Genomic DNA, 68,831 nt, shown 5'->3' with positions numbered 1-68,831 from the left:
CCTAATCCCCCATCCCACCACAGAGGCCTGGAGCCCCCTTTCTCTCTCCAAGCTACAACGAACCCCTTAAATCTGTCCTGGCAGCCCGCACCGCAGGCCTCCCTGCAACTCACCACTCGGGGTTCCCACTACAGAGGTGGAGGTGCTGAGGGGTTCTCTGAGGGCCCCCAGGGCCAGAGTCAGCCTCGGCCAACCTGGGAAAGGACTCCGGGAAAATGGAACAGGAAGTTCCCTTCCCCAATCCCATCCAGGTGGTGAGGGGGGCTTCCTAGAGTTAACCCTTAAACTCCCAGTTTGGGAGTGGGGTGGAGAGAGGGCGGGGCCAGAGAAATAAAGACAAAGCAGTGGATCCAGATTCCAACCCAGGCCTGAATTTGAGAGTCTAACTACCCCTCCAAGTAACAGCTGCCCCCCTCCCAATCAGGACTGGCCCTGTGCCCCTTGGCGGTCTGTCAGCCTGTACTTTTTTGGGGGACAAGAGTTGCCATTTACAAATGCTTGCTGGGACTTCCCTGGTGGTGCAGTGGTTAAGACTCTGCGCTTCCACTGCAGGGGGCGCGGGTTCATCCCTGGTCCAGGAAGTTCCACATGGCGCTAGGTGTGGCCAAAAAAAAAAAAAAAAAAAAAAAAAGCTTGCTCTGTGCCGGGCACTGAGGATACTGAGGTAAACGTGAGGGACAGTCCCTGACCTCAGGGGGCTTGCACGCCAGGGTGCTAGCCTTGGAACAGGGTGCTAGCCAGGAACAAACCACAGGTGCTAATTAGAAAATGGAACAGGACCATGTGATGGGAAAGAGAGGGAAATTGTCGACACTGCCACCTAAAATCCTCCCAAGAATCTTTAGAGGTGGCTTTTGTCCCAGCTTTACCAATGACCAAGCAGGGGCTCCCAGGAGGCGAAGTGACCTCACCAACAGCCTTGAGTCCAGCTCTAACTCCAAAGTCAAGCCTTTCCCTTTGCTCTAAAGGGCCTCTTTGCGTCATGCTCTTGGCTCCAGCCAGATGGGCACTTCCCTCTGGGGAGTCCGCGGTGCCTCGCTGAGCGTTCAGGGCTCCAACCTGCTCAGAGGCTGCCTCGACGGGCAGCCAGACCCTGCGCTTGCTCTGGCTCCTCGGCCGGGTCTTGTCTCCTGCACTTAACAGCACCTGGGCTTCTCCTGTTCCTTTATTTTAATTGTCTAGCGTGGATCTCATTGGACCAAAGCTCCCTGCGGACAGTGGTCCGTTTCCCTTGTCAGCTCTGCATCCTCCGCGCCTAGCCTAGCGCCTGGCACGCGTGAGGACGGACAAAATGGATGAGGAACCGCCGGGCAGAGAGTCCACCGCCCTCCGAGGTTTGCTGGCACCCCGCACCGGGCACTCCACAGCGCGGACTCCCTCCACCTCGGGGGCAGTCGGGGGCTACTGAGCCCCCCTCTCTGGCTATGAAACCCCACCCCGGATGTGGAAAGGAAACCCCGCCGCTGGGCCTGACCTGGGAGGCGGGGCGGAGGCGTCTCCTGTACCCCTATACCTAGGCTGGACTATCACGCCTCCGCCCCCGGGCACCACCGCCTCTGCCCCGCCTCCAGGACTGACGCGCGCACCTATGGCTGCCGCCTTCGAGGACGAGGCCGTGTCTGACCCCTGGGAGTGGGGGCAACTCGACTGGGAGCTGTGGGCCTTGTCTAGACATGATGGGGGAGAACTGCATGAAGGATTGTGGCCTCCTCGGGTAAGGTGGTCTCGGTGCCTCGGGCCTGGAGCGTCCAGGTGAGAGCCTGGGGGAGCTGGCTGGGAGCACAGAGGGAAGGCTCGGTGTTTGCTGTTGACGCTGTCTTCCAGGCCTTCGACTCAGGTGCACACCTTTCCTGGAAGTCTGTCAGAAAAGCAAGAGACCAAGTTGACCTAACCCCCAGAAATATCATCCAGGCAGAAAGGCAAGTGCCTGGAGTGAGACAAGATCAACACTAGCTTTTGGCCTCCTTCAATCCTAACTCTCGGCCCAGGTATGGGCTTTGGCTAATACCCGCGCTCCTGGCCCACCACGCGCGCGCACCATTCATTCGGGAAATACTTGCTTCCCCAAGTGTGTCCGGGCATTGTCCCTGACCCCGGGTACCCAGGGCTGAATAGAAGGGACAAGTGCTGCCCCCTTGAGGCTTACAGACCGGGCAGGACCGGATCACGGGGGCAAGGTTGATTAACTCAAATTACTTTGCAGAAATAAAGGGCTTAAGGGAACTCCCTAGCGGTCCGGTGGTTAGTACTCGGCGCTTTCGATGTCGGGCCCGGGTTCAATCCCTGGTCCGGGAACTAAGATGCTGCAAACCGTGTGGCGAGGAAAAAAAAAAAAAAAAAAAGCTGAACATTTAAGGCCCTTCAAATTCGTCCTTATCTTTGAAAATATCAATACACTCCCCTCTCCCAGAGTGTTAGCCACTGAGAGACGAAAATTCTTGTGAAGTTGCTGGATTGTTACTTTACTCCATTCAGTAAAAATGAAAAACGCATCTTCAAAGGACTTTTAATATAAATCTACCTGTTTAGGATATATATCAATGTCTTCTAAAATTATCTTGAAAATGCACACTTAAACTATTCTAGCTGTTACCTTAGATTTTGGGGGGAAGTAATTGGTGTCTAAAAAACAAACAAAAGGGCTTCCCTGGTGGCGCAGTGGTTGAGAGTCCGCCTGCCGATGCAGGGGACACGGGTTCGTGCCCCAGTCCGAGAAGATCCCACATGCCGCGGAGCGGCTGGGCCCGTGAGCCATGGCCGCTGAGCCTGCGCGTCCGGAGCCCGTGCTCCGCAACGGGAGAGGCCACAACAGTGAGAGGCCCGCGTACCGCAAAAAAAAATAATAATAATAAAAAACAAACAAAAAACAAAACCCAACTTACCATTTATTTATTAAATATGAAAAAAATTAAGTTTAGTATTATCCAGGTGAGCAAAAGCACCTGGAAAATAGTGATGGGGTGATGGGGTCTTCTTCTTTCCTTTTATCTCTTCAGAGATTGCAAAAGAAAAACAAATTTCCTTGTATTTTCAGTTTCCTTAGGATTCCTCCATTTAGAATTATTCAGGGCAAAGGGAGAAATCCTTCTCCAGCTCTGGGAAGAATTACTATTAAGAACACTATGATCCCTTGATTAGTCTTTGGTTCATCCAGTGGCTTAAATGCCTGTCTCTTAACTGCATTAGTAACATCTTTTCCTGCAGCCATAACCCCAGCATTTTCCTCTGGGTGGTTGCAATCTTGATGGAGTAATTGCAGTGTTTATGGCACAGCCAGACCCCTCACTAAGGACCAGCCCTGGCACAGAAGCACTGGGGATTTTGATGAGAACAGGAGTGAGCATTGCACCTGTCCTGGTCTTTCTTCAGTCTATAAATTAGCTATCTCCCAGGTGTTTCATCTTGTCTCTTTGGTAGGAGCCAGCCATTGGCTCTGCAAGCCCGAGCTGCAGTCTCAGCTTTGCCATTTGCCGCTGTGCGACTCGGGCAGATAGTTTAATTGCATCCCTTCACTCTGCTGCTTAAAGCTCTTCTGTGGCTTCCTATGGCACTTAGAACTAAATCCAGACAGCTCAGCCTGGGGCTCATCCCACAGCCCCTTCCTACCATGGATCTCATCTTCTGTCTTCTTTTCTTTTGCCTTTCAATTCCTGAGCATGCCAGTCTGATCCTGCCCTGGCCTGGAATGGATGCTTTCACTCACATCCCCACTTTGCCAGTTCCTCTTCATTCTTTTTTTTTTTTTTTTTAATGAGTTGGTTTAATTCCAGGTGGTACAGAATTCAGGACAGAACAAAGACTTAAGAACACACTTTGGCAGGATTCTGGGCTAGGTTTACTCTGATCTCACTGCTAAGGTAGAAATGACTGAGAAGCACTGAAGAGAGGGTGAACCACTGTATGACTTCTTAAAATTTATTTATTTATTTATTTGGCCACGCCGGGTCTTAGTTGCAGCATGTGGGATCTTCGTTACAGCATGCATACGGGTTCTAGTTCCCTGACCAGGGATCAAACCCAGATTCAAACCCGGATCCCCTGCATTGGGAGCACGGAGTCTTTTTTTTTTTTTTTTTTTTTAGCAAATTTAATCAGTTATACATATACATATGTTCCCATATCCCCTCCCTTTTGCGTCTCCCTCCCGCCCTCCCTATCCCACCCCTCCAGGCGGTCACAAAGCACTGAGCTGATCTCCCTGTGCTATGCGGCTGCTTCCCACTAGCTATCTACCTTACATTTGGTAGTGTATATATGTCCATGCCGCTCTTTCGCTTTGTCACAGCTTACCCTTCCCCCTCCCCATATCCTCAAGTCCATTCTCTAGTAGATCTGTGTCTTTATTCCTATCATACCCCTATGTTCTTCATGACATTTTTTTTCTTAAATTCCATATATATGTGTCAGCATACAGTATTTGTCTTTCTCTTTCTGACTTACTTCACTCTGTATGACAGACTCTAGGTCCATCCATCTCATTACAAATAGCTCAATTTCGTTTCTTTTTATGGCTGACTAATATTCCATTGTATATATGGGGAGCACGGAGTCTTAACCACTGGACCACCAGGGAAGTCTGTCACCCAGCCACTTAAACACAAGCTCCACAAGGCTGGCTTTGCTGCTGTTCATTGCTGTATCTCCAGTGCCCGGCACATAGTAAATACTCACTAAATGTGGATTGAAGGAATATTCCACATCAGACCTTGTCTTTCCTGGTATTCTCTATTTCGGTAAATGTAGAACAATCCATTCAGTTGCTCAAGCCAGGTACTGGGATTTATCCTTTTCCCCCTTGCTTTAACTCATTCATTCCCACATCTCATCAGTCTCTAAGTTCTGTAGGTCTGATAGCCTAAATATTTTTCATATCTGTGTTTCTCTACCTCCACTGCTGCTACCAAGTCCAGGTCACCATCATCTATTGCCTGGATCATAGCAATGGTCTTATGGTTTCTCTTCATTCATTTCCTTTTTTTTTTTAAGTAAACTTTTAGGTGTAATGTACAGAAATTGTGCGCAAACCAAAAACGAAGAGCGTGATGAGTTTCCACCAAGCGAAAACAGCCCTTTAGCCAGCATCCCAATCAAATCAGAATTTACTAGCGTTCTCGGGCCTACTCTGGTGCTCCCTTCTGGTAACTTCCCTTCCTCCATAACCTCTATCCTGACTTCCAACCACAGCAGATTTGTTTGGTCTGTCTTTGAACTCCCTGTAAGTGAAGTCACACAATAGGAACTCTCATCTGACCTTACTCCACAGTGAGGGAGTCATCTACGCGTTGCTTATTCCCTGAATAGTATTCCCCCATTGTGTTATTTGTTCATTCTACTGTGTCTACACGGGGGTGGTTTTCAGTTTGAGGCCACGCTTAGTAGTTCTTGTAGGTCTCTGGTAACCATATAAGTGCGTACTGCGGGACTTGTACCCAGGAGTGAATCGCTGTGTCACAGGGTATGTGGATGGTCAGGTTCAGAAGATTCTGCCACACTTGTCCAGTGAGCTTGTACCCTTTCCCCTCCCACTGTCTGCAGACTCATCTTGTGCATTTCTTGCCCCAGTCCTAGGATCAGCCGTTTCTCCATGGAACTCTGATTTTTTTTCACATTATAAAGCATTCACAAAAATAGGATTTTTAAAAGGAGGAGAGAAAGTAAAACTAATGGAAGTTCTACATTTTTTTTCACACACAACTGAGTAAAAAAAAAAAAAATAGAAAAGACACTAGTGAAAGACCACATGCCATGTAGAGGAAGGAGTCTGAGAGCTGAGGGTAGGGGGCAGAGAGTGCAGCAGGAGGAAAGGCTGAAAAGGACATCAAGGGTGGGTGCCTGAGTGCCATTGTCATCTGCTCCCATGAGGGGCCTCCAGGAGGGGTCCTCTGAGCTGAGCCAGTCAGAATGCCTCCTAAGTACTCCCATCCCCACCTGCTTCAGTGTCTTTAGCTTTCGTGAGTGAATGTACCTTAAACTCTACCCAAGACTGGGGCACACTTTAGGTATCAGATAGCAGGAGGTGACTGCAGCAACAGCGAAGGGTATTTTAGGATGATGGTAGTGTCCTGGTTTCCTAAAAATGCAGCAACCTCTATAGGGAAAGTAACTTAATTTACTCTAATATCTACCTCCAAAGAGCCAAGTGGAGTGACTATTGAGCTTGGTCTCAACAGAGGATCCCCTCCCTGCCTGTACTGTAAGCTGTCTTTAGCTCCCAGGTAGAGAAAATCTTCTGGAAGGTGGTATGTGGGTGTTTGGGGAATATATCCAGTCAACCCTACCAAGTTTGGGGGCTTTTCTGGCCTTGGTGTTCACGGCTTGCCTGGCTGAGGCTGAAGCTGCCAGCCTTGACAATCATGGTAAGAAGCACTTGGAATTGCTGCCTAGGGAGGAGGCTCCTTTCCTCCTGGAGCTTGCCCAGGGCAGGAGAAAGCCATTTCTGCTGACTGTGATGGGTAGGCTTCTGGGCCAGCATCACAGCTGAGATCCAGGAGCTAGGTTTGGGGTTGGCAGCTTCTCTGCCTGCCCTGTTGCAAGATCAGATGTTAGTCTTGTTTACCCACTGGAAAGGAGCAAAGCCTCCACAATAAGAGCTGCTGGGTAGTTCCAGTTGCTGCAAGGCAAGGGCATCAAGAATTGGGTGATGAGTAGGCTCCTGGTTAGAGACTGTGATGTAGCCATACAACAGAATATGCCGCAGTTGAAAAACAGCAAGGTACCGCTTGAGAACAGTAGAATTCTTGACACATAACCATCCATCCAAACCTGCCCTAGGACTTGACCAAACTCTAGCATAGCTTCTAGCAGCGTAAGGCCATAATGGCCCCAGCCCCCCATTAAAATGCCTGCCTGAGAAAGCTCAAAGCTGCCAGGAAAATTTACTGTTCATCCTAGCTAATGCCTGATGATGGGCCCCTAGCCTCCCTTTCTTAGAGCACTTACTAAAAAGGGCTTATAATTGTGAATGTGTCTCTTATAACCCAGAAGAAGATTATAACTCTTATAATCTGTCACTGACCTGAGAGCCATTCCCTTGAAATGTACTCATCAGGAGGGACAGGGCCTCTGTCTCCCTTCTCTGTGGGAGGATAGACGCCTCCTGCCTCCCACACCTGCCAGGTAGCAGACACACCTGCCCTAATTGCAGCTTCACTGACTGGCTCTTTGTGACTTTTCACTACACCCCCTCCCCAGCCCCCATTTTCCCTTTGAAACACCCAGTCACCTCTGCAGCACATCGGATGGAGGGCAGCTCTTTGCCCTGCTGTCCGTAGTTACCGAATAAAATCTGCTTTCACCACTTCATAATGTATGGCTGTGTATGTCTTTGACATGCTACATGTTTTGTTTTCTCTATATGTTTTTTATACTAAATATGTGTCACACACACAGAGGGGGCACGTCAGCAGCATATACTCCCATTTTTGAAACAAAACAAAACAAAACAAAACTCAAAACGTGTGAGGGACAGAAACCCTTGACCTGGGAGGCTGGACGGGGCGCTGGGCCGGAATTCGTGCTCCCGGGTACCCCGGCGCCGGCGCTGTCATGCTGAGGGCCCTCGCTCAGCCAGCCTCAGTTTTCCCACCGGAAACTCGAGGGCTCCCGGGTGTCCGCCCCGCGGTCCTCACCGCCCCCGTTGCCCCCGTGCCCCTGGCCCACAGGCGGGCTCCACGAGAGACCCGGGAAAACCGGAAGTTGGAATGGGGCAGCCGGACGGGAAACGCGGGCACACCGGCCAGGGTCCCGCAGCACCAGGACGACCCTTCGCCCTCGGCGGGACTGCCCCTCGGGGGCGCGGACGGCAGCGCGCAGGTAAGGGCGGCAGGGAGGTGCTGTGGAGGGGCGGGGCCAGGGAGGCGACAGCCAATCACCGGCGTCTCCCGTGGGGGCGGGGCGGGGCAGTTGTTGCTTGGGAGACGCGCTCCCCGCATAGTTGCCCTGCGGGCTGCAGAGCTGGGGAGCGAAGACTTGTGCGCGCGGGGCTCCTGGGCCTCCTGTGGCTCCGAACGCCTCCCCCTGCGTCCGCCTCGCATCAGGGGACGGGGCCGCAGGGTTGCCTCCACGCTTCCGTCGGTGAGCGGGCCGCCGGGCACCTGAACTCTCACTACCTGGTCTCCAGCGGCCCTGGGAGTTCTGTTATTTTTCTTCAAAATTTGTTTTATTTCAGGGGTTCCACCTACCTAACACTTGTACTGGCTTCCTTTTCTTCTTTTTCAATGGTTAACATTTGCTCTGCTGTTTACTCGATTATTCCTATTTTTCTTGGCTTCTCTTACATTCCTTTATTTGCCCCTATCGTCTCTCCTTCCTAAGGCTAAATCTCTGCATTTCCCTGTCTCCAGCCTTGTTTAACGGTGTTCATTAGCACACGTTTGGTTTTATTTTTCTTACATCAGGTGATTATTTTTTCTAGTTTTTATTATTCTGGCTGCTTTTTTGTAAGGTCCTCTTTAAGACCTGAATCAGCTCGCAGGCCAGGCTGAGGGTAGATCACGATTTATTTACTAAAGGTGGCATATTCTTTCTTACTCAAGCTCACTGAAGCCGCAGGATAGTGGAGTTGGCTTTTGTTGAGTGTTTCCCGTGCATGAAGCTTTGATAAGCGCCTTGTAAACAGGCTCCTGAGGTAAGTACGTCTCTAACCTGGTGGCCTGTGAGCGGGACAACAGATGTTTTCTGCTGGAATTGTATGGAGTTCTTTGTTTTGTTTCGTTTTTAGTTATCAACATTCAAAAGTCAGGATATTTCACATAGAAATTGAATTCTTTTTTGGCTTCTCTTGAAAAAGCCACATGCTTGGGCAATACTGAGCCCCCAACCGCCCCCTTTAAAAAAAATATGGTTTCTTGAGGCCCCTGAAGTCCCTCCCACTCCCGTCTTACACCCACGGCACTGGTGGTTTATGGTACTGTCTGGTTGCTGAAGGCATTTAGGTTTTTGATCTCTACTTATTGACTCACCCTGCCCTGGTCTGAAGTCTTTCGGAGACTGCAATTCCCACAAAGCAAATATCAATAATCCTTCCTCCTAGACCTGCTTAGGCCTGGAGCCATCCCTAGAAGGGTTTCCTCTCATTTCCAAGAAGGAGCTAATATCTATCACATAGCAGATGCTCAATAAATATTTTCTGGGGCTTCCCTGGTGGTGCAGTGGTTGAGAGTCGGCCTGCTGATGCAGGGGACACGGGTTCGTGCCCCGGTCCGGGAAGATCCCACATGCCATGGAGCAGCTGGGCCCGTGAGCCATGGCCTCTGAGCCTGCCCGTCCGGAGCCTGTGCTCTGCAACGGGAGAGGCCACAACAGTGAGAGGCCCGCATACCGCAAAAAAAAAAAAAATATATATATATATATATATATATATATATATATAATTTTTTTTTTCTGAACAGTTAAATAAATGTTGAGACTTCTTTTGTTCTAACTTAGGTGATCCCATGGTGGGATCCAAACCTCTGGGCTTCCTCAGTATCCCTGAACTGTGGCCCCTTTTGTCTGGTAGAGAAACGTTTGCCCAGGAATCAGGACACACCTTTTCTTTCTGGACTTGGTGCACTCCTGGGACTGCCATGTGTGAGATGGTCCACCTCAGGTTGAGTTCCTTTACTCTGGACACTGGCTTGACACAGTCTGGCTCCCAGACTGTGCATTTCATCTTTTCCAGGGCCCCCTGTGGCTTTTTCTCATTTTATAATTCTCTCTGTTTTAAAAACAGTATTGACTTTTTATACAACTTTGTTCATCTCTCTTTACCTTGAGGATTAAAACACCTGGAAATACTGACCAGAGCTAAACCCTGGGGGTAATTTTTCTTTCATCAAATTGATAGTAGAATCAATAAGAATTCTAGGACTCCTAAAACAAGTTGAACTCCAAAAGCAGAGTTGCAAACACAAAATGCTGCAAGGGCCAAGTGGAGAACCAAAGGTAGCACCCTGAGATCAGGCCCGGAATGGGAGGAATATGGGTCCAGGGTTGCTCTGGTTGTTCTGGTTTCTCAAGAAAATCAATTTTATGGGAACTCTCCTCATTTTAATTTTTTTATAAGTTTATTTATTTATGGCTGCGTTGGGTCTTCGTTGCTGCGCACAGACTTTCCCTAGTTGTGGTGAGTGGGGCTACCCTTCATTGTGGTGCTCTGGCTTCTCACTGCAGTGGCTTCTCTTTGTTGTGGAGCGCAGGCTGTAGGCGGGCGGGCTTCAGTAGTTGTGGTACGCTGGCTCAGTAGTTGTGGCTCATGGGCTCTAAAGCTCAGGCTCAGTAGTTGTGGCGCACGGGCTTAGTTGCTCCGAGGCATGTGGGATCTTCCTGGGCCAGGGCTCTGAACCCGTGTCCCCTGCATTGGCAGGCAAATTCTTAACCACTGCGCCACCAGGGAAGTCCTGGAACCCTCCTAATTTTCTAAGCGTTGGGAACTAAGTTTAAAAAAAATTGAACCCTTGTGAGTGCACACAGCACACCGATGGGGTGGTACAAGGGCCAGTGGCGCCTGTCTTCCTGGGTGAAGTGGATGCATCTCAGAGAACTCTGATAGGCCGAAGGCAGGGGGCCTGGGAACGTTTCCAGCAGGAATCTTCCTGGAATCTGACTACAGGGCTGGCCCTCACCCCTTTCCTGACACTCATCTCCTGTGCCCTGTTAAGGAGAAATGGGTGCCTTGCCCCAGGGAGTGAAGCACAGTCTCTGTTCTCCCGTTTTGGGAGCCTTAGTTCTCAGGGTCTGAAGGGAAGACAGAAGCTGAGAGGTGGACTATGAAGCCACCAGGGATGTCTGAGGGTTTGGGACCCCATGCATGGCTGGGTCAGACCCCTTTGTCACCTCTATCCCTAGCCTTGAGAGGGAGCTGGTCGGGGGCGGGGGGAGGGCGGCGTCTGGAAAAATCAGATTGATGCCACATCCTTCCAAAGTGTGAGACATGGGTGTAGGGGTGGGTACTGAGGAGTTCCCAGGTCTCTTCGTTTCCTAAGTTTGCTCTTAGGGAGAGAGAACTCCATGCCAGTCTTGGCGGGAACCCAGAGGAACTGCTGACTGGTCTGGGAGCCTTAAATGAAATCCAGGGACGTCTCCACGGAGACACCCATAAGACTTTGAGAAGCTCTGTGTACTGAAAAGAACCACCATGTCCCTCCACTCGGCAAAGTGTCCTTCGTCCTGTAACGACAGCTGCAATTTGAAACGTCAAATATCAAAATCCCTACACAAAATATATTTTCCCAGTTTGGCGCTCCTGCTTGGCTGGTGTCACGAGTACGTGCCAGGTAAAGCGATCGTGAGCCGGCAACGCGGATCTGGGAGTCACCTCCCGGCCGAGAGCAGGTGCAGCCGGCCTCGGGACCCCAGACCCGGAACCCTCCAAGCTGGGAACGCTGTAGGGCTGCAGCTGCGCGGGGAACGGGATCTGGGAGGGACTTCCTGTTGTCCCTAATCCCAGTCTCCACCCGGCTCCCCGCGCCCGGTGCAGGTTGCGGAGACTCCCTTCCCCGGGGGAGGGGGCTCCGCCGCCCGAGGTGACCCCTCCGCCTCCACCTCGGTGAGAGGGGGGCTGGGAGGGCGCCTGGATCCCGAGACCCGCGCGGGTGGCCAGCTGGCAGGAGGGGACGGGGTCAAAGGTGGAAGGCTACGGGCTGGCAGGGAGAGGAGGCCTGGACCCGGGTTCGGAAAGAGGAAGGACATCGTCTGTGCGGGACCGTGAGCAGGATGGACACCCGGCCCGGGCGGGTGGTTGCAGCCGCAGGGAGGGCTGCTGAGAGCGGGCAGCTCAATTTCTGGATCCCAGGCGGGACCGAGTCAGGTCGAGCGCAGGGTGTGTGTGTGTGTCTGGGCCCGGGAGACGGCGGGGCCTGTGTTCCTCCGCGGAGCTGGCTGTGGTGGGCGGGGCCCCACTCAGCACCTGTTTCGTAGGATCTCTGCAGACCTTTCGGCTCCTGATGACAGGAGATTCAGGTTTCAAGTCACCCCGGTTTTCCTTAACCCAGTTGCTCTGAGCCTCTTGCTTCAACGATAAACGGGATAATACAAAATAACATTCTGTCAAAGAGAGGGACCAAAAAACAGCATAGAGAGTGAGACCGTTGGAGAGCGTCTCGGAGGCTTTATTTCTGATTGGGACCAGGGATGGATCTGGTCCGGCGTGGGAATTTGGGGGGCTTCAGGGATGTCCAGGCGACACTGGCTGATTTCCTTCTGCTCCTCTAGGCTCCTGGCCAGAAACTGGAGGGGACTTGGCCAACAAGACCAAGAAACGACTCAGCTGAGCTTTGTAGCTCTGAGACAGAAAATGTCTGCGGATGGTGGAGGCGTCCGTGCTACCCAGGACAAGGAGAGAGCCCAAGAGGTAGGGATGGGGTGCTGGGTGAGGGAGGCATGCACTGGAAGGAACTGGAGTGGAAGGGGATTTTCAAGGCAGGGCATTTGGACCAATGGAGGAGTTAGACTCACCGTGGGAGCAGGGCTGGTAGATGCGGTGGGGGGATGTTGAAGAGAAGGTGGTATGATGGGAAATACCTTCCACCTGGGAATCGACTTCTATGGGACTGCTTTGCTTTGCCTGGTGAATTCGGTAGTGAGCAGACCAAAGGCTACACGAGATAGTAAGGGGGCTGCACAGGGGTCCTGTGGGTGGGGTTTGCTCTCTGAACAGTGGTCAGCATATGGGCAAGCCTCAGTCTACCCTCTACTCCCCTCTGCCAGGGCCCGCACCTCCTCTCTCTCTGGGTCTGAGCACATAGCCCTTCCTGTACCTGTTGCCTGTGTGTGTGTAGTTACGACTTGCGGGGAGACCAGGGTCACCAAGCTTGGGACTGGGGGAACATGAGTCAGCTGCAGCGGGATGTGCGACCTTGGGCAGGTCGCTTGGCCTCTGGGAACCAGGTGTGTCATCTATAAAATGCGGATCATGTGCCTGCCATTCCCACCTGTCTTGCCAGGTGGTTGGGAGGCTCAGAGAAGATAATAGGCACGAGAGGCCTCCGTGAGCAGCTATCAGCCTGTATGTAGGTGCTCATTATTGTAACATATCAAACACCACCACCCACAGCAACCAGAACCTAGGTCAGAGAAACCTGGAAATCCTCAGCTCTGGTTTCCAGTGGCTGTAAGTTCAAGTACAAATCAAGTGTCAGTTCCGTTTTCATACCATAGAAGCACAAAGAATTTTTACCGCAGTTCAGTTTCCCTTCCATAATGCCTTTGTAACACCCAGTAGGCCTCACATGTCCACAACATTCTCTGCTGATGTTGGATTCTGTCAGCTCACACAGTAGAGTAATAGTAGTAATTACCAGCACTGCTCTTTGTTTATCCAGAACTTTCTGGAGTGGAGAGCTCTTTCTCACGTGTTATCCGTGTGGAGGCAGAGCAGCTGAGTCTCAGAGGCCGCCTGGCCTGTGTGGCTCCCAGGAACTTTGACTCCTGGCCTGAGGGTCTTATATACTGAGGTGGGTGGGGAGGTGGAGGGATAGGTTTGAGTTCCCAGCAGAAGGCTGGCTGGTGCCCAGTGCTATGGGTGGTGATGATGAGGCCTCACTAGGGCCTCCCAGTGCAAAGGGAAGTGACGTTCCCAGTGCTCTGCTCTGCTCAGGACTGAAAGGCTGGTAAGCGGTGGTTCTGGATTCCAGCCCCGGTAGCCTGACTCAAAAGCTTGCTCCTCACCTCCCAGAGGGCTGGGGCAGAGGCGGCTATGAAGAGGGGAGGGAGGACCCTGGCAGTCCCATTGTGGGGGACAGTGTTAAAGGGGGTGAGCCTGAGAGGAGTTTCCCTTCCATCAGACCTAGGTGGGTGCAAGGCCTCAGTACGGTTAGAAGTAGGCTTGGACTTATTTTTCCAAATCAGCAACTGCCAACTGCTCTGACCAATTGAGTTAGGACTGAAATGGCCCAAGGCCACATGTCTTCCTGCCACTTTCAAGAAGTTATGGCCCTGGCGGTGACTTGTGAGTCCGATACACTTGAGTTTGAGTCCTGGCCGAGTCACTCCAAGCTCTGTGACCTTGGGCCATTGTCTGATCTCAGAGCCTGGGGATGCGAGTTTCCTGTCTGCCGTAACAAAGGACCACAAACTGGGTGGCTTAAAACAACCGGCATTTATTCTCTCACACTTTGGAGGCCAGAACCCCAAATCAAGGGGTCAGCAGGGCCCCCTCCCAAGGCTCTAGGGGAGGATCCTTCCTGCCTCTCAGCTTCCGGTGGCTCCAGGTGTCCCTTGGTTTGTGACAGCATCGCTGCAGCCTCTGCTTCCGTCTTCACATGGCTTCTCCTCTGTTTCTGTGTCCTCTCCTCTTTTTGTTTTGGCTGCCGCGTGGCTTGTGGGATCCTAGTTCCCCGACCAGGGATAGAACCTGGGCCCTCGGCAGTGAAAGCGGGAGTCCTAACTACTGGACTGCCAGGGAAGCCCCTGTGTCCTCTCCTCTTATATGGACACCAGTCATTGGATTCAGGGCCCAACCTGAATCCAGGATTATTTCATCTCAAGATCCATAACTACATCTGCAAAGACCTTTCTTCCAAATAAGGTCACATTCTGAGGTTCCGAGTAGACATGAATTTTGAGGGTACACTATTCAACCCAGCCAGCTACACTCAGTTTCCTCATATATTAAAAGAATAACAATCCACACTCCTGTGGGAGGTGTGAGGCTCGAATTGGGAAGAGGCATCTGCCCTGTGGGCACCCAACAGGGCCTTGATGAGCCTCCCCTCCTTCCCTCACTGTCTTGCCTCACGGGGGTGAACCACGGATGTGCAGGTCTTAGGGACGGAGACGGAAGCAGGGCCAGCCTTGCATCTGGGTGTGCGTTCTGCCACCCTCGGTGTCTGCCTCTGCAGGTCCCCGAGCGTGGAGTTCTGCTATGTTTCCCATTCTCTGTCCCAGTGCTGATGGGGCTGTTATTTCTAGACTCCAGGTCATGGGCATTCTTGTCAAGAAATGCTTTCCGAGTCAGAGGGGACAGTGCTGTTGGGAGCCGCTCAGGAGTCACCCCACATCAAGATGGAGCCGGAAGAGCCGCACCCTGAGGGGGCATCACAGGAGGCCAGAGCTCAAGGAGTACGGGGCTGGGTGCCCCTAAGCCAGGGCTCTAAGGAGAAAGCGCATTTCCTGCCTGGCGGAGGTGAGGATGGGGATGTGGAGAGAGGCTTTCCCAGGTGGACGCTCAGCCCGGGTGGGGAGACCCTGATATCTGCCCCACCTGCCCCTTGGAGGCCACCCCTGCTCACCGTCAGAGCCCACTGACCCTCTTCTTGGATCAGGTCGGGGGTGGAGTTGGAGGCACTGTGGGTGTCCCTGGTGGGTCTGGCATGAGCTCACTGTGGGGAGTGGGAGGGCCAAGTGGGACGAGGTGGCCGCCCTGAGGACCTCTCTCCTCTCTCAGCCCTCCCCTCCCCCCAGATCCCTGTGCTCTCTCACGAGGGGAGGACCAGAGACCGGCGGATGGCTGCGGCGCTCCTCACTGCCTGGTCCCAGGTGAGTGTCCCCATCCAGAGCTGGAGCCGAAGGACATGGAGGGACAGCGTCTCTGAATTGTCCTCCGGATCTGAGCGCTGGACCTGAGGGTGGGGACTGGAGGTCCTGAGCTTTGGCAGTGGTGCCGAAAAGAAGGATCCTTGTTTTCGTCTCTTGTCTTCTGCTGTACACAAGCGCTTTGTTCTTGCCCCCAGAAGCCTTCCTTGGGCAACTGTCCTGCTTCACCATCATACCCGAGGGCCAGCCTCACTTTAGTCAGCAGGATGGGAGTCGGGGTCTTGCCCTTGTCCTGGCACCACCGTGCCCCTCCACCACGTCCTGGCATGTCTTAGAGAGTGGGCATTTCATGTTGTTTCAGATGCCAGTGACCTTTGAGGACGTGGCTGTGTACCTCTCCCGGGAGGAGTGGGGGCGGCTGGACCACACACAGCAGAGCTTCTACAGGGATATCCTGCAGAAGAGGAATGGGCTGTCCTTGGGTAAGGGCTCACTCGTGCTGGGGTGCTGCTTCCTGAGGCCCTGGGAAGTCAGCGGTGGGGCCTATCTGCCATCACCTCCTCCTCCCTTTCCAGGGCTTGAACCCCCTCCTGTGGTTCATCCAGACCTCGCTGTACTATAGAAGCTTCCTAGTGATGGATGTGTTCTGGTCGGTGCTGATATGGTAGCCATGAGCCATATGTGGCTATTGACCCCTAGAAATGCAGCTAGGGCAACTGAGTTCTTTGTTTTATCTCATTTTAATCAGCTCAGATTTGAATTGAAATAGCCGCACGTGGCTAGCGGCTGCTGTGCTGGACAGTGCCGACCTAGAGACTGTGCTTCTCTCCAGTTCTTCCCTAGCTTATTCCAGTAGTTCCCCCGCTTCCAAGCCCAGCTTCAGAGGTATCTGACCAGAAAGCCTGGCTCTGGGCTGGGCTGCTAGCCCAGGGGATGGGGAACAGTGCCAGCTAATCCCTCCAGGCCTTTGACTCTGAGCTGTCACATCCACCCCAGGGCCGTGTCCTCTTCTCAGAGGGGCCTTGGCTCCCTTGGTTTTTCTCATGGTAAGCAGTAAAGTCCCAGGGCTTTGATTCCTCAGTTTCAGGCTCTAGTTTTCATGGCAGACTTTTATGAGGGCTTATGGAAAAATCAGCGTTCATTCATTCATTGTCATTCATTCGGTCATTCAGTCTGTCTGTCAGTGCACATCTGTTGCACACCTGCTAGTCCAGGTGGAGCCAGGATCTTGGTAATTCCACCCTCTGACTTTGATGGTGGGCCAAGACCCCTGCTGTCCCTGGTGGGCCCCAGGATCACAGCAGCTGCTGTGCTCACACCTTTAATTATCTCTGGTTTGCTCACCACCCATTGTTAGCACTCTCCGGGGCCCAGGCCAGCAGGTCCAGGCAAGTCTTGGGAGATCAGAGGGAACCAGCATCCACTCCACAGCCCCATGGCAGGCCTCACAAATGCCCTAAAGCACCCAGTTGGTCCAAACATTCCTTCCCTCCCATGGGGCTTGGATCAGGGCATGGAGGCCAGGGCCCCTCTGCTCTCTTCCTGACTTGACCAGAATTCCCAGGCCCTCACCCTGGGGTACTTGGCAAATGGGCCTTTGGTCCTTGACTTCTGGGTGGTCAGTGTCCCTGGCCCTCTTATCGCAGGCCCTCCCACTTGGCCTCTCTTTGCCCACTGCCCCTCCCCCAGGAGCCCTTTTTGCCTGTGATCCTGGGAAGGTGCAGGTGCAGGATAGGAAGACTGCATCTGGTTTCTGACATTGCTGGACTCACTGCTGGGGACAGTGTGACATAGAGGTGGCCAGCAGCTGACCTTGCCCAGCTCTGAGAAGAGTGTGCCTGTAGGTTGCCCCGGAGTGTGCATCCTGAGAGGGCATGGCCATCTGCCCCCAGTGACTGTTGAGCTCACTTGGTTTTGCCCCGTGTTTGCAGAGCTGCATCCCCTCTTCTTTTGCTCCATCATCTCTCCGGGGAGGTGGGGGTGGTTTCTCCTTGCTGTGCAGCCCGAAAGGCCCTGACTGAGCACAGCATCTCTTCCCAAGCAGGGTTTCCCTTCAGCAGGCCTTTCTGGGCCTCTCAAGTGCAGGGCAAGGGCGAGGCCTCAGGATCCTGCCAGCAGATGGGAGATGAGGAGGAGGAGAAGAGAGGTGCGTGCAGAGGTGACAGGTGGGCGGGGCAGTAGGGTCGTGGCTGTCACTCCCAGGTGCCCCATGTCAGTGCGGGCTGTTTCCTGTGGGGTGCAGACACACAGCCCCTCCTGGGGCAGGGCCGCCAGCCCTCCCTCCTGTGTGGAGGGTGGCTCTTGCTTCCAGGCTTCCCAGCAGGTCCTTGCCCTAATTTCTAGCTCCACAATTCCCCCGGGGCCCTCATGAAAGCCTCTGCCTTGCTGGAATCCCTCTTTATCCAGGAGCCGTGGAGGTGGGCAAGGAGGAGCTAGCCCCGTCCCTGGGAGCCCCTGGGGATATGAAGTCCTTCAAAAGCAGGGTGGGGAGAGCCCAGGGGGACGCCCCACGGTGTGGGCAGCGAGCGGCCTGCGGCCAGAGCTCAGGGCCAGCCAAGGACGATGTGCAGCCGGGTCCTGCGGTGGAGGCACAGTCGGAACCAGCCCCGCCTGACATCGGCATCCCGAAAGCCCAGGAGGGCCGCTTCCCAGAGCAACCCAGAGAGGGGGAGACGACCGCCCCTGAGAGCAGCGAGGAGGGCCTGGCCCCTGACGGCGACGCCGGCAAGAAGACCTACAAGTGCGAGCAGTGCGGCAAGGCCTTCAGCTGGCACTCGCACTTGGTGACGCACCGGCGCACGCACACGGGCGAGAAGCCCTACGCCTGCACGGACTGCGGCAAGCGCTTCGGCCGCAGCTCGCACCTCATCCAGCACCAGATCATCCACACCGGCGAGAAGCCCTACACCTGCCCGTCCTGCTGGAAGAGCTTTAGCCACCACTCGACGCTGATCCAGCACCAGCGCATCCACACGGGTGAGAAGCCCTACGTGTGCGACCGCTGCGCCAAGCGCTTCACCCGCCGCTCGGACTTGGTCACCCACCAGGGCACCCACACGGGCGCCAAGCCGCACAAATGCCCCATCTGCGGCAAGTGCTTCACGCAGAGCTCAGCCCTGGTCACCCACCAGCGCACCCACACCGGGGTCAAGCCCTACCCGTGCCCCGAGTGCGGCAAGTGCTTCAGCCAGCGCTCCAACCTCATCGCCCACAACCGCACGCACACCGGCGAGAAGCCCTACCACTGCCTCGACTGCGGCAAGAGCTTCAGCCACAGCTCGCACCTCACTGCCCATCAGCGCACCCACCGCGGTGTCCGGCCCTACTCCTGCCCCCTGTGCGGCAAGAGCTTCAGCCGGCGCTCCAACCTGCACCGGCACGAGAAGATCCACACGGCGGGGCCCAAGGCCCTGGCCATGCTGATGCTGGGGGCAGCCGGGGCTCTGGCGGCGCCCCCTCCGGCCCCCACCTAGGAGGCTGAGAGACGGGCCGGCCCGGAGACAGGGAAGGAGGGGGGATTGGAGCGGGGGCAGCTGCTGTGGGGGTGTGACCTGGGAGGCCCAGGAAGGGAGTTGGGGAGGTGCTGGCATGGGGGTGGGGCGCGGCAACACGGGAGGAGCTCGGGTGAGGAGCAGGCATGCTCACTGCAAATTAAAGGCCTTGGAATTCGAGCGACAGTCTGTAGCGCTGTCTCGTGGGACCCTGGAGGCTGACCCCGGACTTGGCAGGGGGAAGTGGGGGCCCCGGGGTCAACGCAGTGTCTCCTCACTCAGCCATCCCTATGTCATCCCTCTGGGGGCTTGGGCACCTTCCTCCCCAGCCATCACCTGGCTTGGACCCATTCCAGAGCCCATAGCAAAGGCTTCTGAGCACAAAGGTTTGCATACCTGAAGTCAGCTGGCCACTTCTGAAATTGTGGACCCGGTGGGGTGGTCTGCTGCTGTGGTCACTTGTCCCAGGCATTGCCCACTGAGCTCTGGACCCTCCCTGGGCTCTTCTCTTTGGGAGCCGGGAGGAGGGCCGAGCCAGCATGGAAATTCATGCTCAGTGTCTCCTGCCTTCCCTGTCTCCTGTCTCAGGCACTGGTGCCTGCATTTTGTGACTGGATGTTTTCACCTGCGTCCCTGGGGACCCAGCTGTAATCCAGTGAGGATTTCTCACTTAACAGGGACCCTGCCCCTCCTGGTCCTTTCTGAGGCTGCTGCCAGCTCCCTCTCCTACTTCTCACCTCCTTGGTCTCTTTGCACATATCCTTTATAATTTGCCCTATCCGCCCCTGCCTGGCTGTTTTACTCCTGGCCTTCTGGTTTTTTAGCTCTGAAGCTTCCCATTCTCTACGTTTTTTCCCCACCCCGGGGAGGGGTGAGCTCAGCTTGCTTATTGTCCTAGGTTTGCAGCTCAGCTCTCACAATTACATTCAGTCTGACACCAAATGACCTTGAGGACGTCTGCATCAGGGAGGCTGTTGGGACCCCACCTGTCTCTGCAGATCACAGGGCCAGCAGGGCAGTCGCAGCCCCGGTTAGCTCCCAGCCAATAAGGGATGAAATGTCTTGAACAGGACAGCGGACTGAGAATAGTAATAATAGCTGCCAGTGTCAGCTGCCCTGTCAGGCGTGGGGCCAAGCACCATATATACGTTTCCTCAATGCTCTACAAGTCTAAGCAGTGGGTTTCATCTCAGTTTTATAGAGGAGGAAACAGACCAAGAAGTCCAATAACTTGTCCAAAGTCATTCAACCAGAGAGCTGGAAGCTGGGGCTCAGGTCCAGGGTTTTTATTTGTTTGTTTGTTTGTTTACTTGGTTGCACTGGGTCTTAGTTGTGGCTCACTGGCTCCTTAGTTGCAGCACATGGGCTCCTTAGTTGCGGCTGCAGGGCTTCTCAGTTGTGGCTCACTGGCTCCTTAGTTGTGGCATGTGAACTCCCAGTTGCAGCATGCATGTGGGATCTAGTTTCCTGACCAGGGATCGATCCTGGGACCCCTGCATTGGGAGTACGGAGTCCTATCCACTGTGCCACCAGGGAAGTCCCAAGATATTTAGGGAGTTCTAGACAATGCTATAAGACTAAGAAAATAATGAGTATAAATTCTGGAAATGAGTATAAATTTTCTGGAAAGAAAATTTTCCCTTTTTACATCATAGAAAAATAAACTAAAGCTATCAGAAGGAAAGTACAATAAGGTGGTCAATTTCAATATAATTATATACAAATTATTTATCATCCATCAGCAATGCCCAATAGAATATATGGTAGGTGTGCTAGTTATTAATTTATTGTCCCTCAAACCCCCAGTACACCCTTTTTGTCCTGCTTTGTGGTAATGGAGCCGGATCCCATGGATGTTTTTCCTTTGCAAGCCAACTTGTTAATCTTTGTCAGTACAGGGTGAAGAACAATGTAAGGGCACACTGGAAAAAGGGACTTTCAAGTTCCTTCTTCCTTGTTTAGTTTTCCACTGGGGCCAGTAAGGGGAGAAGAGGGAGCCCAGTAGCATCCACTTCAGCGGTCTTCTTAGAACAGCCTGGGCTCATCCCTTCCAGCAAGTAGTTCAAGCAAATGCAGGAAGGTGTACGTAGTAAACATCTGCAAATGGAAAAATGGAAACAATCTAAATATCCACGAGTAAGGGACTTTCAATGAAATATGGAACTTTCATGCTTTGGAATACTATGCACCTTGCACAACAGATGGATTTTGATAGACTTTTTTTTTTTTTTTACTATTTTGTGTCTCCACAAGGCATTACGGTAATCTGAGATGAATTTTTTAAAATTTATTTATTTATGGCTGCGTTGGATCTTCGTTTGCTGGGCGCGGGCTTCCTCTAGCTGTGTCGAGCGCAGGCTGCTCTTGTTGTGGTGCGTGGGCTTCTCACTGAGGTGGCTTCTCGTTGCGGAGCATGGGCTCTAGGTGCGCAGGCTTCAGTAGTTGTGGCTCGCGGGCTCAGTAGTTGTGGCTTGCGGGCTCTAGAGCGCAGGCTCAGTAGTTGTGGGGCTCCAGCTTAGTTGCTCCGCAACATGTGGGATCTTCCTGGACCAGGGCTCGAACCCGTGTCCCCTCCATTGGCAGGCGGATTCTTAACCACTGCGCCACCAGGGAAGTCCTCTTTGATAGACTTCTGAGCCAACAAAAATTCATTAAATAGAATGATTCCAGATTTACCTTAGAAATAATCATAGATGTAGAACTTAAGACTAAAATATTAATAGTGCTTATTTCTGAATGGCCTTATTAGGGATATTTTTAACTTTCAGTTATTTTAACCATCAGTTTTTCATCAAATATTGTGCCAGGCACTGTATTTAAGTTCTGGAAGTAGGGCAGTGAAAACAGTCTGATATCATGAAAATTATAGTCGAATAGTGGAGGGCAAATATACAAATATGTCAGGTAGTGATAAAAGTTAGGAAGAAAAATAAGGCAGGGCAGAGGCAAGGCAGCGGGGGCCGGGTGCTGTTTACATAGGGTTAGGGAAAAACCACTTTGAGGGAGTGCCATGTGAGCTGAGTGAGGAAGCTAGCTTTGTGGATATGGATGCCTTTAAAATTTTCCGTACTTTATTTTCTTTCCTACACTAAGGATGCAATACTTGCATAATCAAACAACAACAACAACCACAAGAAAGGATTTTCTATTTCAGAAAAAGATCTGGAGCCTCATATCTCCAAGGGGAGTAAGAAGAGGGTGGGAGCAGGTCCAAATGCACAGAGCTTCCCCGACGCGGCCGGCCTGCTTTAGATTCTCCCCAGCCTGGAGATCCCCGCTGTCCTTCAGTCAAATCTGCTGGTCGGGGTCAGCGTCCCCGACGGCCGCGTCCTGCCGAGAGACCCTAGCCGACCCTCGGGAACAGAGGATCGGCGCAGGAGGCTCCCCGCCCCTCACTGGACTGCATTTCCCAGCAAGCTCCGCGCCCTGCTAGAAGCGGCTAAAGACTATTTGGGTGGGTGCGGGACCCTAAAAGCTATAAACGAGTCTCCTAAGGCTGAGTTCCGGCTCCTGGACCACAGCCCCCTCAGCTCTCGACCCACTGTGTAGCGGAAAGAGCAGGGGACGGAAGGAAGAGTCCACGCCCGAGCATCCCTTGCGGCGGAGCAGGCGATTCACTCGTAGCTGGGCCCAGCGACGTCTCTGCCCAGCAGGCCAGCCTTGGCTTTTCCTTTTCACCCTTCACGGGCCAGGGGAACACAGGAAACTGAAAGACAAGGGGAGAGGGAGAAAGCGCGAATCTAGGGGCAGACCTCAGCCTGGGGGCATGGGTGTTGACCACATGACGTTACTCCTTCTGATTGGCCATCCCTGGAAATTTTCACCGTTCATTGGTCACCCGTCAGGGAGAAGGCCGGTATAGTAGGCGAACGCCCTCCTGAGGAGAGTAGTTGGGCGGGCTTGTCTCGGCGCATGGACTGTGTCGTTTCCCGGCGAGCCCCGCGCGAATTTCCGGCGCTGAAACCTGGAGGCGGAAACTGGGAACGCCTGGGCGGCTGTGGGCGGTGTGAGTCCCGGGGGGCGGGACAGGCGACGCGGCCCGCCTGGCTCCGAGGTCGAGCGCAGGGCTCCGGGCGACCGGGGCCGGTGCCCGGAGGCAGAGGCCGAAGGGGGTGCGCACCTCAGGGAGGTGCAGGGGAGAAGCCTGGGGCGCCGCACCCGCTGCCCGCCCCTCCGCCTCTCATCTCTGCTCAGGCAAGGCTGCTGGGACCGAGCACGGGGCTCTGGCCGGGTCCGCGTTCCCGACTGCCGAGTCCTACTGAGCGACCCTGGTGAGTCCCTGGCTCTGTCCGAGCGGAGCCTTCTCCTCGGTCACTGGAGGATGAGCATGGAGAGCGTACCTTTCAGAATAAAGTAAATAAAGTGCTTAGTGTGTAGTAGAAAAGAATTGGAAACAACCTGAATGCCTCACTCGGGTGGGTATTCATTAAGAAACGAGTACATCCATACCGCGGAATCTCCTAGAGCGCCTGAAGCAGCACTGTTGGGTAGAAAAGCAAATGACAAAATAGTATTGCGGTAAGACCTGATTTATGTAAAAACACGCACAAAGCACTTTTCCCCCGGTTTCTATGGATATATTTCCAGTAAATGAACAGGGAAAGATTTGGGAGGTCATATGTCAGACTGTTAATGGGGGTGCAGCTGCAGTGTGGAAGGGAGACTTTCTCTTTTATGTATTTCTGTATTGTTTAACCCCCCCTTTTTATTACAATGGTTTGTATCACTTTTTTTGTTGAAACAAAAAGCAATTAAAAATACTCTAAAATATACACCTTTCAGGACTGTTGTGAAGAAAAGCAATAAGGTATAACTATGTCTCACGTTCATGTGTATCTGGATAAGTGGCTCAGGATGGTGTCTGTGGGCCCTTTGCTGATACACTAGGGGCCAAAATTCGAGAAAAATACAGTACATGTATTGTATATTAAATAACGCCGCCAGCGCAATCTGGTACAACACTCAGTAATCAAAACATTAGTTTAAAAAAACATTTTTTTTGGCCGCACTGCACGGCTTGCGAGATCTTAGTTCCCCACCCAGGGATCGAACCCGGGGCCCCTAGCAGTGAAAGCGCGAAGTCCTAACCACTGGACCGCCAGGAATTCCCAGTTAAAAAGAATTTTTTTAAATTGAAGAATAATATACAGAAATATACATCAGAAGTACAACTTGATAGATTTTTACAAACTGAACAAATACATTAATATTTCTCCCATAGAACATGTGAACATTTACATTAAGTGAGATAAATGGAGGTTATAAATATGCTCATCTCGTGTCAGTAGACCAGGTAGTGAAAACCTCGGAGTTTTGGATTTTGGAGCTGAGGATAAGGAGCCGCGGATCTGTATTGGTAGAAGAGAGTCATGTGAGCACGTCTTTATAGGAGAGCCTAAAATAGCCTTCAAGGCCAGGAAGAACGGGAGCTGGAGTCCCTGGATGTCCCTCAAGGCTGGTGATTGCTCATGTACCGCCCCCCTCCTGCTAATCTGCTCTTTTCCCAGGAGTGCCTGTCCAGATGCCAACCCAGCTGCCACTGGGGATCCCTCTGGGAGATTGAAGGCCCAGGTTGAGGCTGACCAGCCCTGAGCCTTAGGCCAGGGGAATGGCAGCCCCCCCAGAGCCTCAGGACCAGGCCCCTGGGGAGGGAGAAGGGCTTCTGATCGTGAAGGTAGAAGATTCCTCCTGGGAGCAGGACGCTGCCCAGCAAGAGGACAGCAGGGATTCAGAGGCGTGCCGCCAGCGCTTTCGGCAGTTCTGCTACGGGGATGCGGGCGGGCCCCACGAGGCCTTCAGCCAGCTCTGGGAGCTCTGCTGCCGCTGGCTGCGGCCCGAGCTGCGCACCAAGGAGCAGATCCTGGAGCTGCTGGTGCTGGAGCAGTTCCTGAGCGTGCTGCCCGTGGGCATCCAGGGCTGGGTATGCGAACGATGCCCAGGGAGTGGCGAGGAAGCTGTTGCCTTGGTGGAGGACCTGCAAAAGCAGCCAGTGAAAGCTTGGCCACAGGTGAGGGGCCCCTCCCGCATCCAGGGGCACCTGGATAGCACCTGGACTGAGGAGAGGTGGCCATCTCTATAGAGATGAGTCCTCCAGGGGGCGGGGCGGGGGTTGGGGCTGGGGGAGGACATGGAGAGCCAGAGGGAGTGTCCACAGGAGCTTGTCATAATGTGGCCTTTCTGAAAGACACTGTCCAAGTGAATCTGGTTTCTTTTTGGTGGCTTTGGAGGGCAGCAGCAGGACCAAAGTGGGCATGCTCCAGGAAGGCAGGTTTTAGCTCCACAGGTTCTGCAAACATTTATTTGTGTTCTGCTCTAGGCCAGGCCCTGGGGATACAGTGATGTGCATAGTGAGAGCACCAAAGGGGGTGTGAGAAGGTAGAGCTGTCCCTGTGAACCCTGCTATCTTGTGGGATGTTGGGTCCTTGACACTGGAAGCGTCTGGGGAGATGCTAATGTGTGGCGGGGGTGTGGGGTTCTGCCTTTGACAGGAAGGTCTCCCCCCACTGCCCCTTGCTAAGTGGCTCTTTGATTCTGGTCTTTGGGGGCTGGTTCTTGCCTCACGCTTGGTTGGGGAGTGTCCCTGGGCACATAGCACTGCCTGGTGTCACATTCTCATCTGGTCTTTCCTGGGGCCCTGTGTTGACCTTCTTCCCCACACCCAGCCTCCTGAGGGATGTGTCCTGTGTCTCCTTCCCAGGGATTAAACTCTGTCTCCCCCATCTGGTCTTGGTGCTGATGAGCATGTTGTGGTTCCTGCACAGGATGTGCCCTCAGAGGGGGCGGAACCTGAGGCTGCAGTCCAGGGATCTCAGGCCCAGGGGCCTCCCCGGAAGGCAGGGACACAAAGCCGGCCACCTGTACCCTGGGAGCAGCACGGCCATGGTGGTGAGTAAACTTGAACGTGGCAGAGTGGCTGGACAGGGGCCTGGGTCTTTCCTGGACGTTGCCCTGAAGGGAGCAAGTAGGGTATTTCTGTTCTGAGAAGGCAAGGTGTACGTGTGTGTGTGTGAAGGAGAGTGTGTGAGATCTCACTCCCGGCCTGGGCTGGCCTCTTGGAGGCTCCATTCTTTCCCTGCAGCCCAGCTTCCAGCTCTTCTTAAAGAGGGGAGCACCAGAGAGATGACAGATACCTGCTTTGCCTCTGGGGTGAGTAACCAGTTCCTTTGTCCCCTCTGATGCTGATGAGTCCCTGTAATGGGTCTTGCCTTCTCACCAAGGCCTCTTCCATCCATCCTTTTCTGGCCTGGACCTGTCCTGTTTCCCATCCCCCTTCCTGTCTCTGCCCATGACTGCCTGGGAGTCCTGAGCAGGGCAGCCCTGAGCTGGGTTTTCTCACCTCATTCCAGGGACCTGTGACATTTGGAGACATTCCCTTCTATTTCTCCCGGGAAGAATGGGGGTCCCTGGACCCTGCTCAGAGAGATCTCTTCTGGGACATAAAAAGGGAGAACTCCCAGAACGTTGCCCTGGGTAAGCAGTGGGCACAGCGAGGGGCCTAGGGGTCCTTGGCTCTTTTGAGCTGGAGGCTCTCGCCTCCTTGGAGTCCCAGCAGCAACGGGTGGGCCCAGGCTGGCCCCACCCCTGCACACCCTGCTGGAATCCTCAGTCTTCCTCCCAAGTCCTGGCTTAGCTGGCTCCAAAGAGGGCTTTCCCTGCGTCTCTTTAAGAGCCCCCGGAGGTTTCGTTTGTGCTGGTGTTCACTTTTCTCTGCCTGTGATGGCATGGGCAACATGCCAGGACTGTGCTGAGCACGGGTACAGGCATTTTCTCATGGGATCCTCACAACCCACTGCATGAAAGCGTGTGCACGTTTATAGACGAGGGACCTGAGACTCAGAGAGGTTGAAGGACACTGAAGGGACGGAGCTGGGACTTCGTGCAAACGTGGTTGTGAGGCCCCCTCAGCCTGCCCGGTGAAGAAGCGCAGACAGACACCTGCTCACTAGAGGCCGCGCTGCTGGGTTTCTCTCCAGGTCAGGGCCTTCCTAAGCACTGTTTGGGGATCATCTCATTTAATCCACGCAACCCAGTGGGACCAGCTAAGATCCCTCCCGATCCACTTCCGTTTGTTCTTGAGCTGAGAGGACAAGAGCTCGTGTAGCGAGAGGAACCATATTAGCTGAGCCCTGTGGTTCCTTGGTTGCTGATAACAAATGGTGAGGGTTGGGATCATTTACAGATGACCTCAATCTATGCAGTTTTGGAGTTTGAATAGCCAGGGCTTGGGGTGGGACACTGGATCGCAGTGTGGGAAGGGGGCGTAGATTGGTTAGGCCTGTAGTTAGTAAGTACCTCTGCTGGAGACGCCCAGCAAGCCCCTTGCCGCTTACTCTGAACGGTTTCTCTGTCATCGTTTTCTCGTGTCCCCATTCCATGGAGGAGGAAGCTGAGGCTGGAGTTTGCTGGAGCCCAGGGCTGTCTGAACCTGAGCCCCAGGCGCTGGCCGGGAGCCTCGTTTCTGCCTCCCCTCAGCTCTGTCCCTGGAACCGCGTGGCACTGAAGAGGCCGCCTCCTCCCCGCTTGCAGGTTTGGGACTCACAAGCCACAGCGAGAGATCCCGGCTGGAGGAGGTGGTGACGGCGCTCCCGGGCCAGGCTGCTGGCGACGTGACCGTGTCCTGGAGGCTGGAGGAGGCCGAGGTCCGGCCGGGGGCACCCCGGGGGCGGGCAGCGGGGGCGCGGCGGGGGCGGCCGCCCACGCGCCGGCGGCAGTTCCGAGACCTGGCGGCCGAGAAGCCGCACAGCTGCGGCCAGTGCGGCAAGCGCTTCCGCTGGGGCTCCGACCTGGCTCGCCACCAGCGCACGCACACGGGCGAGAAGCCGCACAAGTGCCAGGAGTGCGACAAGAGCTTCCGCAGCTCCTCGGACCTGGTGCGCCACCAGGGCGTGCACACGGGCCAGAAGCCCTTCTCCTGCTCCGAGTGCGGCAAGAGCTTCAGCCGCAGTGCCTACCTGGCCGACCACCAGCGCATCCACACGGGCGAGAAGCCTTTCGGCTGCAGTGACTGCGGCAAGAGCTTCTCACTGCGCTCCTACCTGCTGGACCACCGGCGCGTGCACACAGGCGAGCGGCCCTTCGGCTGTGGCGAGTGCGACAAGAGCTTCAAGCAGCGCGCCCACCTCATCGCCCACCAGAGCCTGCACGCCAAGATGGCCCAGCCTGTGGGGTGAGGGCCGGAAGGGCGGCCCAGGCGGGGTCCCCACCCGGCCCAGTCCACCATCTCCGCTGCCGGCAGGACTGCAGGGTCCCCCACGCGCAGAACCCATCAGCCCTGCCCGCCTGGGGACCTGGCCAACGCCCCCCAGGCATGGAATCCCCTGTAACCTCGTGGCCATGCCCCTAACTGCTCTGGGGTTTTTCTTGCTCCCTGGTTTCCTGGAGCCCCGGCACATTCCAGGCTGGTGGCGTGAGCACAGGGGAGAAGCTGGGGCACAGGGATGTATGAGGACTTGGGCAGGCCTGGGGTCTCCATCCCAGAACCCCTTCAGCCTTCCTTGGCCCCGTCGCTCTGTTCCCGGCCTTCTTGGCTGGGTCCTTGAGCTGGGCCTTCTGTCCTGCCATCCTGTGCCTTCCCACGGGGGGGAAGGCTAAGCCTTAGGGTGCTACTGGACTCTGGGAGGGTCAGTCAGCCCACACCCATGAGGACCTGGGTCCTGGGTGCGGCCACAGGGGCTTTCTGGCCTCCACCCCTTCCCATATCCAGACATTGACCGCTCTGCCCTGTCCCAGCAGCATGCAAGCTGCCTGCCTCTGCCCTCAGTCAGCTCGCCCCCAGCTGAGTTCCCAAGAGTCACCCTCTACCAGTCTGGGGAGGGTGGTATCAGCTCCGGGGACAGAGGCCAACTGTGCAGACCAAGAACAGGGCCAGCGGAGGCCCGCTGCCCCCGCTGCTCCCCAGTCTCCTGGAGTCTCGGGGTTTATGGTACTTAACACTAGCACTCCATCAGCACCTTGTCACTGACTCCTGAGGCGCTGTATTCCCTGCAGAAGGGCATTCACAGGGACAGACCACAGGCCCTCCCAAGAAGCTGGCCCAGCTGGCCTCAAAGGGCAGCAGAAAGGTTGAATAAACATGAAAACTTCCTCCAGGCTGTTCTTGTTCTTTAGGTGGCTGCTGGGGGTTGGGGGGACCTGGAATTCGTACCCCTGGGCCTCCTGGCCTGGTGGTCCTAGTGGCACGTGATGCTGGATGGTCATCAGGTGGAGCCACATTCTTGGCTTCCAGGTCACCTGGGCCCCAAGGGCTGCCATGAGCCTTGGGTCATTCATCCTGTCAACTAGTGCCTGCCCTAGTCTGAGGACAGCTCAGGATGGGACAGCTGGTGGCACCCCTCCCTACTCATCAGGAGAGTGAGGGAGCTGACTGGGAGTGGGGTCTTTACGAGGCCACTCTCTCTCTCCCTTTGATGAAATGAGGAACCAGGCTCAGAGTTCGTGACTGGTCAGGGTGGTGGCTCACGCTGCCCGTAGAGGATCTGGAGCGCTAAGCGGGACCCTGTGCTCAAATCCCTTAGGGAGAGAGTGCTGCTGAGTCAAAATGGGCCATGCCCCATCCCCACCCAGCCTTTCACATCTGACCCTCCCCCCAGCCCCCCCCACCCAACCCCTGTCCCCAGGCTGGGCCCCGTGGAGCTGGTGGGCACGTGCTGAGAGCATCTTCTACCCCACCAAGTCCTTTCTGATTCACCAGGTGGTGGCCTCAGGGGCCACCTGAGTGGCGGTGGGGGTGGGCTGAGACAAGATGTTTTGTCCTGCAGTGTGTGTGTGCCAGCCTCTCTGCCCCCCATTTAACCCGAGCTTCATCCTGAGGTCACTGGACAGACCCCATTTCCCAGATGAAGCCGCCAGGGTCTCACTGGACAGCTGAGTCCAGCCCGGGGTTTCTACCTCTGGGATGATGCCCTTCACTGCTCCCCATGCCCTCAGGCTGGCAGTTGTGTGTGTGTGTGTTTGTGCGTGCACACGTGTGGGTGCCCTGAATGAGTGAGTAGGGGTGATGGGTGGCGGGAGCAGTGCACACATTTCTTTGGTGCTGGTGGCTGGCTCAGAAGGGAGACACTGGCGTGTAACGAGATCAGATAGCAGGTGGGCCAGGAGCTAAGAATAGGATTGGACGCAGGCTCCTGGTGCAGGTGGGGGCGTTAGTGCCAGCCAGGAAGCAGCCTGCTGGAGTCAGGGAACAGAGCATGGCCTGGGGTTGTAGGGCCCAGAACGCAGGGTTCCAGGGCAGGGGACAGGGTCCAGCTCAGCTCATAAACAGAGCTGATAGGACGGGACTCAGGGAGAGGCCAAGGGTTGGGACCAAGAGCATTGGCACTGGGCCTGGGAGGTGAACTCTGTGCTCGGAGGGAACCCCCACATAGCCCCATGGCTTTCCTGGTGTCTGGGACCCTGCAGGTGGCCTCGCAGATGGCAGATGCTCGGGACAGCCTGGGAAGAAAGGTAGTCGGAGGCACTCCCTGACCCAGCCCAGCTGGCTCCCAGCTGAGCCCCACCCTGGCCCGACTCTGGCCTTGCCTCCCCAAGGTAAGTACAGTGGGCAGGGGCCAAGGGTGGCCCTGACACTCAGAAGTCCTGAGGTGTCAGCCTCTACACTCGCTGTCCTGGAGAGTGTGTTCCGGACGCTGGGCTTTGAAAGCTGCCAGAGGCGGGAGGCCTTGGTCCAGGTGAGCCCTCGCCTGCCTCTTCACACCTCCGCCCCCAGTCCCACCTGGGGCCTCCCTGGACTCAGGCCCAGCACTCGCTCTTGCCCTAGGGTTTCCGTGGGGAGCTGGTTAGGTTCCGGGAGCAGCTGGATGCGCACGGAGGCCCTGTGGGCTGTGCTCTAGTGGCCTTGGTGGCCCCCAGTGAGCAGCTGAGGCAGCCCCAGCAGCTGGTCCAGGAGCTGAGCTGCTGTGAGGCCCTGTGGGGCTTCCCCAAGTCTTCCTTCTGCTCTCCACTTCCCCCCGGGGGTGAGTGGGCTGGCCAGGGACCCCCAGTTGTGGGGCAGGGCAAAGCGGGTCTGGGGGGTGGGCAGGGTGGAGACCCTCCCTCCAGGCCTGTGTGCTGTTTCCCCACCCAGCTACCCCCAAGCCTAGAGCCTTCCTCACTGGCCTGGGTGAGCTCTGTGGCCGTCGTCCTCACTGGTCGCTGCTGCAGCTGCTGACCAGGTGAAGAACCAGAAGGGGCATCCAGGAGGGGGGCTGTGGCTCTGCTGTGTTGTCCTGAACGCATTACCCCCATCCATTCATTCCACAACATAAGGCTGTGTTGTCTGGAATGGGTGTCAGCTTCAAAGCCTCGCCTCCCACCCCCACCCACGCCCGTCCTCACAGCCCACTCAGGGTCCCCCACACGTTGCAGTATCTTCTCAGCTCCGTGCCTTTGCCCAGGCTGCTCCCTCTGCTTGGCATCCCTCCCTCTCGACCTAGCCTCACACAGACCCTTCTAGGCGTCAGCCACGCCCCTTACCATCCCTGGGTTGACACTTGTATTCCCATCCACCCCTGTTCACACTTACCTGGCAGTGACTGTCTCATCAGACTGTGGGTCCCTAGGGCCCAGGGTTGGGGATGATTCAGGTCTGGTCCCGAGGCCCAAAGGTCTCAGTGGGCAGTTGGGTGGTCACTGGAGGTGAGAATGGGCCCCAGCTCTGCTCCACAGTTCTCCCCGGCCTCCCCAGGCGATGCCCACCCTGCACGCCTTCCCAGACAGGCCCTGACCCGCTCTGGGAGCGCCCCATCTCTGTGCACGCTGATCCCTGGACCCCGGGGAGCAGCATGGCTAATGGTTCAGCCACTGTCTACCTGAGGCCACCCACGTCCTGGGAATCCTGTGACGTTCAGCCTGAACTAGGACCCCCCTAGGGCCCTCCCTTTCTTTTGTCTGTCTCCTCCTCCCTCCATTCTGGCAGGGTTAGTGTCTGGCAGGGTTAGGGTCTGGTTAGGGTCTCTAATATGCCCCCACCTGCGCCAAACTAGTCCTTACCAAAGAGACTGTGGTAGCCAGGAGCCTGGCCAAGCTGTTCCCTGGAGCCAGGGTCCTGCTCCCCCATAACTGCACCCGCACGGAGCGGCTGCCTGAGGAGTTCTCCGGCCCTAACCCCCACCAGGTCTTCTGCTGGACAGCTGAGGAGTCCTCAGGGGCTACCTACTGCCCAGTCTTTGGGAGCTCCTTGAGGGTGGCACTGTGCCTAGGGGACGTGGAGCTCTGGGGGCCCGAGATGAGGGGGACAGGGCTGGGGTCCAACCATGTGGCAGCAGTTTCTTTCTTTCTTTTTTTTTTTGACATTTATCATGGTTTATTTTATTTTTTAATACATGTTTGCTTTTCTGTGGCAATAGTTTCGACTGGGAGAGAGGCTCAGGAGACCTGAGGCGGAGAGGCGAGGAGCTGGGAGGTCCTCAGACCACTTTGAATCCACCTTAATCCTGTCTGTAGCCAAAACCCAGCCCCAGCGCACAGTATGACCTGCCTGGGGCCAGGGCCGCCCTCCTCCTGGTCGTGAACCAGGACCGGCCTGGGGCCCAGCACGATGTGGAGGCACTGGGGGCCTGTGTCAGGCCCTGGGCTTCGAGACCACCCTGAAGACAGACCCTACAGCCCAGGTGAGGGGAAGCCCAGAACTTCTGGTGGTGCTCTGAGGAAGGGCACCCCCCACCAGGACCCTGGGCACTCTCTCCTTAGCCTCTTACCAATCATGGGCAGGAAGTGCACCCCCAAGTCTAGCCTCCATCCTCCCTGCTGCACGCACCCAGAACCCACTTCCCTGCCTCTGGAAGCACAGTCTCCAGGGACCCTGAAACCCCCCACACTGGCCATTTCTCATCTCCCCTGCTCATGGCCCTGGCTGGACCCTCAGGCTTTTCCTGGGAGGGTCTCAGTTTCCTTCCCAGACACCTGTCAGCTCACTGCCCTCCCCTCACAGCTCTTAACTTTTTGGTGCAGCTTCTCCAGGGGGGCCAGAGAACCAGCTGCAGGAGGCTGGACCCACGTCACCTCCAATGACGCCACGCAACAGGGGCATTAGAAAAAGAGCTTGTGGGACTTCCCTGGTGGTCCAGTGGTTAAGAATCCGCCTGCTAATAAAGGTGGCACAGGTTTGATACCTGGTCGGGGAACTAGGATCCCACATGCCATGTGGCACCGCCAGAAAAATTTTTTTTTAATTTAAAAAAAAAAGAAAGAAAGAAAGTAAAAGGACTTGCTCCCCGGGCCTGAGGCTGGAAGGAGGTGGGAGGTAGTGTGGCAGGGGGTTAGAGAAACCACCCAGAGAGAGGGCCACCAGATGCTAGGGAGGCCGTGACTGTGGCCCTGGCCTGATCTCATCCCCACCCCAGGCTTTCCAGGAGGAGATGGCCCATTTCTGGGAGTGGCTGGATGCCTGCAGGGGCCCTGTGAGCTGTGCCCTTGTGGCCCTGATGGCCCATTGCGGGCAGCTACTGGGGGCTGATAGGTAAGAGGTGCAGCCAGAGGCACTGGTGCAGGAGCTGAGCTGCTGTAGGGCCCTGTGGGGCCGCCCCAAGATCTTCCTACTTCAGGCTTGCTGTGGGGTGAGCAGGGCCTGGGGCCCTCCCTGGAGGCTTGGCCGGGTCCTGCCCTGCAGCCCGCCTCCTGCAGCCCTGGCTCTCCTCACCCAGCCCTCAGCCTCCCAGGACTTGCTGTCCACCTCCTCCAAGAAGCCTGAGTGAGCCCTGCCCTTTCCCCACCCCCTCTCCCAGCCTCTCCTAGGGGTCATGTCCATGAACTGGAGCACTTCACCCTCAGCACCTGTCATTCGGTGATCTGAATGTTTCCAGCCTGGCAGCCTGCCCAGGAGCTCTGGGGGCTAGAGCCCTGGAAGCACCCCCAGGTGTCTCCTGAGTGAAAGGACCTGACTGTTCCCTCCTTCCCCAGGGCACAGGGACGCTGGCGTGGGACGCACACTCTCCCCTGGTTGTGGCGCTGGCTGCGGGCACCACCAGCCACCCCCTCCCTGGCCGATGTCCTCCACATCTATGCTGATGTGCAAGGTGGGTCTACCTACCTCAGGGAGCCTGGGCTTGGGCGGGCCTGGTGGGGGAGCTGTCTGGACAGCACTTCCAGGGCTCTGAGCTGGGATCCTGCTGCCACCTCCTTCCTCTCTTCGCCAAGAAGATGGGAAGGAAAACTTTAAATGGCTAAGGCCTTTGAAAATGGAGAGTTTCTTCCCCTACTTGAGCCCGATACAACCCTGGAGACAGGAAGGTGAAATAGCTTTTCCGAGGTCACACAGCTGGTAAGAAGTAGCAGGGCTGAGATTTGAAACTTGATCTGTCTTTCCTGCTCTGCACTCTTTCTACTGCCCTGTGTGCCCTTGAGCAAGACTGGAGGAGACCCTTGGGGCTGGTGGAGTCCCAGGACGCTGGGTAAAAGGCATTGGTCCCTCTTGCAGGCAGCTTCTCCAGGGGCCCCACTCCAGGGAGCCCTAACCAAGCAGACATCTTGATGGTCTACACAGCCACTGAAGGTAAGGGGATGGGTCTTCACAAAGTCCATTACACAGGGCCTAGCCTCCTGGCCAGAGATCTGAAGTGGCTGTAGGGGCATCTGGCGCTTGGCTGTTGGGGTGCGGGGGCACCAGCCTCGCTGCAGTTAAGCCATCTTCCTTCCATGTATATTATTTATGATAATAGTAACAATGGTGAGCACATATTGAGGGCTGGCTCTGCTAAGCACTGTACCTACATCCTTTCCTCTAGGCTGTAAGTTCCATGAGGGCAGGACAGTTCTGTCTGTCTCAGGGCCCTGGCCAGTGCCTGGCGCATAGTAGGTTCACAGTAAATGTTTCTTTGATATTGAATCCATTGTATATTCACTACACAAACGTTGAGCAGCAACTTGATCCAGAACCGAGAAGTCCCTGCTCCCTGCCCTATTCTCTTGCCTGACTGCTGGGGTCCTGTGTGCTTGCCCCCACTTCCACCAACAATAGGCCCCTGGGGATTGGAAGGCAGCTGGCAGGGGCCTGAGTCTGACACTCTGGCCCTGGTCCCTTGGCCTGGGCTGTGTAGCCTTTCGGGATGAGAAGGGCTCAGACTTTATCCAGACGCTGGTGGAGGTCCTCAGAGCTGATGACTGAGGTGAGTTGGGGGTGGGGGGTCGCCTGGGGAGAGGAGCTGGATTCATCCTTCTTCTCAGCCCTGGTGTTCTGGTCACCTCCTATTCACCCCATTGCAGAGGGAGGGATGCCCTGCCCTCAATAGTATGAGATGGTTGAACACACAACACCCGGCCCTGGACAGTGAGATGGACAGCAGTTATTAACCACATATACTCACAGCTGGGGGAGGAAGACACCTCAGGCCATTCAGGCCACTCAGTGTTTCCCCGGGGAGCACGGGGAACCAGCAGGGGCTGTAGACGCAGACTTTGTAGTAACGGGGTGGGGTACTAGTTTGAATAATTTCACAGGTTGGCAGGGAACTGAAGCCCCTCAGAATGAGAACTGGGGTAGAGTGTGGCTGGTCTGGCTGGTGGGGGAACTAGCGGGATGGTGGGGCCTTCCCTGCTGGGTGGGGGGGTACAGCTGACAAGAGCAGGGGAAACCAACGGGGCCTGTGAGACCCAAAGATGTGAAGGCAGCTTAAAACTTTAGGCCTTACAATACACTGGGTGCCAGGCTGGGCGCTGGGGGACCTGGCAGTCCTAGGCACAGGCTGGGTGTGGTCGGCACAGGTCAATCGGCAGGTGTGCAAGCTAGACGTGCTGGGCAGACGTGCTGGGTCCCGACTGTGATGAGCGCCGCAAGGCCTGTCTGGAGATCCGCAGCTCGTTGAAGCGCTGGCTCTGCCTGCAGGCCTGACTGAGCCCGCGGCTACCAAGGGGGTGCTGACTGTGGGTGGCCACACACCAACGCCACCCCTGACCCCATCCGCTCCTGGGTTTCCTCATCTAAAAACGGCGCGATAGCACGGGAGGCTCAGCCGCCATGGAATAAACATGATGATCGCTGTACACGTGAATAGCGCCTGCACGCAGGGAGCTGTGACACTAAGTGAGATAATGTATGCGGAGTGCCTGGCACTTCAGAGGCTGGGCCCACCGGGTGAGGAGGGGTAGCAGGGGAGGCGCCAGGGCAGCCTCCGGCTCTAAGAAACCCAACATGGGCTAGGCTGAGCTGGATGTCCTGGGAAAGGGCAGCGCGGGGTCCACACCATCCTCCCAGCACGCGCACCCCACCTGCACACCACGCTGGGGCCACGGACAGGGCCTCTGCCTATACAGCAGTCAGAGTCCATTCTGGGGCCACAAGACTGGAACAGAGCATGGCAGGTTTAGCGGTGCTGTGATAGGGGAAGCAAAGGGGCTGGGGGAGCAGAGGGCAACTCCTGACCCACCGCGGGCCGGGGGCACGTGGGAGAAGAGATCAGGAGCCTCTCGGGACAGGAGGGGCTTGGGCGGCCTCACCCAGGCTCGAACCCTCAGTTGGGCTGTGCTCAGTAGCGCTCAGTCGCACAGCTTGGAGCCCCGCTCACACCGAGCCCGAGGGGCGGGGCTCCTCGTCAGTGTGAGCATGCGCATTAGGGCATACTGAACAGGAGCCTGAGAAAGCTTTATGAGAAAAGCTGCAAAACGAATAACGGCAGGGCCGCGTGGCCTAATGGATAAGGCGTCTGATTCCGGATCAGAAGATTGAGGGTTCGAGTCCCTTCGTGGTCGTTGCGAGGATCAATTTTTCTACTCAGCGTACGGGAAAAAAACAAAACATTTTCCCTCTCTCCAGACTGCTCCCTACGCGGGCCTAGGATCCTAGGGCTGTGTCCGCCACTCGACCTCCAGCCCCTCGGGCGTAGCCCTGCACCTGCAGTTGCGTAGCTCGGGACGCCTGGGAGACCCCGAGGGCGCCGTGAGGACCTATAGTGCTCAGATCCAGGCGGAATGCTGACCCTGAAGTCCACCGGCCATGAGTGCCAGGAGCCCACACGGGACTGGCTGCATGAATATAGTTCAGACGACGAGAGCTGCGACAGATGAGGGGTTGAACTTTTGCACGGGTAGGTCACCCCCAAGGGGTCAGTGGACAGGGGCATTTAAAAATATAATAGATTATTGTGATGAAGAAGTTTTGGAAATAGATAGTAATGATGCTTGCACAATATTGTAAATGCAACTGATGCCAGTAAATTGTACAGTTAAAAATAGTTAAAATGGCAAATTTAACCTTATGCATATATTTTACCACAATAAAAAATGTAAAAAGAAATTAATAGATTATTTCGATTTCTTGCAGTGAGAGTATGCCCTTAAATGATTAATGTGAATGTTTTTTTAAAAATTTAAATGTAAAGAATATGCCCAGGATTGAGTCATCATTTTACCTGGAAAAAACGACTCTACCTGCGGAACCGAGTTCTTACCAAGGGATTCTGGCTAAGCGGAATGACCAAAGTGATGGGACCTCCTCCCACCAGGGAAAACGCTGGGGGAATGGCAGCTGAGCGTGTACCCCTACAGTGGGCGCAGGTGACCTTGGGGTCATGAGGAGTGCCACCATCTCCTTTATCATTTTTGTGATGTCTCAGTGGTTTACTAAGGGCTCATAAGTAAAAAGAGAAACTTCATTAAGATAAACATTTTTATTATTTTCCCTACTTTTATTGAGATATAATTGACATACAGCACTGTATAAGTTTAAGGTGTACAGCATAATGATTCGACTTACATACATCATGAAATGGTTATCACAGGTTTAGTGACCATCCATCAACCTGTGATGAGAACTCATAGGATTTACTGTCTTAACTCTTAGAATCAACTCTTCTTATAACGTACAGCAATGTTAATTCTCTTTATCACGTTGAACACTACACCTCTAATACTTACTTATAACTGGAAGTTTGTACCTTTTGACTACCTTCATCTAATTCCCCCCATGCCTCCCTCCATCCTGCCTCTGGTAGCCACAGTAAGACAAATACTTTAGAGATGGCAAAGAATACCCATCTTCTGGTGGGAAAGTAAACGCTGGGTCCTCTGATACTACAGTTTCATGCTCTACCAACTGAGCTGGCCGGGCAGATACAGAGCCATTACAGAGCATCCTTAGGACAAAGACCTAAGGCCATTGGGCTCTGCTAAAAACTGCACAGACTTGGAACCAGGAAACACTTTTGGTCTAAGGGGCAACGTAGGGAGGAGGATGAAGATAGGGACCGACACTTTTCCCAAGCGCCCGGCTGTTCCCTCTCTCCCTTCCGCTCCCACATTTTGCATAGCGAATGCCTTCTTTTTTTTTTTTTAAGTACTTAAAGACTTTATTATATTAGACTAACTGAAATCTATGGAAACACAGTTTCATTGAACACATTCTTTATGCACTATACTTAAAAATATAAAATACAAAATGAATTTAAAGTACTTATATTAAACCAAGTTTTCCTTTTGTTTTTTTGTTTAGCTTTCTTTGACACCATAAAAGAAAGAAAGAAAAAAAAAAGAACAGAAAGAGTATATTAAAAGAAAACTATTAGGTAGAATTGTTTTAAACTTTTACTTTACCTATCATATTTAATATTTCCAAGACTATTTGGCCATGGAGAATCATACACATCGCACTCAAAGTTGTGTGATCACCAGTCCCCCGAGAGCTAGAGGACCAAACAGAGCACGTCAGGGAGAGGGGATAGCTGGCGGCACAGCCCCGCACGCCCTCCAGGCCCTGCCGTCCCCAGAGGCCAACGACGAGGACAAGGTGGCGGGAGGATGGGCCCAGGAAACAGCATCGGTGCCGCTCAGTCAAGGCTCCCTGAAGGTCACGGCCACTCGTGCAGGGCTAGGAGGATCTTCAGACAGACGGAGGAGGGAGTTAGGAAGGAGGATGGTCTTCCCCCGGATGCTCCGGTACTTAGCCATGTCCTCAGGAAATACTTTAGAGAGTTGAATCAACAGGCTTTTAAATTTCTTCATTGTGTCAATCTTGCCTTTAACTTGTTCATTTTTAGCCAGAGCCCTCTCCAGGCACTCTTTGGCATAGAGTGGGGATTTCGACCTTGATCTATGTATTCAAAAACTTCTAAAGGGACAGTAATATCGTGAAGTTGCTGTCTGCACTTATCGATATCCTGTAAGCCAGTAACAGTAAAATTCAGCTTCTGGTTGAGCCCGGCCTGGCTGCTGGGCTGGAAGTCGCTGACGATGATGCCGAGCTGCCGGATGTTCTCCACGAACTTCTTCAGGTGCTCCTCCAGGTGATCGAACTTCTCGGCCACGGCCCGGCCGTCCGCACCGCCGTGGGCGCGCTCCTGCTCCCTTGAACGCCTTCTTGATGTTAATTATCCCAGGACTCGGATTCTCCTAAGAAGAGGTGGAAAGGGCTCATCCGGGACTTGATCCGCAGACTTCCTACATCCTAAGCGAGGATCGTACCTCAGCTCCATCCGCGCGTGCGCGATCTCTCCCGAGCCCCAGCATGCTCGGGAACCGGCGGGATCTAAGAGGATGCATCCGCCGAATACGGACGTCAAGGGGATCAAGGACCCGCCGAGCTGGAGCCGGGAGGCTGTGCGTAATGTGTAGGAACCGCGGGGAGGTGACAGAAAGACTGGTTTAAGACTGTTGTAAATCGTTTCTCATCAGCCCCGGTGGCCTAATGGATAAGGCATTGGCCTCCTAAGCCAGGGATTGTGGGTTCGAGTCCCACCCGGGGTACAGGGGGTAGCATTTTAAACTTTCTGCCGCAGGAAAAATGAAATGAAGCCAGCTGTCTAATTACCATAGTGGGAAATTAAGGGGCCCTGGGGTTTAGCCAGATGCCACCCTATAGCGAAGTTGGGCAAGGCTTACTTTTCTGATAAACACCCTATAGCGAAGTTGGGCAAGGCTTACTTTTCTGATAAAGATGTGCGTGTTTTCAGATTTCGTCCATAATAAAGTTTTCTCTTTTTTTAATCCATGCCTTCATCCTCAAGGTAAAAATCTCCCAAAGTGCAGGACATGGTGGAGTAAAATCAGAAGCCTCCTTTACCACATGCCCAAGGAGGAGGTGGCCGCTGAGGCTTTGTCATATATACACATAGTTCTCTTTTACTTTTAAAAACCATGGATGGGACTCTTCTGTGCCTCCAGCTCTGGCCTTACTTCTGCTTTCCCAAGCACCTGAGGTCCCATCATCCCTACTCAAACCAGGGACCTCATCTCAGTGCAGCATCTCCCACCATCATATGTGGCCTGCAGAGAACAGCGACCACAGAGCTATCCAAGGCTGCTGGTGCTTCCCTCACCAACGTTTCTCAATGTCTTATTGAAGGGAATGTCCCTGGGGCCCTCTCAGTGGGGTGGTGGGTGTGCTTTTCATGTATGATAGACCCATTCCAGCATTTCTGTCTCACAGAGTCTTTGGATTCCTTTCTCTACATGATGCCAGGAACATTCTTGAATCTTAATCTCCTTAAACATAGGCCACCATTGAGTTCCATGCTTAGCCAACCAACTAAGAAAACTGGCAGAGCCACATTCAGCTGCACAAGATAACACATTAGATACAGGCTTGCTGGGAAGTGCACCCAGAGAAATAATGTCACCAGTTGCAAAAATCATATCCCGTCCTCCTTATTCTAACATCCTTGGGTCCATTCCCACACACATTCCCTAGTTCTCTGCTGGCATAAATGAGCAAAATTTGCAATTCTTTTGGCATATGAATGATTTCCTCCCAGGCCAGCCTTTGTCCTTCTCCTACAGCGTGCTGATCTGATTGTAGTTATAGGGCAACCAGTGTTAGGGGGCAACAAGGCTGGCTGGTGTGGGCTTTGAGGAGAACTGTCATCCCGTCTCACCTGTCATGCTCCAGGTGAGATTATTATAGGATATTCAAACACAGGAAGGCTACTCTTCTCAGATATCAGAGGACAGGCTGCTTTCACTGGCAAGGGAGGCTCCAAATGACTCAGGGGTTCAAGATTCTCAACTAGGTCTGATCCTACCTAGATGTCCCCAGGCTTCCGCTCCACTCCTTCATAATCAGTGCCGTTTCTTCCACATGAAAGATCTCCCAAGACTATGAACTCAACTTACATTGTCATTCCGCAACATACTTCATTCGATTATGTGTTTGATTTTCAGCAACGTCAGCCCTGCAGCTATACGATTATTTTATGGCTGCCAGAAAACGTCCCTGGATCTCTGAACATGACTTAGGCTGAAAATTTAAAGGCCTGATCTTGTCATTTTCTTTCTTTAAGCAAACAGATGCACCCAGGAGAATCCTTTCCATGCCACAGTCCTTGTAGTCACCTTTACTGCCATAAGAGTCAAGTGCAGCAGCCAAGTGGTCCCCCAGGGCACTTGCTTCAGTCGGCACTTCATCATAATCAACCAGGTGATAGGTGGCTTGATAGGTGGGCTCCTTGCATGCCACGAGTCACCAGTATCCCATTTCCCACTGGCAAGGAGCTCAAGCCCAAATTCATTACCAAGCCAGGGTCCACGCAGCAGTCAAAAAACCCATCCGTTGGGGCGTGGGGGTAATGGGGAGAGGTTGGTATAAGGATACAAGCTTTTTTGTGTGTGTGGTATGCGGGCCTCTCACTGTTGCAGCCTCTCCCGCACAGGCTCCGGACGCGCAGGCCCAGCGGCCATGGCTCACAGGCCCAGACTCTCCGCGTCATGTGGGATCTTCCCGGACCGGGGCACGAACCCGTGTCCCCTGTATCGGCAGGCAGACTCTCAACCACTGTGGCCCCAGGGAAGCCCGATACAAGCTTTAAATTATAAGACGAATAAGTTGTGGGGATCTAATGTACAGCATGGTGATTATAGTTAATAATACCGTATTGTTAACTTCAAATTGCTAAGAGTAGATCTTAAGTATTCTCAACACACACACACGCACACACAGAAGGTAACTTTGTGAAGTGATGGATGTGTTAATTAGCTTGATTGTGGTAATCATTTCACAAGGTATAGATATATCAAATCCTCACATTATACACCTTCAATATATATGATTTTTATTTGTCAATTATACCTCAGTAAAGCTGAGGGAGGGTAAGAAAACCTATTTGTTATTGTAAGACTTATAAAAACTGGTAACTATGTAAAAAGCATTGTTCCACATGCCGCGGAGCAGCTAGGCCCGTGAGCCATGGCCGCCGAGCCTGCGCATCCGGAGCCTGTGCGCCGCAATGGGAGAGGCCACAACAGTGAGAGGCCCGCGTAACGCAAAAACAAAAACGAAAACAAAAACACACCAATCTCTGGAAAAGAGGAGCAGCTCAGCTGAGCTCAGAGGAGGGTCCCCTGGGACTGGCGTCCCCAGACGCCTGAGGAGGGGACCTCAGTCAGCTTGCGCAGGTGTCTCTCATGAGCCATGATGAGGGTGGTTCTGTGAGTGCTGGGAAAACTTCAAACTGGATTCAGCTGCCATTTCTGGAAAGAACTACTATTGCAGGGAAAAAAAGTGAGGCTGGGTGGGGTGGATGGCAGTAGGAATGGGAAACAAACAGGATGTAGAGCCCCTTCTTCCTCCGCCAGCCTTTCAGCCTCTCGAGAGCCTCCTATCGGCAAAATATGACACAGATCCTCTGGCAAAGCGCAGTACAGTCAGTCCCCCACATACGAACCTTCAAGTTGCGTACTTTCAAAGATGCGAATGTGTGTTCGCATGTCTAATCACATAAGTTAGTTCACGTGTCTGGCGTATATTGTCACATGCGTGCATCCTATACAAGTGGTTATGCTTCTGTGTACTTTACTGTACAGTACTGTATAGAGGACAGTAGTACAGTGTCTTTATTTCAAGCCCAGGATGTCCGGAAGCAAGCATAAAAACAGCGGTGATGTAGCTGGTACTACTGTACTTTTCAAGATTCTGTACTGTAAGATTAAAAATGTTTTCTTTATTTTGTGTTTTTTATGTATTATTTGTGTGAAAGGTATTATAAACCTATTACAGTACAGTACTATATAGCCGATTGTATTAGTTGGGTACCTAGGCTAACTTTGTTGGACTTAGGAACAAATTGGACTTATGAACGTGCTCTCGGAATAGAACTCGTTCGTGTGTAGAGGACTTACTGTGTCACTAAGCGGGGTCTAGAGGGTGAGTTTGAAGCTGAGGGATAAAAGTTTAAATACTGGCCCACGGGTCTATCCTGCTTCCCCCGCTTCCTTACAGATGCCTCCTCAGAGTGTTCCCTTCATGCACCGATTACACAAAAATCCCTGGAAACTTGTCCTAAAATAGTTGGAAACAGACTCTAAGAATGAGACTGTTACCGAACCAAACTTGGATCTGCTCAGCTTTATGCAATAAAGCCAATCTACTGACACCGGGTGGTGGTGAAGGAAAGTGCAGCGTTTATTGCGCAAGGAGTCCAGTAAGCTAGCGCTCAAAAGGCCCGAACTCCCCAGATGGCTTTCAGGGAAAGGTTTTTAAACACAAGGTGAGGGATGGGGGTTGTGGGGTGTGTGATCAGCTCATGGACATTCTTCTGACTGGTTGGTGGTGAGGTAATCGGGAGTCAACATCATCAACCTTCTGGTTCCAACCGGTCTGGGGTCTACGTACGTGCTTTTGGGCAATCTACAGTTAACTTCTTCCACCTGGTGAGGGTTTCAGGCTCTGCAAAACAGCTCAGAATATTATCTACAGCCCTTGAGGAGGAGCTAAAGGTGCTTGACTTTGTTTAATGGCTAAACCACTGTCTTGCTTGACTGTTTTCCTTTCTTTCTGCATTTTCTCACTTCTTTGATTAAATTTATTCTTTGGAACTTGGGGAAGGCCTAGGAGGCTAAAGTTTTCTACAGATGAGCAGCAGGCGGAGGACATGGGGGGATCTGTCCCTGGAAGGCCCCATAGGTTCCTGCTCGGTTACAAGATTCCAAGGTTGAATCACCTTCTGGCTGCCTGGCACCAAGGAGAACATCACTGGTGGTAGGTAGACTTCTGAGAGACCCGGGTATGCTGGAGCCATGCAATTATTAAGCTTTTGCCCCCGTTGAACTGGGATGGCTGTATGGGGGGGGAGCTCACCCCATGTCTCTGGCATTTTGGAGATACAGTGGAAATGTGATCATTGTAACCATTGTGGAATTATGTGTTGACGCATTGAAACAAAAATGTTTCAATGTCTTTAATGCATTGAAACCCGAGAATGACAGGCTCCGGTGGACTAATCACCAGTTCAAAGCAGTGTGAACATCAGAGGCTGCTCTGGCAGCATTGAAAGCAACCTACATCTCCTACAGCTGAAGGGCCGATAAAGCTGAAGGCCAGGCTCAGGAGCAGGCCTTGAGGCAGACTTGAATTCTCAGTCTCAGCAAATTTCCTGGACCAATGTCAGGGTGCTGATAGGGAAGAAATGGGACCCTCAAACTTGCATTGGGGATATCTGGGTAGCTGCATTGAGAACCTTGAACGCTCGGGGCCATCAAACTTGGAATGGATATATCTGGGTAGCTGCATTGAGAGCCTTGAACTCTCGGGGCCTGCTGTGGGGGCCCAGGCCTCCACCCCCTTGCCTGGAGACTAGGAGGAACCTCAAATGAGGCAGGTATTTTACAAAACATTTGGTCACTTCAGACCTGCTCCAACTTCCCCTCCAGGCCACCATACCAAATACTAGGGTCACATCCCAGCATGACTCAACTGGGAAAGTACTGGGACTGCTTCTGTAGGATCTGGATGACGTGTCAGCAGTGACCTGGAGAGTCTGCCCGGAGTGGATCCTGATGGTCCTGGATCTGGGTGAGGAGAATAAAAAGCTGGAAAGAGGAGAGATTATTATATGGGACACTCTTCCATGACACAGAACTTAACGCCTGGCATGGTCCCTCAAACTGGTTGTGATACTCAGCTGGCATGGCTCTTGGAAGGATGGAAAAAGCAATGGCCTATATTAAATGAAGTAGAATTGCCAGAAATGCCATGGCAAACTGTGAAGGAAGGAATCAGAAGGGACAGAGATACTGGTGCGCTAGCATGGCTCTACGGCATGCTGCAATGGAACAAGACCCACCAGCTGACTATGGATCTTGGCAGTGCCTGCAGGAAATGCTATTCACCGAGACAATAAGACTTGCATGGTTGAGGAGACACACCAGCATCTCTGAGAAGCTTGGGAGGTACTGTTTTCTGGTCTGGTGCCTACTGGGACATATCCAAAGTAGAAGGTAAGCTTTTGTACCTTGTCTCTCCTATTATTAAGAAGGAAGCCCAGCACGTTTTAAAAAATTGAAGTATAGTTGATTTACAATGTTGTGTTAGTTTCTGCTGTACAGCAAAGCGATTCAGTTATACATATATACATTCTTTTAAAAATTCTTTTCCATTATGGTTTATCACAGACTATTGAATATAGTTCCCTGTGCTACACAGTAGGGCCTTGTTGTTTATCCAGTCTATATATAATAGTTTGCATTGGCTAACCTCAAACTCCCAATCGATCCCTTCCCTACCCTCCTCCCCCTTGGCAACCACAAGTCTGGAAGGAAGCCCAGCACTTTGACAGGACCCTGTGATGAGTAATTTTGTGTGTGAATTTGGCCAGGCTATGGTGCCCAGATGTTTGGTCAAACACCAGTCTAGATGTTGCTGTGAAGGTATTTTTAGATGTGACTAACATTTAAATCAGTAGAATTGAGTAAATCAAATTATCTTCCCATAATGTGGGTGGGCTTCTCCCAATCAATTGAAGGTCTTAAGAGAGAAGACTAAGATTACCCCCAAGAGGAAAGAATTTTGCCTTGGACTGCCTTCTGACTCCAGTCTGCAACATGGACTCTTGATGGAATTCCCACCCCGCACATTTCACTTTGGGATCCCCACAATCGTGTGAGCCAATTTTTACAATCAATCACAATCTCTCCCTCACTTTCCTCTTCCTCTCGCTCCCTTCCTCTCTCTCTCTCTCTCTCTCTCTCTCTCTCTCTGAGTTCTCCAGAAAAACAGACTACAACAGAACTCTGAGGAATATAGTCTCTCTCTCTTTTGGATGAGTAGGGTGCCCCAATCCAGGCACCAAGAGGGACACAACCTGGCAGGCACCTCCCCACTGCCAAGCCCTCTCCTGCCCCCCGCTGGCCCCCACCTTGGAAACCTGGATACCCAGATGACCCGACATCATGAGAGCCTCAGGGCCGGTGTTGCTAACCCTTCTGGTTCCCCTACCCCACCCCAAGAAAGGAACTCACATTTCCCTCACTGCTGCCTCTCGAGGAGAGGGACACCCAATCTCTACTTGGAGTAGCCCACGATTTCCAACTTTCTTTCTACTTTAGAAAGGGGAGAGGGGCTGGGACAGGACTAACAGCCAGATGAGGGGCTCCCTTCCCTGCCGCATCTCTGTCTCAGGAGGGAGGAAAGCTGCAGCAAATGCAGATGGGGACACACAGGGTTGGGGGAGGCGAGGGTCCTGGGTGGGGAACACCCCCGGATACACATGGAGCATCACGTAGGTCCCTGCTTAGGGCCAGAGTTAGCTGAAAATCCATTTCCAAGTCTCCTATTGTCACTCTCGTTCCGCGTGTAGAACTGAGACTGAATGGGTTCGAGTCCTACTTTGGGCGATAATTCTTGGTCTGATAAGCAAGCGCTTGCCCCGATTGTGGGAATTTCAAGAATGTTCTTAGAAAAGGAACCTCTCAGAGGGGCTCCTGACCCGCTCTGTGTGCTGTATCTGGAACTGTGGAGTAAGTTTCAACTTTTAAATTCCCAAACGTATATAATAAAATATTAATTAGACAAAAGCAAGTTGCTCGGGTGGGATTCGAGGTTGGTGGCCACATGCCGGCCTCCCTGGACCAGCAACAGATCCTCCTTTGGAAGAAGCTTAGCTTATATGGATCTGGTCACTTCTGTAATATCATCCCTGCTTACCTGTGAAGCCAAGCCCTGAGGGCAAAAGTTACGCCTAACGTGGGGCTCGAACCCACGACCCTGAGATTAAGAGTCTCATGCTCTACCAACTGAGCTAGCCAGGCAAAGTTAAAGAAAAAATGATACTCCTCATAAACTAGTTGGATTTCTTCAGAACTTTACTGTCCTAAAAATGGTAGGGACAAACCCTGGATCCTGTGCACACTGCATCTCGGGCACTGGAGTGCTGAATTCTTGGGTCCTTTCAGCAGAGGATGAGAGCCCCAACAAGTTCCTATCTGCTGTCCAGCCATGGGTCTGGGTAGTCCCAGCAGCTCCAGGGAGCTGGAAAGTCGGGGGCAAGGGCACGAGGTTGGGTATCACTAGAGACTAGTAAGGATCGTGGTGTGACCCTCGCTTAGGGTGTGGGAGGTGCCGGGTTCCAATAAGGGACGATTTCTCATCATCAAACTCTCAGCCCTCTTTTGGACGAGTAGCCTGAAGCAAATCAGGAAGGCTCCATGGCCTCGCCTCGGGGACAAGCCAGGGAGGCCTTCCTTTCCAGGGGGATGCTGGACTCCTTGCTAGCGGGGCAGCGCCGTTCAGGAAGAAGCGAGCACCAACCCCAGTTCTGACCCGTACATCAGGGTTCCAGAACTGTGAGGGTTTTCTGGGGCCGACCTCAGGCCAAGAGGGACCCCGAGATGCTCGAGGCTCTCCCGGGCTGGCCGGTTGGGAGGTGGCAGAGTCTCATTCGCAAGGTCCTGGATTTGTGTCCCATATTGGGTGAAATTTCTGGCCTGGGAGACTTTCACACTCACCCGGGCCACAGGGACTCCCTCCTCCTCCTGGTCGCCTGTCCCTCGTGGGTGGCCCTCGTGGCCTGGGGGAGTCTGGCTCTGCGGTTCTAGGGCCTTAGTGTGCGGGACCCCCCTCTCCGTGAGGTTCCGGCAGCGCTGCATCTGGAATCGAAACCGAAACCTCCTCCGGCGCAAGTCCCTGCGGGGCCCGGCTGCCAGAACTCGGCCCAGGATCGGAGGGCGGAGCCGCGGTCTCAGGCCTCCAAAGACAGACGTCAGGAGCTAGGTAGGCGCCGGCTTGCTGGTATAGGGGTATGATTCTCGCTTTGGGTGCGAAAAGTCGCGGGTTCAATTTCTGGATGAACCCCACTTTCTTTTTCTCAGACATCCCCAGTTTTCGGGTTAAGGCTCCGGAGCTCTGCGGAGTCCTGAGCGAGAGGATCTTGGTCCCCGCCTGCCGCGATCCGATCGGGCTGCGCCCAGTTCCGTGCTGCCAAGTGGCTATCGCTCCGCTTGGGGCGGGTGTTTCCAGGCCGGAGGCTTCGTCCTCGGGGCTCCGGGACTGGCCTGGAGGCCTGGCTCTGGGGGAAGGAGCCCGAAGGCGGGGGGAGGGGGGCAAACACTTCTGTCTCGGCTCGCGGGAGACCAGGTCTGTGTGCCAGACGGTCACTGGACCTGGGGTGACGATGTAACTTGGTCTGGGCGTGTATTTTTGCTTTGGGTCATAAATTCAAATTCCGGACAAGCCCACGTTTCAACGTCTTTTTCCTACTTGAGGGGCTGCCAAAAGGGCCTTCCACGACCAAGGGAAGGAAGGAAACCGCATCGGAGACTGAGCATGGGGACCGCGAAGGACCTGGGGTCTCCACAGGTGTCCAGAGGGCGGTGCTCTAGACACGGGTCTCTTCTCCAAGTTGGAAGAACGGCAATGTTTACATAGATTTTATTACTATTCTCTGAGGCCAACAGATCCAGCCATTGAGAAGATGGCTTGTTACTCACAGTTTCCAAGAGGAGGGGGCACGCCTCCACGTGGGGGGAGGGGGGCACAGGGGAAGCACCAGAGTCAGTCAGGAGGCGAAAGGAATGAGAAGAAAATGTGGGCAAAAGAGGCTTTATTGTGGTTTCACGAAAGGTGAAACAGGTGAGGCAGGGAAAACAGGTTTAAATGGGTTAGTTTGAATAATTTCACCAGGCTCTGGGGCATAGGTGCTGTCCCTAGTTGTCTGTTTCCCAGCCTTGAGGTGATTCTGGCAGATGGGTTGTGGCCCAGAGTGTAAGAGTCTGATAAAACAGGTGGTTGTGGACTCTGGATTGGTTGGTTTGTATCTGAAATGCCTGCTGGCAGAGGAATTGTTTACTATCTCCTAGAATTGGCCAACCTTGGGAGGGGCATTCCCTCCAGAGTCAGCAAGGCTCCAGACATCAAAGAATAAGAATACAGAAAAGAAAAGACATGCGTGACACGGGCGGGGACTGAGGCTTTGGTTGAAATTTCAGGTCCCCCAATCTGGGAAGAGCTTCCTCATCCCAGGCCCAGGGGATTATGGCACAGAGCCTCTGCCAGGCAAGCTACCGAAGAGCCAGATTTTCCCAGAACATGCAGAGGGGGCAGGGGGCTGGTGGGCCTCTTCTCTGACCTAAATGCTTGGGTTTCTCCAGTTAAGCCCAGGGTCGTGCATGCTGGGTGCCCCTTTCATGCCTCCTGACTCTCAAGTCCCCGAGTGAGTGGGTTTCCTGCACAGAGCCCCGGGCCCCACTTGGATGTCCAGGGAGGCCTCTCCCACCCCTGAGGCCTGGTGGGGGTCAACCGGGGTAACCAGGCTCCCTGGCCAGCACTTTCTTCTCCTATAGCCAGAGCCTTTTAAGACTCCCCTTTCCTTGAAGGGAAAGCACTACTGCCTCCACCAGCAGGTTAGTTCCTCTGCAAAGTCCTCTTCTGTGTCAGTGGTGTCCCTCCCTCAGGCCTGCCTTAACCCCCTTTGGCACCCGGTGGCGTCTGCTCCCCCCTACCCATGCCCTCAGTCTAGGGCCTGCCTCCAGTTGGGCATTTGTCCAGTGAACAGGAAGTGCGAACTGCAGAGGAAGGTCCCTGTGGAGAAGTTCTTACCCTCACTTTGGCTTCAAATCCCCGAGGAGCCCAGTTTGCTTTTTCTGGTCATTTTACGGCAGAAACGGAATCCCTGGCAGAGCTGGTGTGGGGTCGGGGCCTGTGAGGATGGATCATGTGCAGGCCCAGGGGGTGGTGGACCCAGATCCCAGTTGGACTCAAGTGGCCAGATCGGGCCTGGACACTGAAGTCTGGTGTCTGGGTGTGCTCAGCGGACAGGGAGGGGCCGTGACCCAGGTCACAGCAGTGGCAACGGCAACGCGGGGTGGAGAGTGTCCCCTGAGGGCTCCCTGGGTTTCCTCAACTTCCTCCTTCATCCTTTTGCTCCCTACCTAAACCCCCTCGCCGGGGCCCCTTCCCAGCTGCTGTCTGCACTGGGACGCGAGTCTGGGGCTCTGGGAGGCAGTTCTCTGGGCTGGACGGGGTGTGAGACTCGGGACCCCGCGGCGGGTCTTCCCAGTGAGTGGCGTGGGGGTGGGGTGGCGGTCCCGGGGGCGTCCGGGGAGCCCGCCACGCCGGGGGCGGGGGGCCAAACCCGGCTCTCAGCTTCACTCCGCTGCCCAGCCCTTAGCCCGGTGACGGAAGAGGGACCTGGGGACGTTCTCCTGAGCTGATCGTCTCGGTTTTCCACGGGCGGAGAGGAGAGCAGAGGAGCGGGACCCTCCAAAACCCGCATCAGGACTTGCCGACTTGGGAGTCTCAGAGTGTGGCAGTGCTGAGCCTTCCCATCCCCCTCCTGTCCATGGAATCAAATCCTTCCCTGACATTCGTGGGGAAAAGGGAAACGATCCATGGATGGGGAAACGATCCATGGGTGAGAAAACCGAGACAGTCTAGACCAGCGAGGACAGAGCCATGCTGAACTCAAGAGGAGAACAAAACACCCTCACAAGGTGGCTCGTTGGTCTAGTGGTATGATTCTCGCTTAGGGTGCGAGAGGTCCCGGGTTCAAATCCCGGACGAGCCCAACTTTTAAAGAGTAGTTGGGGTTGTGTCCCGGGGAAACACCGCTGTGGCATTCAGCAGATGTGGACATGCCCACCCTGGTTTTCACCCTCGTCCTTCCTCACAGTGGTCTGGGCTCCTCTGCCCTGTAGGGTCACTCCTGTTTGAGAGACGATTGTGACTTGGAATCCGGTACACCCCTCACTCCCAAAGGAACATCCTAGTATGAGTTGAACTTTTTACACCACGCTGTCCTGCAGATGCAGAGATAATAGTAGCAGCTCGCTCCGTCGTCGACTAAATAAACCAAAGGAGAAACTGGTGGGTGGCTTTTCTCTGGTAACCAGGTTCAAATCTTTGATGGACCCATTTCTAAGTTTCCTTTGGTTAAAGAAGTTGAGGAATCAAGTGGGTTCGCGGACCCACTATAAGGAGGAGACACCAGGCCTGTGAGAGCTTGGGCGGGGTGACTCACTGCGAAGTGACAGGCTGCGGATGTGGCAGCGTCTGGACCCGGTTCGTCGGACTAGCCTTTGGTGCATTTTGTACCTAAGCCGAATGCCAGGAATTGCTTAGAGTTTCTGTCAAAAGAACGCCCAACGTGGGTCTCAAACCAAGGACACTGAGATTAAGTGTCTCACGCTTTACCGACGAAGCTAGCCGGGCACCCATGCTTGGTAGACTGCGGCCACGTTTGGAAAGTTGGCTGGCTGTAGATAACCCAAAAGGCCCCAGGGTCAGCGGGGACGTGGAGCACCCTCGGGCGACCTGCGTGTTGAGAATTCCTGGAATTCGCCGTATCCCCAGCCGGAGAGCCGCTGGGTTGAGGGAGGGGTAAGGCTCCACACTGACCGACGGACGGAAGGACAGACGGCGGCTCTGCCGCCCCCGGGAGCCCTGAGGCACGGATAGAACTCGGGGCGGGCCAGCCCGAGATGATCCCGCGCGGACACGTGGCCCGAAATGGGGAAATGATAAGGGACCCACCACCGTATATGCGCAAACAAGCCCGTGAACCCAAAATAATTGTTAGACTTAACTGGATTCCACTTGTTCGCATAACTCCATCCATACTTCCTTTGAATTATCTAAAAGAAATTTATTTTTATTTAAAAACTTATTTTGCCCCAACATTTCTTGGTCTGTCCTTTGGACGATCTTGAGTTGCTGGAACCAGCGACCTGGCGGTGGATTGCTGGAGGGGATTGGAGACCCTGTGGCGCCTGCTGCGACACCTACCCTGCTCACGCCCTCTGCTTTAGGATCCAATCTCCCGGGATTCAGGGTCAGAAATGAGACGTCACTAGAGGGAGCAAGCGGATCCTTGCATGCCAGGAGTGAGACCCGGGAAGGTCGGGGCTGGGGCAACCCCTGCCCCAGCCCCCTCCCGGCTTGGCTCTCCAGAGCAGAAAGGAACTTCAGATACATGATGGACTGGGAGTGGGATCTAGGGGTTGTCTGCTCCTTCCCTACCCCAAATTCTGGAGACAGGGAGCCTCGGAGAATCTGCTGAGGACTCAGTGAGATTTCAGACTCCACCAACTTCGATGTGTGGACCTGGCCTGCATCCTGAATCCAGCCAGCCAAATGCGGAGTGGAGGTTAGGAGGCAGCGGGAACCCGCATGCGCACTGAGCACGAGAGAACATTGCAGCATCACCGTTAATGTTGTTGGATGTGCACATGGCATTGCGAGTATTTTAGAACAAAGGACTTTATTTGTAGAGATATTTGGTGGGAAAAAAAGGCAAAAAGCTTTTACGGGTGAAGCAATGCTATATGTGCTTTAAAATACGTCAGAAAAAAAGTAGAGGGAGATAGATTTCAAAAACACACGGGAATGGGCCGTGTCCCGCGCGCGCCGCCGTCATGGGCGCGGGCGGCGGGAGCGCGGAGCGGCCGGTGGTCCCTGCCCCTAAGGCGCGGGGCTGCGGCCTCGGGGCCCGCCCGCCGCCTACTCCCCGACGGTGGGGACCTTGAGGCCGCGCCCCCAGGCTCCGGGAAGCGCTCAGTCAGGTTGGCCGCTGTCGTCTTACGGGCGGTTCCAGGTGAGACCGCGTCCGCCGCCTTCCCGTCGGGGGGTCCCGCCCTCTGGGCCTCATAGCCCCGCAGGCATGTCCCCACGTACCGTCACGGTGGGGTCAGACCTCAACCTAGGGGTTTGGGGCGGACACCAGCGTTCGGCCCGTAACAAGATGGGAGCCGCATTTCCCAGAAATTCCTCTGGAAGTTCGAGTTTGCCGAGGAGAAATCCGGAGGCAGCCAGAAGTGTGGCCTTCAGGGCTGCTCTCCAGGGAGGCTTCGTGAAGCACCTGCTTCCCTGCTGCAGACGAGAGACGGGCGAGGGCTCTCCAGGGCTGGGGACGGCAGTGGACTCCCTCGAGCTCCAGACCGTCCACCTCGGTGCTTGGGCTGAGGTCGTGGCAACAGTTTCCCTGACTTTCCTCCCCCACCTCATTCGGTGCAAGCCCCTGATTTCCCGTGACCCCAGACACCTATGGTCGCTTACGTTTTCCTGATGGACCGTTGCTTGATTTGGCTGTGGGTTCTGGAAGGGTGGTAGATTCTATTTTTCCCAATTATTGGCTTTCTTCCTTGATGTTGAACTTGGCCATGTGACTTCAAAGGCATCTGTAAAGTAACCAGAGCTGACTTTCAGGAAGAAACTGTAAAAGCTGTTGTGAGGGTCACCCCTCCCCTTCCTGCCCACCGTGTGAGAACAGCATGTGCACAATTAGGGCTGCTTTCTCACCCTGGACCCTGGAATGAACCCACAGCCACAGCCAAGCTACAGCCACTGCAGCTGATAGGTAGCACCAGCACGAAATAAACAGTTGTGATACTGAGAAAAACAACAACAACATGGGAATGGAGAAAGCTGTGGTGTTTGGGGGCAGGAGGTTATGTAATTCTGCTCGATTTTGTTATTGTTTTTTGAGAACTCTAACAATAAGGATTATTTTGAAAACTTTATTCTTTGATCAAAGAATGGAGAGGTGCGAGTACACCCTCTCCTAAAGTTTATTTTTTTAACAAATCCACTGGAAATTTTCAGCTACTATTTCTTCTAAAACTATTTAGCCCCATTTTTCTCCTCTCTTGGGTCTTCAGTGACTCCAATATTATATATTTTGTTAAAGCCCCACAGATCCTTGAGGCTCTGTTATTTGGTTTATTTTATTTTTTAAGTTTATTTTCTCTGTTCTTCAGACTGGGCAACTTCTATTGTTCTGTCTTCAAGTTTACTGATTCTTCTGTCTTGTTCATTCTGCTGTTGCCCATCAATTAAGCTTTTTATTTTGGTTATTGTATTTTTCAGTTCTAAGTTTTCCATTTGGCTATTCTTTATATCTTCCATTTATTTGAGACTTTCACTTTTTAAATTTGTTTCAAGTAGCTTGTAATTGCTACTTGAAGCATTTTTACCACAGCTGCGTCACCCACCTTTACCCTCCTTGACAGATGGTTCCAACATTTGAGTCGGTGTCTCTTGTCATTTCTCCTTCAAGTTGAAATTGTCCTGGTTCTTAGTTTGACCAGTGATTTTCAGTTGCATCTTGGACATTTTCGGTATTACGTTATGAGACTCTCATTTATGAGATCTCATTTAAATCTGGTTTGCAGACTTCTCTGACTAGATGCCCCTCTGGTAGGGAAAGAGGGGGCTGCCCTGTTGCTGTCTGGTGGGGGCAATTCACACAGGGTGGGACCTCCTTACTGCTGGGCTGGAGTAGGTGTTCGTGCTCTCCACTAGGCCTCGGCTGATACCCCCTGTCTGGGGGGAGGAGGGGTGCCTCTTACTGCTCCCCTTGTGGACAAAGAGAAGGTTGGGGCAACATGGATGTCCATCATTAGAGGCTGGATTAATGCAGCACGAGGGTGTTGTTACTAGGTTCTGGGCCACCGGCTGAGGTGGCTCTGAGGTTTCTGTTCAGATCCCAGGAAGGGAAAGGGGAAGTGAGAAGAAACTGCGGCCGAAGTTAAGGGGTCCCCTTCGTGAGGTGCACGCTCAGGGCAGTCCTACCCCGCCGCCCAACTCTCCCATTTCGCCCCGTTGGGGGGGGGGGTCTCTGGAGGCTCCCCGATCCTCCACTGGTCATTAACAACAGAAGCAGCGCAGCCCGGCGGCCAGAGCCTAGCTCACCCGCAACACAGTTGGGGGCTTTCCCGGGCTGGGGCCCGGGTGGAAGTTCCCCGATTCCCAGCCCAGCAGCGTCGGCTCGGCGCTCCCTCTGGCGGCCAGAGGGGAAAACCACCTGGGAGTGTTGAGCCTCAGAGGGATGGGCGGAGGGCGAGGTGTCCCAAGCTGAGGCTGTGGCCTCCGGCTGTGTGTGGAGATCTCTCTCCTTACCTCCCACTCCCTAAACTAATATGGAGCCCAAATTCAGGACTCAGATTCAGGGCTTCTGGCCCTTCCGATCAGGCTGGCGGGCTGAATGTGGGCGGTGGAGGTCGATGGGCCCTCAGAGCCATATTTTGTTCCCGCAGGAGTCCCTGGGCTGGGTACCCTGGGAGTTCTTGGGGTAAAAAGAAAAGGGAGCGGGCTCGTCCGGGATTTGAACCCGGGACCTCTCGCACCCTAAGCGAGAATCATACCCCTAGACCAACGAGCCACAGCAGACCTGAAAGCCTGACTGCCTATTCCAGCTTATCTTCACATCATTTCCCTGTGCAGCCTCAGGTCCCCGTTTTCCCCATTCCGAGCGGCCCCCGCATTGAGCTCGGATAAGTTCAGCTCTCGGCCCTCGAGAAGAGGATAGAGCATTGTCACCACCCCTGTGAACACCAGGTCTCGGAGGCTGACGCTCTGCGGATCCGGGACTCCCTTGTGCCTCTCCTAGTCCTGGGCTCGGCTGGCGTCTCCACGCCCAGAAGACTGACGCCTCCACAGCAGGGAAACTTGAGGGTCCTTTCTTCTCTCTACAGCCCAAGGCTCGGGACAGAGCTAGAGTCACGGTGCCTGGATTCCTCTGTCCCGACGAGCCCACGTGCGACGCAGCTGTCGCTCTCCTCCATTGGAAGCGAATTGGGATTCAGAGAAATGTGCGCCTTGTGAGGCTTAAGGACCAGGCGCACCGGTCTCCCCAGAGGACCAGTTAGTGTGGCCTCGGCCTTTCCCGGGGCCCTCCCATAGGAGCCTCCGTCCCTGAGCTGGTGGCCTTGTCCACAGCCCCCACCTTTCCCAGCCCCGGAGGCTCTGTCCTCTCCAGAGCTCTGCAGAGGGTCCCCAGTCCGCTCTTCCCTGTGCATCCCAGCGCCAGCACTAAAATGTTCAGAAGAGCTCATGCCTAGATTCCGATGGGCTTTCTCACACCTGAGATACTACCCTCGCGTGTCCCTCTTGCTCCTGCGACCTTGGTGACCCTCCTCTCCACCGAGCATTCTGGCTCCATTCTGCATTCATCCCACAAACCCCCTGCGCCGGATCCTTAGCCAGGCCCCGCGCTGAGAACTCTGCAGGGACAAGATTTGTGGGGACCTGGAGAGGCCGTGATCTCTGAGCACGGAGAGGCACACACCTGGAAGGGAGGGGTCACGGGCTGGGGCAGGGAGGCTAGTTCAAGTCCTGACACAGGGGCAGAGTGAGGAGGGGGAGATGGGGGAAGGGCAGAGTGGGTGGGGTTGACTGGAGTGCACGTTGGAAGAGGGGCTGCTGCAGGGTCAGAGGGTGGAAGGAGGGGAACCACACAGCCTTGTTGTGGGGGGAAGGCCCATGGCCTAATGGGGTCTAGCAGGTCTTTTAAGCCAGAGATTGTGAGCCCCAGCTTCACCCGGAGCAGGGACTGCGTGTTGGGTCTTGGAGAAGGTTTCTGTTGCCCTTGTTTGGGGCAAATGGAGCTCCAGCTTTGGACATCGGCATAACTTAGCTCCTCCTACAGACCCCCGAGGCTGGGATGAGGGTGTTCTGGTTACTTTGCTAAGGCTGGGCTGTCATCCTTGGTACTGTGGGGGGCTGGGAGGGGGTAAGAGGCTCCTCATTCAGTCTAGCTCTTCTGACTTTTCAGTAGCGGCAGCTTTTCTAGAGTCTGGGACTTTGTGGGGAAGTAGAGGGAGGTCAGGAACAGAATCCCACCCAGGATCGGTTTTCCTAGCTGAGCAGGAATGGTAAACGATGTGCCCCTGCCCCAGGGACCTTCTGCACAGATGAACCATTGTGGGTGGGACCCAGGACCAGGTTCGGATTTTTCCATTATATTCCCAAGACATTGGTGGTCTTGGGCAGGCTGTGGCTCTGTGGAGTCACAGAGGCGAGGACTCTACAACGAGGCAAACAGAACTGGCCAACGAGCCCTCCCCTCTGGGACTTCGTGGGCCTCTCTGTGGCCCTGCACATAGATCCGCAGAGGAGTGGGAGGGGGCTGATACTTTGGGTCACTTTAAGAGAATTGGAGCCATAAATAGGCAGGGGCTCGGTACTGAGTTAGGGTTTGGGTTTATGCAAGCAGAGGGAGTGTCAACCTAGGCTCCCCTGATCCTTGAGAGAGGCTGTTCCTTGCCCCTATCCTCAACCCCCAAGGACCACCCTGAATGACCCCAACCCAGGGCTGTGGCTAATGGCCCCATGCCAAAAATTCCACTTTAACACCAGGTGAAACATTCCCTGTCTGTTGACAGCTGGCTGAGAATGGGGGGCAGGGTGGGGGCGTGGTGCTGGGTTTGGATGTCCAGAGTCCCAGGCAAGGACTGTGTCCAGCCGCCAGAAGGCCGACTCCGGGGGTGGCTGCACCTTTGCCATTTTTTGCTGGACCTGCCTTTGGGACCCTGAGGAACAGGGCGTCAAAGGTTGCTCTTGTCTTCGCCTGGCTAGCTCAGTCAGTAGAGCATGAGACTCTTAATCTTAGGGTTGTGGGTTCGAGCCCCACGCTGGGCCCAGCTTTTGCCAAGCTGGGGTGAGGGAGTTCAGATTCTCTCCTGTAAAGCAATCATTCACGGAATCCTACCCAGACCAATCACAAGACCCTTGGACAAATTCCAGGACCTCGACCCACCATTGCCTGAGCTAGGGTTACAGACTATCGTGGAGCTCCAGAGAAGGCATGGGACCTTTGCTTGGTAAAGGAAGGATAGACAGGGTGAAGTGGGCGAAGACACCTGTATGGTCTTTTTTTTATTATTATTTATTTATTTATTATTGTTTGACCTCATGGAGGGGCCTGCTGGCTAGGAAGAGACTGCCAACCCCAGGGTCAGCTAATTCTAGAGAAAGCAAACAGTTTGCAAACCAACCAATTTCCAGTCCACACCCGGACCCAACTCCTTATCTAACTTTCACACACCAGGCCAATATTTCCCCTGCCCCAAATCACCCAGGGCCAGATATTAGACCCCTAAGGACAGCCCCTATACCCTAAAACCCACTGAATTATTCAAACGAGCCAGCCACTGTTTACCACACTCTGCCTTACTTTTCCCGCAGAAAGGATTTGCCCGAACCGCAGGAGGCTCCCAAGGGGGTCGTCGCCCACCCTGCGGCGCTTTGGGGATCAACAGGGAGAGCCAGAATCCTCTATCGGAGCTCTCTTCTCCCCACCGCAGGCTGGTAACCCCGGAGCCCGGCGCAAAAAGCGGAACCTTCCCCTCCTTCCCCCCTATTCCTCCTCCCCTAGAGATTCTAGGGCAGGGGCCCCACCGTAGGACCAGGGCCTACTTGATGCCGGTCCCCTGCCTCCTGCCTGCTCCCCAGCCACAATCCACAGCCCCACGGCTGTCAGCCTGAGGCTCGGGTTCCCCTGGAGAGTAAGGTGCTCTCCGGGTCACCCAAGCCTCTCGTCCCCGCCCCTCCCCCGCCCCCACATTTCTGCTCTTCACTCCCCTGGGGCAAGAATCAATCCCCTGTGGTCCAGAAATCAATCCCCTCTGCCCTGTCCGGGCTTAGCGGACCCCTCTTTCTGCCCCTGCCGGCCTGGGTTTCCTGGGCCTCCCCGCTGTGATTCCAGTGCTCCTCCCAGTCCACTTCGGGATAAACCCTAGTCGCCGGGCGATGGGAATAGTTGTGAAGGAAGCACTGAAAGATAGTTAGGGAGGCTCGTTGGTCTAGGGGTATGAGTTTCGCTTCGGGTGCGTAGAGGTCCCGGGTTCAAATCCCGGATGAGCTCAAGTTGTCTGTCCTGGTTTTTCACTGTTTTAAAGCTCGGGGATGAGAGACCGAGCCTAGAGACTCATCCGGCCATGCGTGTTGCGCTCCGCTCCAGGCCCACCCCTGCTGACCCGGGCCCCCGCGCCCCCGCGTCCCTCCTCTCCTCCCCAGCCCAGGGAACCTAACCGCAGAAGTCCAGGCAGCCCTTGAACTCCCCAGTCCCCAAAAGCAGCTACGTTGAGTTCTTCGATCAGGGCAGCTCTTCCCCGGCTGGACACTGGTTTCCTCCGGCTGGTCCGACTGAGATTGCTGCTTTAAAGTGTAAAAATACGCATTGGCTTTTGAAGGCTTTGTTCAAAAAAAGTAAGAAGTCTGAGTACGTGCTGAAATGATACTTTGGATATATTGGGTTAATTAAAATACATTACACTTAATTTTACCTTTTTACTTATATTTTTTAAATCTGTGGGAATTCCCTGCCGGTCCAGTGGTTAGGACTCCGCGCTCTCAATGACAGAGCCCTGGGTTCGATCCCTGATCTGAGAATTAAGATCCTGCAAGCTGCGTGGCAAGGCCAAAAAAATAAAATTTAATTTAATTTAAAGACTTAAAAAAAGATCTGCTGCTAGATGAGTTTAAATGACAGATGTGGCTCGTTTTTGTGGCCTTCAACAATGGACTGCGCTGGGCTAGAGACATGACTTTTGTTGTTGGGGACAGAGGTCCCAGGTCCAAATGCTGACCGAACCCGTAGTTGTAAAAACATTCCCTTCTGTTTTAGACCCTGCAGCGGGGGGAGGGGCGGTCGCATTCCTCCCAACCCAGGCTCTGGACTCAAGACGTTTAGCCCTGTAGGCCTTAATTTCACCATCTGTTAAAGGGGGACAGTTTTGGTTCAGAACAATTTATTTAAAAGACCGTCCTTTCCCCCACTGCTTTGTAGTGCAAACTTTCACAAATCAAGAATCTGAGTACGTGTGATTCTAATACTGCGCTGCTTTGTTCCATGATCTGTTTACCCTTGTGACCAAAATAATTTCGGTTCATAATAAATCCTGGTATTCAGGAGTATAAATCTCCAAAATTTGTTTTTCAAATTTGTTTTTGTTATTGTTGGTCATTTGCACTTTCATATAAGTGTTAGAATCAGCTTGTCAATTTATACAAAAATAGTGATTGGGATTTTGATTGGTCTAACATTGATTCTGTAGGTCAGCTGGGGGTGATTTGATATCATTATGAAAATGTCTTTCAACTCATGAACATGATGTATCTCTTCATTTATCAAGGTCTTCTTTAATTTATCATAATAGTGTTTTATATTTTTCTGAGATAGGTCTGGCACATCTTTCATTAGAATTTTTGCTAGGTATTTGATTTTGTGGATGCTATTGTAAATTATATCACTTTGAATATAATTTTCTGTTTTTCAGTTACATAAAAATACATTTTTGTATATTAATCTTAGATTCAGTTACATTATGAAACTCATTATTTTTTATTATTTTTAATCTGTAGGATTTTCTACCTATTCAGGCATGTCCTTTGTGAATCATGGCAGTATTGTTTAATTATTTCCAATCCTTACTTATACCTTTTAACTACTTTTCTTGCCTGATTGCACTAAGACCTCTAATAAGATGTTAAATTGAAATGTGATAGGAGGCATTCTTGTTTTGTTTCAGAATTCATGGAGAGAAGCTTTGAAAATTCTTCCATTAAATATGTTTGCCATCTTTTAGTTTAATAGTTATTATTTGTCAGTTATTATTGCTATGTAACACTCTCAGATGTAGTGGCATAAAGCAATATTTTATTATGCTCATTGATTCTGTGGGTCAGGAATTCAACAAGGAAGAGCAGGTATAACTTGTGTCTGTTAAATTTGGGGCCTGGCTGCAAAGACTTGCAGTCTAGAAACATCTGGAGGCTCCTTTAACAACACATCTGTCATATGAAATGAGATGAATCAAAGACTGAGCTCAGCTGGTGCTGTGGAATGGAGCACCTGCACATGACCTCTCCATGTGGCTTGGGCTTTCTCACAGCATGGAAGATTCAGGCTAATTGAATTTCTTACCTGGCAACTTGGAACCCCATGTATGTGCTCTACTGAACAAGATGGAAGTTGCATCCCCCTTCATGATTCAACCTTGGAGGTTCTACAGTGTCACTTCTGCCATACATTATTGTATGAAGAAGTCACAGCCCACTGAGGCTCAGGGAGAAGAGACACAGAAGCCACTTCTCAGTGGAAAGAGTGTCAAATAATTTTGTGGTCATTAAAAAAAGTTTTATTCAGACTCACAGATATAGAGAACAAACTAGTGGTTACCCGTGGGGAGAGGGCAGTGGGGAGGGGTATCACAAGTGCAAGGAGTTAGTAGGTAGAAACTATTATGTACAAAGTAAGCTACAAGGCTATCTTGTACATCACAGGGAATATAGCCAATTTTTATAGTAACTATGAATGGAGTATAACCCTTAAAATTTTTTTAAAATTTATTTTTGGGTCTTCGTTGCTGCACGTGGGCTTTCTCTAGTTGCAGCTAGTGGGGGGCTACTCTTTGTTGTGGTGCGCGGGCTTCTCATTGCGGTGGCTTCTCTTGTTGTGGAGCATGGGCTCTAGGTGTGCTGGCTCAGTAGTTGCGGCTTGCAGACTCTAGAGCACGGGCTCAGTAGTTGTGGCCCACGGGCTTAGTTGCTCTGCGGCATTAAAATTGTGAATCACTATATTGTACACCTGTAACTTATATAATATTGTACATCAATTATACTTCAATTTTTTAAAGTTTTGATATGTAATACATTGTATACATTTAAAGTGCACAATTTAATATGTTTTGACATTTGTGTACACCCAAACCATCAGCACAGTCAAGATAATGAACATATTCATCATCCTCCAAAGTTTTCTCATAGCTCCTTGCTCTGTCTCCTACCCCTCAACATCAGTTTGCTGAGAGTTTTTTAAAAATCAGGAATGGAGGTTGGAGTTATCAAATGCCTTTACTGCATGTATTGAGGTGATCACATGGTCGTTTCTTAGTCTATAAGGTGTACATTGATTTTTAAATGTAAACATTCTAGATAGTTTAAAAATACATATCAGAACTTTAAAGATATTGCACCTCTGTGAGATGCCCCTCACCCCCCAGCTAGCCTCAGTGGGTTCAGCCCCAGGTGGCCCCAGCTCCCTTCTTTCCTCACCTTCAAGGGTGTAAAGAAACACCCGTCCCCTAACCTCGGGGGTCCTAGAAGGTGCAGCTCTCAGACGTGGCTGACAACAGTTTTTGCCAGCAGAAGCCACCCCAGAATAGCAATGCCAAAATTGTGAGTGATTACCCCGGGTGGGACTCGAACCCACAATCCCTGGCTTAGGAGGCCAGTGCCTTCTCCATTAGGCCACCGGGGCACACTACCTGGTAGCTGGCTTCCCGTCGAGGACCCGCCCCCTTCCACGCTTCCGGCGCCCGATGTCTGTTCCAGCATTTTGCTGTGCTGGTTGCTTTGTTTAGGGCCCATCTTGGACACCCTCGTGCCCGGTCCCGTTGGGTCCTGGGGCCTCCCCAGCTCATCGGCCGGTCAAGTCCCCGCCGCGCCTGGTGCGGATGGAGGAGGGAGCCGGGCCGTTGGTGGAAGCCGCCCTGCGTGTGCATCTCCGGGACTGGACCCCGGACCCCAGAACACCGAGCCTAACTTCACCCTCCCCTTGGAGGTATCGGGACCGAAACTTCCCCCAGGTTCCCTCCCCCGGAGTGGAGAATCCAGCCTCTTCCCCAGATGGGGGAGTCAGGGTGACCGAGTACCGGGAGCATTCATCTGCGTTCTGGCTTTTTGGTTTAAGGGTATGGTGCTAGCCTTGGGGGCGACAGACCCCTCGCCCGAGTCTTGGGCATCCCGGAGTTTTCAGACCCTGTCTGTTTCAGGTGGGGCAAGCCGGGAAGGCTCCGAAGCCCCCTCCAGGAGGAGGAGCTCCACCAGGTCTCCCCTTTTTAGTGCCCAGCACAGGGGAGGCGGTCGCTTCGGATTTTTCCAGCTGGAGTAAGTGTCCCTCACCCTCCGCTCGTCTCGCCTGGAGGCGAGGGGGGACCGCGGGACCCTGTTGGGAAGGACACTGGGACCTGTGGACAAGGACCGAGGTGGGGATGCGGGGAGAGCTCGGAACCTCTGCACTCGTCCTCGGACCGGCGCGGCACCTTGTCCCACCACGACGCCCTTGAGGCTCGGACCCAGGACCTGGCCCCAGGATCATGCTCAGGAAGAGAGAGGAGGTCGCAGCTCCTCGGATTCCGGGCATCCAGACTGTGGACTCAGCGACCTCAGACCTCAAACCACCCGACCGGAGCACGCGACAAAGGGGACCCGGTTTGTCTGCGGCGGAGGCTCCAGTGAGTGGGCCGCTGTCCAGGGATCGGGGCCCCGACATTCCTCTGCGGCGCTGGAACTTGAGCCACGAGTGGGAGTCTGAGCTCCAGGATTCGGCGCCTGTACTCGCCTGCGGGACTTAAAGGATGGGAAGAAAAGGGGTAGGAGTAGCCAGTCACCTGGGGCCCACCTGCAGTTGTGCTGCCCGGCTAGTTCAGTCGGCAGAGCCTGAGACTTTTAATCTCAGGGTCGTGGATTCGAGCCCCACGTTGGGCAAGTCTCCTATTTTAGGGATCCCTGTCTCCTGCCCAGGCTTTCAACATCTTCGAAGGCTGTTTGGAGAGATCTTCCCTAGAAAACAAACACAAAATCCCAGTCTCCTCATTCTATGAGGAGGAAGAAGGAACCCCGTTTTGGGGTGTGATTTTCCCTCAGAGGAGACATTTGAGGTGGGGGAGGGGAAGGGGTGTGGCTTAAACATGGAAAGGCAGAGCCAGGCCTGGAGGGGTCCCCACCCTATGGGTGTGGTCTAGCATCTGCTCCTCTACTGACTGGGGTCTCCCTGCCTCACTCATACCCTTGAGTTGGCTTTGTGTGGGACGATAGGGCCCCCTACATCCTCACACTAAAGGAGACTCACATTCTACTCCTCTCTATGGGTGGGTGGTAGGGTTGTCTTCCCGCAGGGAATGCTCCAAGTGAGGGTGCTGGAGGGAAAAGCATCCAAACCTGGGGATCGGGAGGAAAAGAGGCCAGGTCGGACGGGGACACCCACCCAGGAGGCAGGGTCCTAACATCCCATTGCCCTTTGACTGAGGATCTGTGGTCACACTCCCGCTCCTAGCAGAGGAACAGGCTTGGATTTCAAACCACCCTCGGCCTCCTCCACTGCTGCCTCTGTCTCTGCAAGCAAAGGGCCTCAGAGCAGCCCTGACCAGAGCCCAAGGAACTCAACCAGTCTGCTCCTCCCGACCGCCCTGGGCCAGAGCCTGAAGACTGGTAGGGACCCACACCTGTATCCTGGTCTCTGGAGGCTCCCAAGGCATGGGAATTAGGTGGAAGGAGCTGAGGACCCTCTCTGGTCTACCTGCCTCCAGGGCACCAGGCTCTGCCTTCCTCTTAAAACACCCCCTTATCCCCCTAAGGCTGCTGCTACTGTGGATGCAGGGGAGGTTGCTGAACTGAGGCTCTTATCTCAGGGATGTGGTCTGTACCACACCTTGGACATGCCTTTTACGGCTCTGGACCTTTGGGTTTAACTGAGGCCTCCACCCAGATACTCTTGGGCTCCCAGCATGAGTAAATATTACTATCTCATTGTGGATCCCAGAACAACCTGGAATCCACAAAATAAAATAACCCATAGGACACCCCAAGGTGTGGCCTCCTGGCCTTTTCCAGACATATTCTGTTCAGACCAACAGGAGAGAGCTGGCCCCCCCTGGGGAGCCCTGTGCAACATCCTGGCCCCTGCACGGGTGGACAGAGGAGGCTGGGAGCCCAGGGGACAGAGAGGATAGTATAGGAATAAGGAATAGACATGTTTAAAATTAAACCTGACCCCAGCATCAGGGGCCAGATTCTCTCTTATTTTAGAGGCCAATTTCTACCCTCCCCTCTCAAATGCAGGCAGCCCCACACCCACTGCACCCACCTTCCCTGCCCCAGCCCTGAGATGCTTCTCTCCAGGGACTCCTCCCAGCATCCAGGAGACCCTGTTGCCATTCACAGTCCTACCGTCACTGTGGTTCTGTGGGCAAGTTGGTACTCAGTGTATCCCCAGCCTCAGCTCAGGGCCTGGCTCAGCCAATGGTTGTCAGAAGAATGGACAATACAGTCCCCACCTAACAGGGAGCAACACCACTTCCAAGGCAGGAAGAGAGGCAGGGGAAGTAACTGACATTGATGGATCTCTGGGGGTATATGTCTAGCTTTAGGAGTGAGAAGCCCTGGATTCAAATCCTGGACAAGTCCTTTCCTTGCACTCAGGACACTTTTGTGGTGTGGATGGAATGGTGGGCCCTGATTCTAGGTGCCTTACGTTATGAAGGAGAGCAAAGGGGTTGAGACAGGAGACAGTGAAGAGAGGGGGTCCTGCCCTCCCCCCTCGTTGTCCAGGTCTCACTTTGGGACACTGTGGGCTGACCCATGTCCCTGACCCATGCATCCTTACTTCTATGCACAGACTCCATCCCTGAACCTCAGTTTGAGGAGAATTCTGTGCTTCCTGGAGAGATCCTGAACTGGGAAATCTCCACGGCCAAGTGGCTTGCGGTCTGGGGTCTTGAGACTCCCCATAAGTGTGGAAGCTCAAGGACAAAAATCCTGGGCAGTTCTTTTAGGGTTGAGGGAGGGTTGCAGGACCAGGCTCCTCTATTCCTCATCTGGACTTCACAGATCTGGACCCACCAAGCCTGGGCTCTCGAGGGCCTCAGTTTACCCATCTGTAAAGTGGGGATAGTAGCAGCTCATGTCTCAAAGATTTGGTTGGGATCTTAAGTTACTTAATTTTTTGGTAAAGCATTTAGAACAGTGCCTCAAGACTCCTGCCTGAGTTTCTGGCCTGTCTGCCCACCCCAGGCCACCCCAGGCCACCCCAGCCACCTCCCTGAGCAGGGCAACTCTGGGCTGGTGGAAGCCCAGGTTTTCTCCCTGAGGCCCCTCCCAGTTCCTGGGGCCCCTCTTGCCTCCCCACCTCACACTCCTCCCCACCCCTTTGGGCAGGAACCTGAACAGTCTTGTCCTAGATTGGCAACCCCTAGCTCTGGATCCTAAGGGCTTGCTCCCACCAGGTGATCCGGCTGGACTCAGAGTCAGGGTTCAGCAAAATATTTCAAGGGCAGGAGGCATCCACGGGTCAGGACTGCTTTCCATCGCTCTGAGGAAGAGGCTGGGTTCCCACATCCCTGGCGCCACCTCAAGCTGGCGCACCCACCTCCCCTGGCCTCAGGATGGTGCGGGGACCCTGGCCTCAACAGGTGGGCCTCAGGCGGTGTCAAGGCCCAGAGAAAGACCGGATTCGACTCGGCGACCGGCACCATCCAGGATCTCAGACTAACTTTTGGGGTTGGGGTTGAGGGCAATGCGTGCAGTTGAAAACGTCCATGATCTGGAACAGACCCTGGCATCTTCCTGAGCCGAGACGCGACTTTAACCTAGATATTCAGCAACAGCATCTATGTGGCCCCCTTGTCATTTTCGGGCCTCGGGGCCGCGAGTCCCGGGATCAGCTCGGGCGCGGCAGCCCTGAGTTCTGTCCACGCCGCAGGGCTTCCGGCGGCTGCTGAGCCGCCGGCCGTTCGTCCGTCCGTTGGTCAGTGAGGCGCCTCATCCCCAACCCGGCACAGCTGCTCCCTGGCCTGAAGACGCCGAGGATTCCAGGCAGTCTAGACCCGCAGAATGCCCTGAGGGGACTCCATGTCCTCGCTGACCCCAGGACCTGCGCCATCCAGTCATTTGGGAATGGTCCACAGCCAGTCAAGTTTGAAAACTTGGGCACAGTAAGCCAACCACAGTTGCCCGGCTAGCTCAGTTGGTAGAGCATGAGACTCTTAATCTCAGGGTCGTGGGTTCGAGCCCCACGTTGGGCGGGCTTTTTGGCACCTATTGTGGATGCCGGTCCCACGTGGGTTGGTTTTCTGCTCCCAGCTGTCCACTCCCGACTAAAGTGTGCCCGGTTGGAGGCACAGTGAGCTGAAACACACAAATTGCTGCTCACTGGAGGAATCTGGGCTGGGTCCTGCCCTCGGTGTTGTCTGCTCCTTGTAGCGGGTGGGGCCTCTCATGGCAGCTTCTAGACTCCCAGGACAAGGCAAGAACCAATGCCCTTTAAGGCCGACAAGGGTTTTCCTCCTCGGGGAAAACTGTCCCCAGTTAAAATACAAGAAAGTGTGAAAACCTGGGCTCCTCCAGGAATTTGACCCTCTTGCACCTAATCGAGAATCATACCCCTGGACCAATGAACCATTCCACCTAACCGCCTCCGCCTCTCGCTCGGAGACACTGCTCCTTTGAGGGAGAATTTGATCCAGGTGTCGATCATGTAGGTGTCGATCAAGTAGAGGAATATAGGGCTGTTCAGTAGTTCCAGTGTCTGTTTTGCCTCCCTCCCTCACGAGGCCCAGGAGTAGATACCCCCGATTGGTCCCGTGTGGGGCCGCTTGCGGGCGAGCTGTTCACCCTGGAACAGGGCTGCGAGTCTCCTGCCTCCATGTGTAATAGGAAAGCCGTGGTTTCAGGGGCCTCCAGAGAACGGAGAGCCGCAGCTGCGCGGTCTTCCTCTGGCTCCCGCCGCAGGTGGAGCAGATAATCTAACCCTCGATCTGAAATCTGACAGCGGCTGCGAACCCGCGAACCCACAGAGTCGGATTCACAGGTGCGCAAGCTAACAACTGAGCTATCGGGGCGAGCTTCACATAAATCATCTGTAGAAGAGTTGAGAGAGCAAAGAAATAGGCTGACGTGGTGGCTCGTTGGTCTAGGGGTATGATTCTCGCTTTGGGTGCGAGAGGTCCCGGGTTCAAATCCCGGACGAGCCCTACTGTTTCCCAGGTTCAAATCCCGGCAGCGCCCTTTCTTTTTCTTTCAGCGTTTTCAGCAGAGGACGGAAGATCGACCAGTGGAGGCGTCGAGGAGATGCAGACGGCTTCCTCTGAGAGTGGGATCGGCGCGCAGAGATGACTCCGGCAAACAGCGAAGGAAGGTGCGTTATTGGTTGCTCTAGGGGTGCACGTCTTATGGCTCGGGATGGTCACAGCTCAAGTCGCAGGTGAGCCCTACTCTTACTTAAAGTTGCGTTTTAGTGGTGGGGAGAGGGAGGGAGAGAGAGAGAGACAGACTTCCGGACTTCCCTGGGCAGAACTTCAGTGTTGGGTCCTGCGCTCGGCCCCGGGGCTTCCCAGATGAGAGAGCGAAGAAATGGCGCCACGGATCCAGAGGGGTGGGGGAATGGTTGAACATCTGGGAAGGACATACCGACTGCAGAGCATGCCCCAGAACCCGACCCCCGACTCCTGGACGCGGCCCTCGCTGTTCTGATGGCAGCGTCCTCTTACTGCCCAACAGGACCGGAGGAACCTCCTCCTCCTCCCCCTGGTGAGCTGGGAGGGGCATCATGACCCGCCCAGGTGTGGGGTCTGGTTGGTGAGCTAACCCGCCTCCCTCTTGGGGCCGCCCCCCACCCCCACCCCCCCGCCAGGCCATCCTAGGACATCCGAGGCCAGGACCGTAGCTGGCCGGCTGATTCAGTCGGTAGAACAAAGCGACTCTCAAAGTCAGCCTCGCAGGTGGGAGGTTGGAGGCCCCACGTGCTCGCTTTCTTGGTTTTGATCTCACCGTGGCGGGAGCTGGGAGAGGAGCCGGGAGAAGCGGGAGCAGCGCTGGGAGGCAGAGGCGGTGGTGCCCGTTTCCTCCGTGCACTCCTCAGGGGTTTGGTGAGCAATTACTGGGTGCCAATACTTGGGGGTTCGACTTTTTCCAAAGCGAGCGTCCCGGCGATAGCGGCCCAAGGACTCTTCGCGCCACCCGCCGGCTCTTGAGCAGTCCGCCTGCCCCGCGCGGCCAGGAGCTCCTCGCCGGCTTTGGCCTCGCGGGTCCCCAGCGCGCTCGCGGCTGCAAGGAGGCCAGCAAAGTGACCGAAGAGCGGCGCGGGGACTTAAGGCCGGCCGCCCTTCCTGGCCGGGGGCTCTTTGTCGTCCGAGCGCGGAGGAGAGGCGGCAGGGACCACCGCATTGCGGGGAGGGCAAGGGCTGCTGCCTACTTTGTCGGCACAGGGAGCGCTGGGATTTCTCCCTGCC

General features: G+C 54.0%; 2 protein-coding genes, 1 long non-coding RNA gene and 1 pseudogene across 6 annotated transcripts; 2 read left to right on the top strand and 2 right to left on the bottom strand.

Annotated features, from left to right (window-relative positions):
- The first annotated feature begins 11,423 nt into the window (after positions 1-11,423).
- Positions 11,424-20,565, top strand: ZNF205 (zinc finger protein 205). The gene is made up of 7 exons (XM_082645239.1): positions 11,424-11,685; positions 12,193-12,331; positions 14,890-15,103; positions 15,365-15,456; positions 15,815-15,935; positions 17,495-17,599; positions 17,860-20,565. Exons 2-7 carry the CDS (start codon positions 12,275-12,277, stop codon positions 18,924-18,926), a joined length of 1,656 nt encoding a protein of 551 aa, XP_082501365.1. The 5' UTR covers positions 11,424-11,685; positions 12,193-12,274; the 3' UTR covers positions 18,927-20,565.
- Positions 11,680-29,028, top strand: ZNF213 (zinc finger protein 213). Of its 2 annotated transcripts, none has more exons than XM_082645241.1 (7): positions 11,680-11,788; positions 22,999-23,215; positions 24,452-24,951; positions 25,706-25,829; positions 26,023-26,090; positions 26,291-26,414; positions 27,471-29,028. In XM_082645241.1, the coding sequence occupies exons 3-7, from the start codon at positions 24,553-24,555 to the stop codon at positions 28,112-28,114; spliced, it is 1,359 nt and encodes a 452-aa protein (XP_082501367.1). In that variant the 5' UTR covers positions 11,680-11,788; positions 22,999-23,215; positions 24,452-24,552; the 3' UTR covers positions 28,115-29,028. The 2 variants fall into 2 exon arrangements, with proteins under 2 accessions (XP_082501367.1, XP_082501366.1); XM_082645240.1 differs by having other exon boundaries at positions 22,999-23,462.
- A 9,643-nt stretch (positions 29,029-38,671) lies between these two features.
- On the bottom strand, positions 38,672-40,724 carry LOC309816762 (mediator of RNA polymerase II transcription subunit 10-like; annotated as a pseudogene). Its single transcript has 3 exons — positions 40,718-40,724; positions 39,309-39,441; positions 38,672-39,203 (listed from the first exon to the last, which is right to left on the bottom strand). The product of its transcript is annotated as a mediator of RNA polymerase II transcription subunit 10-like (transcript).
- Positions 40,725-43,242: 2,518 nt separating this feature from the next.
- LOC309817175 lies at positions 43,243-48,063 on the bottom strand. 2 transcript variants are annotated; one of them, XR_014296096.1, is made up of 3 exons: positions 47,559-48,063; positions 44,531-44,645; positions 43,243-43,503 (listed from the first exon to the last, which is right to left on the bottom strand). It is a non-coding gene; the product is annotated as an uncharacterized lncRNA (long non-coding RNA). The 2 variants fall into 2 exon arrangements; XR_014296097.1 differs by lacking the exon at positions 43,243-43,503 and having other exon boundaries at positions 44,000-44,645.
- Between the last annotated feature and the right edge of the window lie 20,768 nt (positions 48,064-68,831).

Source organism: Mesoplodon mirus, assembly GCF_964341445.2.
Source record: "Mesoplodon mirus genome assembly, chromosome: 15".
Classification (NCBI taxonomy): Eukaryota; Metazoa; Chordata; class Mammalia; order Artiodactyla; family Ziphiidae; genus Mesoplodon; species Mesoplodon mirus.
The sequence above is the reverse complement of the archived record's forward strand: the minus strand, read 5'-3'. Positions and strand labels throughout refer to the sequence as shown.

What these genes read in the sequence shown, in the direction of transcription:
- ZNF213 (XM_082645241.1), top strand. Translation starts at nt 24,553, where the DNA reads ATGGCAGCCCCCCCAGAGCCTCAGGACCAGGCCCCTGGGGAGGGAGAA. An exon ending in CAGTGAAAGCTTGGCCACAG is followed by an intron (nt 24,952 to 25,705) that starts GTGAGGGGCCCC and finishes GTTCCTGCACAG; the next exon opens with GATGTGCCCTCAGAGGGGGC. An exon ending in CTCCCAGAACGTTGCCCTGG is followed by an intron (nt 26,415 to 27,470) that starts GTAAGCAGTGGG and finishes CCCCGCTTGCAG; the next exon opens with GTTTGGGACTCACAAGCCAC.
- ZNF205 (XM_082645239.1), top strand. Translation starts at nt 12,275, where the DNA reads ATGTCTGCGGATGGTGGAGGCGTCCGTGCTACCCAGGACAAGGAGAGA. An exon ending in GCATTTCCTGCCTGGCGGAG is followed by an intron (nt 15,104 to 15,364) that starts GTGAGGATGGGG and finishes CTCCTCTCTCAG; the next exon opens with CCCTCCCCTCCCCCCAGATC. An exon ending in TCCTCACTGCCTGGTCCCAG is followed by an intron (nt 15,457 to 15,814) that starts GTGAGTGTCCCC and finishes ATGTTGTTTCAG; the next exon opens with ATGCCAGTGACCTTTGAGGA.